General features: G+C 47.0%; 2 protein-coding genes across 2 annotated transcripts in view; one reads left to right on the top strand and one right to left on the bottom strand.

Moving 5' to 3' along the window:
• Nucleotides 1-4967: 4967 nt before the first annotated feature.
• wbp2nl (WBP2 N-terminal like) lies at nt 4968-51408 on the bottom strand. Its single transcript, XM_078430754.1, has 8 exons — nt 51270-51408; nt 32456-32564; nt 27156-27291; nt 23224-23316; nt 18028-18276; nt 15985-16083; nt 11732-11808; nt 4968-9818 (listed from the first exon to the last, which is right to left on the bottom strand). The coding sequence occupies exons 1-8, from the start codon at nt 51326-51328 to the stop codon at nt 9771-9773; spliced, it is 870 nt and encodes a 289-aa protein (XP_078286880.1). The 5' UTR covers nt 51329-51408; the 3' UTR covers nt 4968-9770.
• Nucleotides 51409-64615: 13207 nt separating this feature from the next.
• LOC144611367 (CD276 antigen-like) overlaps nt 64616-72089 on the top strand; it is a 24897-nt gene continuing 17423 nt past the window's right edge. The window contains exon 1 of the mRNA XM_078430438.1: nt 64616-64638. Within this exon, the coding sequence (XP_078286564.1) occupies nt 64616-64638 (23 nt within the window). The remainder of the gene's footprint in view (nt 64639-72089) is intronic.

Genomic DNA, 72089 nt, shown 5'->3' on the forward strand with positions numbered 1-72089 from the left:
TCATTTATGATCTTATGGGTGACGGTTCTGGTCGAGACCCTCCCTGTGGACCCACTTCAAGGCACGGTTTGTTTGATCTCAGCTGCCTCAACCTCCTTGGTCGTGTTAAATATCCCTTGTCAACCAGGGTTCCTTAATCTAGCCACCATGGCCTTCACTATAACAGGAATATGCAGCTCCTGAACATCCCTTTCTCACTTTCAAAGCCTCCCACTTGTCAGAAGTCCCTTCTCCTGCAAACAGTCTTTCCCAATCAAAATGTGTAGGAAAGAACTGCAGACGCTGGTTTAAGTCGAAGGTAAATGCTGGAGCATCTCTGGAGAGGAGTGGGTGGTGTTTTGGGTTGAGACCCTTCTTTAGACTTCCCAATCAACCTTTGCAAGTTCCCGTCCAACACCATCTCAATCTGCCTTGCCCCAATGTAGGACTTGTGGACCGGCGCTATATTATTCCAGAACTATTTAAAAAGAAATAGAATTTTGATCACTGGTTCCAAAATACTCCCCCCACAGATCAGTCTGGCTTCATTACCCAATGGGATATTGAATGTAGATCGTCTCTACATGGTGTTTGAGGAAACACTTCCAGACACATCTAACAGATTTCATCCCCTCCAAGCCTCTTTGCACTGTCAAGTCAAGTTTATTTGTCACATACACATACACGATGTGCAGTGAAATGAAATGTGGCAATCCATGTTCATCTTCAGGAAGTTGGAACACGATACGATACGATGGAACTTTATTTATCCCAGGAGGCAAATTGATCTGCCAACAGTCATAAAAACACAAGAAGATACATGAAACATGAAATTAAAGTGACGAGTGGAAAGGATTGAGGATGTGCACAGATTGGGGGGAGGGAGTCAGTCTCAGTCTACCCCATGACAGAAGGGGGAGGAGTTGTAGAGTTTGATAGCCACAGGGAAGAAGGATCTCCTGTGGCAATCTAATCTAATCACCTCTAATTACAACACTACTATCCTTCCAGCTATCTGATAGTCACCCTGCTTTGTTTGTCTAATTCTGTTGAGTTGAGTTTAGTTTATTGTCACGTGTACCGAGGTACAGTGAAAAGCTTTTGGTGCGTGCTATCCAGTCAGTGGAAAGACAATACATGGTTAAAATTGAGCCATCCACAATATACAGATACATGATAAAGGGAATAATGTGAATAACGTTTAGTGCAAGAGGGCGGCACGGCGGCGCAGCGGTAGAGTTGCTGCTTTACAGCGAATGCAGCGCCGGAGACTCAGGTTCGATCCTGACTACGGGTGCTGCACTGTAAGGAGTTTGTACGTTCTCCCCGTGACCTGCGTGGGTTTTCTCCGAGATCTTCGGTTTCCTCCCACACTCCAAAGACGTACAGGTGTGTAGGTTAATTGGCTGGGTAAATGTAAAAATTGTCCCTAGTGGGTGTAGGATAGTGTTAATGTACGGGGATCGCTGGGCAGCACGGACTTGGAGGGCCGAAAAGGCCTGTTTCCGGCTGTATAGATATGATATGATATGATAAATTTTAGGTTTTTTAAAGTTTTTTTTTTTAGATTTAGAGATACAGCGCGGAAACAGGGAAACAGGCCCTTCGTCCCACCGGGTCCATGCCGCCCAGCGATCCCCGCACATTAACACTATCCTACACACACTAGCGACAATTTTTTACATTTGCCCAGCCAATTAACCTACATATCTGTATGTCTTTGGAGTGTGGGAAGAAACCGAAGATCTCGGAGAAAACCCACGCAGGTCACGGGGAGAACGTACAAACTCCATACAGACGGCGCCCGTAGTCAGGATCGAACCTGAGTCTCCGGCGCTGCATTCGCTGTAAGGCAGCAACTCTACCGCTGCGCCGCCGTGCCGCCCGCTAAAGTCCAGTAAATTCCAATCAGAGATAGACCAAGGGTCACCAATGAGGTAGATGGTAGCTCAGGGCTGCTCTGATTGTGGTAGGATGGTTCAGTTGACTGATACCAGCTGGGAAGAAACTGTCCCTGAATCTGGAGGTGTGCGTTTTCACACTTCTGTACCTTTTGCCCGATGGGAGAGGGGAGAAGTGGGAGTGGCCGGGGTGCGGCTCATCCTTGATTATGCTGCTGGCCTTGCCGAGGCAGCTTGAGGTATAAATGGAGTCAATGGAAGGGAAGTTGGTTTGTGCAATGGTCTGGGCTGCGTTCACAATTCTCTGCAATTCCTGCTGACGATTTGGGATGCCTATAGTACAATCTCTTCAAAGTGATCACCCACTTCTTATTTCTAAGTTCCACCCATATGGCCTCAGGACAATCCCCCAGGAATATTCTCTCTAACTATTGTAGTTGTGTTCTCCCAAATGAAAAACCCAACTTGCCCTCCTCTTTCACCCTCACCTCTATCCCGACTGTAACATAGATACATAGAAAATAGGTGCAGGAGTAGGCCATTCGAGCCAGCACTGCCATTCAATATGATCACGGCTGAATAATCCAAAATCAGTACCCCGTTCCTGCTTTTTCCCCATATCCCTTGGTTCTGTTAGCCCTAAGAGCTATATCTAACTCTCTCTTGAAAACATCCAGTGAATTGGCCTCCACTGCCTTCTGGGGCAGAGAATTCCACAGATTCACAACTCTCTTGGTGAAAAAGTTGTTCCTCATCTCAGTCCTAAATGGCCTACCCTTATTCTTAAACTGTGACCCCTAGTTCAGGACTCCCCCAACATGGGGAATATTTTTTCTGCATCTAGCCTGCCCAATCCCTTTAGAATTTTATATGTTTCTATCCTTCTAAATTCCTCATCCTTCTAAATTCCAGTGAATACAAGCCCAGTCGACCCATCTTTTCATCATATGTCAGTCCCGCCATCCCGGGAATTAGCCAGGTGAAACTACGTTGCACTCCCTCAATAGTAATAATGTCCTTCCTCAAATTAGGAGACCAAAACTACACACAGTACTCCAGGTAGCACAATACTGGTACCCTGGAACATTAAGCTGCCAGTCCTGTCTCTCCCCTAACCATGTTTCTGTTTGGATACCAGTGCATTTTCTTCCTGTGGTGTCTGAGAAGATTGGGCATGTTCACAAGAATTCACTTGAATTTCTACAGACGCACCAGAGAACTTGTTCTGATGGCAGAAACAGGGAACTGCAGATGCTGGTTAATGCACAAAAGGACACAAAGTGCTGGAGTAATTCAGCAGGTCAGCCAGCATCTCTGGAGAACGTGGATAAGTGATGTTTGGGTTGAGAACCTTCTGAGATGCATCACCACCTTACATGGCTCTGCTCCTGACTGCCTGAACCTTCAGAGAGGGTGAACACAGCCCAGTCCATCACAGGCTCGTCACTTCCTTCCATCCAGTCTGTCTTCCCAGTGCATTGCGTCAGGAAGTATTATCATGGAGGCCTGGCCATTTCCTTTTCTCTCATCTACCTTTTGGAAGATGATAGAGGTTGAAACCCCAGATTTCAAGACTTAAGAACAGCATCTTCCCCACCACTATCTGACTTCTCAACTGGTCAGGCTTTTAGTGAGTTGTGAAAGTCTTCAATGTTTCCACTCTCTTGGTGGCCACTTCCTTGAGGACCCTGGTGTGTAGTCCATGGGGTCCTGGTGACATGTCCAAGCCCTCGTGTTTCCTTTCCCAGTCCATCCTGAACACTTGGTAACCAGGAATATTTAAAGCCCGGTCCTGCCCTTTACGATTCAGAGACTGTTCTCACCACCGCATTTAATTCCCACTCTAATGTGTGTACTGCACATTCATCAAATGATCATAGAATGCAGCATTGGAACAGGCTCTTCAGCCCCCAATGTTTGTGCTGAACACAATGCCAAGGCTCCTCTGCCTGCACATGATTCATATCCCTCCATATCCATGTGCTTATCTAAACACCTCCATCGTATCAGCCTTCATCACCACCCCAGCAGTGTATTCCAGGCCCCTCTGCCCTCTGTGTTTGAAAAAAACCACCCCACATATCTCCTCCAGTGAATCTTTGCTCTGCTCCCTCTGTGACAGGTACGTTCTCCTTCCTGTAGGACAAAGGGCACTGAAACTGCACAGGACGTGTGAAACCTCTTCACTCCTGTGCTCGAATCTTCCCTGATAAAACCACAGCCGGAGAATAGTCACCTGCCCAGCCCTTGTATCGACCCACATGCAAGGAGATGGAGGTGACGGGGTGGTGGGGGAAGAGATGGGGGGACGATTCACACCCGGAGCCCGGGTCCCGTGCCTCTGATCAATGCTCAGCTCCACGGTGAAAACATTCCCCACCTTCCAGTGTTACAGCACAGCGGTAGAGTTGCTGCCTCACAGTGCCAGAGAACCGGGTTCCATCCCGACTGCGGGTGCTATCTGTACGGACTTTGTACATTCTCCATGTGACCACTTAGGTTTTCTCCGAGATCTGCGGCTTCCTCCCACACTCCAAAGACGTACAGGTTTGTAGATGAATTGGCTTTGGTAATAACTGTAAATTGTCCCTAGTGTGTGTACGATAGCGTTAGTGTGCAGGGATCGCCGGTCAGCGCGGACTCAGTGGGCAGAAGGGCCTGTTTCCGCACTGTATCTCTGAACTAGGACGGGCCACGTGGTAGTTGGAGGACGCGCCGCTGGGAACAAAAGAGGTCCCGGCGTGGAGGACTGGACGGGAGGGAGAGAGAACAAAGATGGAGCTGACGCGAGGGGACCGCCGTGAGGGGGGGGGGGGGGGGTTTTCTCCGGGAGCTCGGGGTTTTCCCCCACACTCCAGACGTTCAAGTTTGTAGATTAATTGACTACAGCAAGAATGATCAAAGTCTCTAGTGTTGTAGGGTGGGGTCAGTGTACAGGGACCGCTGGCCGGCACGGACTCAGTGGGCAGAAGGGCCTGTTTCTGTGCTATCTCTCTAGACTAAACTAAACTCGTTTCCCCAAAGACAGCGCTGCTCACACCGACCGCACAGAGGGGATTACCTACTTGTGAAAGCATTTATTAACAAGTTGTAAAGCTTTATTGAAGCATACATACAGAATTATTCACAATGAGTAAACATTCATTTATAGAAATCTAGCAGGTCACTCAATTCTCCAGTTAATACAAAAGTACAGATTAAATAGAGCAATGCATTGTTATTCTCTGGGATTTTATTACATTGGCCATCTTTCCCCAATGGAAGTAGGTTGCTTTAAAGCTGCCACACCTATTGTTGCATCTCAACAGGCACTTGTTTCAGATGCGTATATACTCCATGGTCTTGCCATCCTAAATCATCATGACTAATACTCATTCATCCTACTGCATCCATCAGCGGATGGCCAAAAGCAAAAGATCAAGTCAAATAAAAAACTGGCCAACTTCGATAAAAATCAGCGCTGAAAAAATAATCAAGGAACTTCCTATCAAACAGATGACAGAAACTCTGCACTTCAAGATAAGGAAGGCAGCCGGGCGGGCACTAACCCGCATTCCAGAAACGTTTCACTCAGCTAGGAACTAAACTGAATTTTCTAGAATATTTTTCCTCTCCTACAATATCATTCACTATTTTACATTATATTTTACACACCATTTTAACATTTCTAAATAATTACTTTTAGATGAGGGGGCGTGCTAAAACTGTCATGATTTTGTTCTTCTGCAACCTCACTGTGTACCTGCACGCAAACATATTGTGGTTAGGACTGCAATTTGGGAGAAATTAATTATAGGAAGTAAATAATTGTGCAAGACTGTCCAAACAGCTGCTGGAATATCCCTACTTGTCGGCAGGTTGTTTTGTTTAAACGTCTGACAATTTTTAAACAATTCCCCAGAAAGTCCCATTGACACAAGTGTTGGTCTGAGAGTCACTTGGGCAGTTCAGAGGTCGCTGTTGGGGCATGGTCAGTGTCTGGTTTATCCTGAGCCTCGGGCCTGACTTCAATAAGACTTCAATACGGCAATGGCCACAAAATCCACTACGGAACCAGTGTAGGGAGACTGGGTGAGGCAGCTTCAACATACAGCATGCAAATCTCCTGTTATATTGTGTAGGAAGGAACTGAAGATGCTGGATTAAACCGAAGATAGGCACAAAAAGGTGGAGTAACTCAGCGGGACAGGCAGCATCTCTGGAGAGAAGGAACGGGTGGCATTTCAGGTGAAGGGTCTCGACCCAAAAAGTTACCCATTCCTTCTCTCCAGAGATGCTGCCTGTCCTACTGAGTTACTCCAGCTTTTTATGTCCTATTATATTGTTACTTGCAACAAACACATGCAAGGAAAGTCACTGAACACTTCCTTTTCATAAACCATAGCTAAAGGCAGGTCCTTGAAACCAATAATTCCTTTACAAGCGATGAGATCTTTATGAAGAACTATAAATCTATAAATTCATTGCACGCTGCTACATATTAAATGACTGCTCTACCTACTAATGTCTAGCTGCAATGGTTGCAAATCCTTGTGCAGAGCAGAATCCTTCTCTACCATCCTGCAAGAATAGATGCATCATTATTCCTTGTTCGACTTGTTTGAACATGATGCCGAGACCACGGTGTAGGACTTTGCAGAAGGGCACGGAGGTGCTTTAGATGCTTCTCCAGCTACGTGTTTAAATTAGAGGTGTAGTCTGTACCACTATCAATCAAAGAAGCTACTGGTTTTAGGTGGGGGACTAATAACCAAGCCTTGTTAAAATACCAGGACATCATGTCGCAACTAAAAGGAATCTATTCATTTTGTTTTTGTAAAAAGTAATTAAATTAATTCTTCCTAGCTCCTTACCAAAGCAAGCACTTAACTGTCAGTATTACAACACTTGTCTATGATTTAGCTTGACGCTTTGCAATAATAAAGTTTAGCAACAATCAAATTGAAGTTCTCAAACAACTTCATTTGCTTATTAATTTTGTCCCATTTTCTTTATTCACAGAATGATATCAACATTAGTATGGGCCCAGTGAGCCAACAACATTAGTATGGGCCCAGTGAGCCAACAACAAACCTGCCCTTTCCTAGTGACGCCACTCCAACCATGTGCTCTGTCACCTTGTGTATCATTTTATCCCCATCAGGAGAAAGTATAAATATCAATCTTTTAATTGATAAAAAAGTCACGCTAAGTGTTTTCCTTTCGATATATATAAAAATCAAGTTTAAGAACATGCTATACCATGAAAGGACGCTGCTTCTAAGAAGCCAGTCAGTGGAGGAAAGGCAAAGACCACACTGGGAGCCTCTGCTTTACCTTCACAGTTAACACATGCACGGTTAATGCTATAAAGGTTTCCAGGAGTGAAAAATAGCTACATTAATTTTCATGAACCAAAAACGCAGTATTTCTAATGAGCTGAGTCGAGTCCTCATCCTCTGTCTACTCCACAGCTAACTCTCTCCTTGTGTTCCGTTACTCTCCTACACGTACACTGCAAGCTGTGGCAGCATCTGGTCACCACGCTGCCTTTGAAGCGGAGTGGAACTGTAGACAGATGAAGAGGAATTTATTTTGTCCAGAGGGAGGTGAATCTGTGGAATTCATTGCCTCAGATGGTTGTGGAGGCCATCAATTGATATTTTTAAGGCAGAGATGGAATAGTACAGGTGCCAGCGGTTATGGGGAGAAGGCAGGAGAATGGGAATGGGGCTAGGAGGGAGATAGATCAGCCATGATTGAATGGATGGGCCAAATGGCTTAACTCTGCTCCTATCACTTACGAACATGACAGGGAAATGAAGCACTTCTGAGGTAATCATTTGATTTGCTGCCAATTCCAATGAACCATTCTCAGGGTTGGTCTATAGTTGGCCACCAGTACAGTCTGGACAAGCAGGGTTTATGCTTTGGCAGGAGGCCTCAATATCATGCAGCGTATGACCAGGCAAGTGTAGAGACCCCTCTTCCAACAACAGAAGTAAACGTGTTAAAGCACCTCTGAAGTCTGGGCACGGGTGGAGCACATTACTGGGGTCACGTTGTTTTTTGCAGATACTGGTTATGGAAAATTTGTAATGTTTTCACCAAAGTATTCTCTATTGAGAAGATAATCCCAAGCCTAAGCAAATTTAAAAAAACCCCTGGTCTTACATACTGTGTGGTGTAATGATGTAAAAGGAAGCAGCTCCATTAGCCTGCACCAGGCTCTGCTGGTGAGCTTGTTCCAAGCAGCTTTCTGGAACGCTTCACATGCTGTCTGGGCCCTGGTGTAAAGCTCCATTCAAAAGGCCACACAGCTATTCCCCTTCCTAACTCATGATATTGTGGGTCAGTTGGAAGATGCAGGGCTCCTTGAAGAAACGTGGTGAGGGCCCAGTTCACCATCAATGCCAATCCCCCCACTAACAAGTTGTGGGATCCCCCGCCCCCACCCACCCCCCAGAGCAAACCAACACCACTCATCACTCTTAAAAATAATCGGACAAAATAAGTACATGGATAGGACAGGTTGGGAGGGAGAGGGGCCAAGTACAGGCGGGTGGGACTCGTGTAGCTGGGACTCGTGTATCACTCTATGACTGTGTAAGCAAGCAGTATTACTGAAAGGCTTTAGATACACAAACAAGACCCAGCCGTGCAACAATGGATCTTGTGCACCTTGTTTCCAGCAGGAAGGATTATGATCTTATAACCCCACGTGTGTCTCAGTGCTTCCTCTTGACCCATTCAACTCACTGGGTGGAACATGAACGTCAGACTTCAATTATGGTGGGGACAATTCAAGGCTTTGGGTTAAAAGAATGTTCACTGAAAGTATATTCTTTAATTCAGTGTCAGAGGTTGAACTGCTGAAGCTCATATTCCCTGCCAATAGTGATTCACATTGGTGCGCTTTACAGATGCGAGGAGCAAAGTTACAGCAAATTTGAAGTAAGTTAATTTGATCTGATCTTTCTCTGTAAGAAATGCCAATAAACTCTTTGCAGCAAAATTGCACAGACAAATGTTAAGGAGGAATTTCTCTGATCCCTTTCTGCCAAGATGTCAAAATATTTCTTGGTAAATTCCAAGCAATAGTAGTATAATTTAATCTCAGCCATATGAAGTCTTTTATTTCAAATATAGAGAACTTTAAATAAAGAATTTGAATACTTAAAACTTTCTATATCTTAAAACCCTAGTGATAACGCTCTGTTAAAATGGGCAATGATGATCAGTGTGATTTTAATCTTGTTTCAAATGGATCACAATCCAGCATTGCGATCTTGTGGGAATGTGTTTCTGTTTGCATTATGTAAAAAAAATTCAATAATTCGGTATGTTTCCGGTATAATTGTATATTGTCATATTTACAAGCAGCATCTTTGCATTAAAGGATGTTATTCATCGTCTCACTGCCTTCTAGAGTTCTGTAGTACCAGCCAGCACACTGCTTTAACTGGCCATTGGTGACATGAGGCTAATGTTTTCACCCCTGGGCTGCTCTGAATTCCTGGTGGAGTAGATCGTGCAGGACTTAGACAGGCTTGGCTCAACTGGAGCAATTTAGTTAATTTCTTTCCAACATTCACGGTGACAATGAAGGTCAATGAAGTTTGGAGGCAGATTACTTCAGGCAGAGGCAAGGAAAGTAGAAAAGACGATAAGGAGCTGCAAAGAGACGGCGTACAATGGCGTGATGTTCTGGCCACCTCACCCACTTCAGTGCACAGACACAACCAGAAGCCTGCAGTCCAAGACTCAGTTCTGTAGCTGGACGATACAATGTGGAAAGAGATTATGGACTGGCTCAAGTCTAATAAAAATGCAGCTTCTAACAACACACTTTTTTTTTTTAGAAAGTAAACAATTCACAAACGGTTGGAAGAATCGCAACTTCAGAGTGTTTCACTTGTTCTTCTTCTCCTCTGCTGGCATGTACGGCGGGGGCTGATCCTGGAGGAGAACAGACTCGTTTTACTGCTGGATCGCCACACTGAGGCATCGCGCAACAAGCACTTGGTGCAATATGAGGTGCAAGATTTGACACATTAAATAACCAGAAGGGTTTGTATGAACAATCCAATTTCAAACATTACAAACTCTTTACTCTTATGGTGGAGACAGGAAAATAATTTGTTAAAAGACAGAGGTCCTTGCACAAACATCCATTCCACGATCAGATTAGTTTAGAGACGCAGCGCGGAAACAGGCCCTGTGGCCCACCAAGTCCGGGCCGACCAGCGATCCCCACACATTAATGCTATCATACACACACTAGGGACTATTTACAATTATACCAAAGCCAATTAGACTACAAACATGCACGTCTTTGGCGTGTGGGAGGAAACCGGAGCATCCAGGGAAAACCCAAGCTGTCACGGGGAGAACGTACAAACTCTGTACAGACAGCACCTGAGGTCAGGATCAAACTCTGGTCTCCGGCGCTGTAAGGCAGCAACTCTACCGCTGCACCACCGTGCCGCCATACGACGTCGAACTTCAGAGGCAGTTTGGTGTTGCTGCAGTGGAGCAACTTAAGCATGACTTTTCTTTGAGGCAGCGATAACTGCCAGGAGCAGCAGTAATATGACAAATTAATATTTAGTTTTGTTTTAGTTCAGAGATACAGCACGGAAACAGGCCCTTCGGCCCACTGAGTCCACGCCGACCAGCGATCCCCCGCACACTTACATTATCCTACACACACTAGGGACAATTTACATTTATAACCAAGCCAATTAACCTACAAACCTGTACGTCTTTGGAGTGTGAGAGGAAGCTGAAGATCTTGGAGAAAACCCTCGCAGGTCACGGGGAGAACGTACAAACTCCGTACAGACAGCGCCCAAAGTTAGGATCAAACGCGGTCTCTGGCGCTGTAAGGCAGCAACTCTACCACTGCGCCACCGTGCCACCATATTGAAGAGCGGAACTTTCATATATAATAGCTTCATTTGCACTTGTAAAGGATTTTGCTGCCTCAAAGAAAAAGTGTTCATGAATCTGGGCTTTACTCTCATTCTGTAGCTGTGATCTGTAAGCACGTGAAGGCATTGCCAGATTGCCACATTCTCCACATTGAATCTACTCAGGACCAATGGAGTAACTTAAATAAGAATGGTTTTCATATGTTACTGCATATTGGTTGTTACCAGGAACTGCAGATGCTGGTTTATACTGAAAATAGACACAAAAAAATAGACACTGCCACAGAAGGCAGTGGAGGCCAATTCACTGGATATATTCAAGAGAGTTAGATATCGCTCTTCGGGCTAACGGAATCAAGGGATATGGGGAGAAAGCAGGAGATTTTGGATGATCAACCATGATCATATTGAATGGCGGTACTGGCTCGAAGGGCCGAATGGCCAACACCTGAACCTATTTTCTATGTTTCGAAAATGCTGGAGTAACTCAGCCGGTCAGGCAGCATCTCTGGGGAAAAAGGATGGGTGACGTTTCAGGTCGGGACCTTTCTTCAGTCTGAAGAAGCTCTTTTTTCTCCAGATATGCTGCCTGACTGGCTGAGTTACTCCAGCACTTTGTGTCTATCTGCGGATTCCCCTGTGTTCACCTTGTGGAGTTCTTTGGAGACACAAGAGACTACAGATGCTGGAATCCCCAGCAAAAACAAAGTGCTAGATTCCCGCTGTGGTTCAGGCAGCGTTTACGGAGGGAAATGCGCAGATGGCTCCTGAAGAGATGCCCTGACCCGAAACATTGGCCGTCCATTTCCCTCCACAGATGCTGCCTGACCCAGCTGAGATACTCCGACACGCGGTTTTCTTTGGGGGGAAAAAATTGACAGATGAAAAAGACAGACATTATCTTGCACCTAATGCCTAAAGGTGAAGACAAAGACTTACCATGGGCATGTAGACACTGTGAGGATTGCACGGGTTGTAGTAAGCACTGGAAGCTGCTTCTGCTGCTTTAGCTCCACCTAAAAGACAAAAGGTTTTGACTTGATTCAACAGAGCACATTTCTTGAAATTCTTCCCACCGATGAAGACAAACTCTCCTCCTTGCCCAACCTAGGAAATACTAAATATTCTTCACTTGCTTCTCTCAGTACCATTCACAGCTATCCTCAATGACAGAGTTGCTGCTGTGGTCAATGTGTCCATGCTGCTGCAGTCACTCCGATAGAGGTGGGGTTGGTGCTGTGATGTTGCTAATGAAGACCAGAACAATCGTAGTATTCTGGACAGACACAAAACGTTGGGGTAACTCAGCGGGACAGGCAGCATCTTTGGAGAGAAGGAATGGGTGACGTTTCGGGTCGAGACCCTTCTTCAGACTCAATATTCAGCAGTTTGGAAATTGTTGATAGTTTTCACATCAATAGTAAATACAACACTCTTTCAACTTCAACTTTACATAGGAATTGCATAGAGTTTACAGATGGAAAATCATTGGGTCAGACCAGCTCACACTGGGTCAGACCAGCTCACACTGAGTCAGACCAGCTCACTGGGTTAGACCAGCTCACACTGGGTCAGACCAGCTCACAGTGACTGGGTCAGACCTGATGGGTCTGATGGTCTGCATCCCAGGGTCCTCAGGGAGGTGGCTCTAGCAATAGTGGACGCATTGGTGATCATTTTCCAATGTTCAATAGATTCAGGATCAGTTCCTGTGGATTGGAGGATAGCTAATGTTATCCCACTTTTCAAGAAAGGAGCGAGAGATAAAACGAGGAATTACAGACCAGTTAGCCTGACATCGGTGGTGGGGAAGATGCTGGAGTCAATTATTAAAGAGGTAATAATGTTGCATTTGGATAACAGTAAAAGGATAAGCCCAATTCAGCATGGATTTATGAAAGGGAAATCATGCTTGACTAATCTTCTGGAATTTTTTGAGGATGTGACAAGTAAAATGGATGAAGGGGAGCCAGTGGATGTAGTGTATCTAGACTTTCAGAAAACCTTTGATAAGGTCCCACACAGGAGATTGGTGAGCAACGTTAGAGCACATGGTATTGGGGGTAGGATGTTGACATGGATAGGGAATTGGTTCGTAGACAGGAAGCAAAGAGTAGGAGTAAACGGGTCTTTTTCAGAACGGGAGTGGCGAGTGGAGTGCCGCAAGGCTCGGTGTTGGGGCCGCAACTGTTTACCATATATATTAATGATTTGGATGAAGGAATTAGAAGTAACAATAGCAAGTTTGCGGATGACACAAAGCTGGGTGGCAGTGTGAACTGCGAAGAGGATGTTAGGAGGTTGCAGGGTGACCTGCACAGGTTGAGTGAGTGGGCAGATGTGTGGCAGATGCAGTATAATATAGATAAATGTGAAGTTTTCCACTTTGGCGGCAAAAACAAGGAGGCAGATTATTATCTCAATGGTGTCAGGTTAGGTAAGGGGGAAGTGCAGCGAGACCTGGGTGTCCTTGTACACCTGTCACTTAAAGTTGGCATGCAGGTACAGCAGGCAGTGAAGAAAGGTAATGGCAGGTTCTTCTGCAGTTGTACAGGGCCCCAGTAAGACCACATCTGGAGTATTGTGTACAGTTTTGGTCTCCTAATTTGAGGAAGGACATCCTTGTAATTGAGGCAGTGCAGCGTTGGTTCACGAGATTGATCCCTGGGATGGCGGGACTGTCATATGAGGAAAGATTGAAAAGACTAGGCTTGTATTCACTGGAGTTTAGAAGGATGAGAGGGGATCTGATAGAGACATATACATTTATAAAATCAGCCATAATCACAATGAATGGCGGTGCTGGCTCGAAGGGACGAATGGCCTCCTCCTGCACCTATTTTCCATGTTTCTATGTTTCTAAGAACAGCTCACACTGACTGAGTCAGACCAGCTCACACTGGGTCAGACCAGCTCACACTGGGTCAGACCAGCTCACACTGGGTCAGACCAGCTCACACTGGGTCAGACCAGCTCACACTGGGTCAGACCAGCTCACACTGGGTCTTCCTCTTCTCCCCACTCCCATCAGGCAAAAGGTATAGAAGTATGAAAACGCACACCTCCAGATTTAGGGACAATTTCTTCTCAGCTGTTATCAGGCAACTGAACCATCATCCTACCACAACCAGAGAGCAGTGCTGAACTAGTATCTACCTCTTTGGTGACCTTGGACTATCCTTGATTGGACTTTGCTGGTTTTACCTTGCACTAAACGTTACTCCCTTATCATGTATCTATAAACTGTAAATGGCTCGATTGAAATCATGTGTTGTCTTACTGTCTGAATAACACACGACAAAAGCTTTTCACTGTACTTCGGTACACGTGACAATAAACTAAACTGAACTATTTGTCCCAGCTTGCAATTGTTTCTCTCTCTCGTGTATCTCCAGCTTCCCCTGGAACACCACCACAGGCTGAACCAGGTCCCACGATCTCACCACCTCCCTCAATTTACTATTGGGTTACTTCTGACTACCTTGAATTAATGGCACCTATTTTTCCACTACCCTGGAAGTTTCTCAAAGACGTTTAGGTTCCTCCTGGTTCTCCCTATCTTTAATCTCCCCCTACTCCATTCTGAGGTACCCACCTGCTTCAAGAAGGCCACCATCATCCCAGTGCCGAAGAAAAGCCTCATGCCTAAACGACTATCGTCCAGTGGCCTTGACATCCACCATCATGATATGTTTTGAGAGGCTAGATATGGAACGCATTAAATCTAGTCTACCAAGCGGCCTTGACCCACTGCAGTTTGCCTACCGCCACAACAGGTCCACGGATGATGCCATTGCCCTAGCCCTACACTCATCCCTGGGACACCTGAAGAAGAGAAACACCTACGTCAGACTTCTGTTCATAGACGACAGTTCTGCCTTTAGTACCACGATGCCATTCAAGCTTATCACCAAACTCACGGGACTTGGGGTCAGCACTCATATCTGCAACTGGATCCTCGATTTCCTGACCAACAGACCCCAATCAGTGAGTATAGGGGTCAAATCATCCTCAACACAAGGGCTCTGCAAGGATGTGTTCTCAGTTCCCTTCTTTACTCCTTCTTTATTCCTTCTTTACTCCTTCGACACCCACGACTGCACAGCCATGTACAAATCTAATTCAATGATCAAATTTGCAGACAACACTGCCATTGTGGGCCGGATATCAAATAACAATCAGACTGAGTACAGGAAGGAGATTGAGAAACTCGTGACCTGGTGTCGGGACAACAACCTTTCTCCCAACTTCAGGAAGCAAAGTGCACACATACCCCGTTTGCATTGATGGTACCGAAGCACAGATGGTCAAAAACATCAAAATCCTTGGAGTAAATATCACCAACAATTTCTCCTGGACCACCCATATTGAAGCAACGCCCATCGACTTCCTTAGAATGCTTAGGAAGTTTGGAATGTCCCTTACAACTCTCACCAACTCTTACAGATGCACCGTAGAAAGCATTTTATCAGGATGCATCACAGCCTGGTTTGGGAACAGCTAGATCCCAAGATCGCAAGAAATTGCAGCGAATTGTGGACACAGCCCAGACCATCACACAAACCAACCTCCCTTCCATTGACTCCATTTGTACCTCACGCTGCCTCGGCAAGGCCAGCAACATAATCAAGGACGAGTCGCACCCAGGCCACTCCCTCTTCTCCCCTCTCCCTTCAGGCAAAAGGTATAGAATTTTGAAAACACACACCAGATTCAGGGACAGTTTCTTCCCAGCTGTTATCTGGCAACTGAATCATTCTACCACAACCAGAGAACAGTGCTGAACTGCTAGTGACCTCTTTGATGACCCTTGGGACTATCCTTGTTTGGACTTTGCTGGCTTTACCCTGCACTAAACGTTATTCCCTTATCATGTATCTGTACACTGCAAATGCATTGATTGTAATCATGTATTGTCTTTCCGCTGACTGGTTAGCACGCAACAATAGCTTTTCACTGTACCTCGGTACACGTGACAATAAACTCACTAAACTGAACTGGGGTTCAGGAACACACACACAAGGTGACACACACACACACAAGGTGACACACACACACACAAGGTGACACACACACACACAAGGTGACACACACACACACACACGGTGACACACACAAAGACCAATTTCCTTCCGGGAATGAATAAAGTTCTATCGTATGGTATCATTATCCAAACGGATGAGTGTACGTACCGGGCAGTCCATGTTGAGCCATGCTGACTGGAGGAGGTCCCGGGTATGGAGGTGGGGGTGGCATGTACATGTCCATGGCAGGAGCAGATGGGTGGGCACCTGGAACCAGAAGTTAGATAATAATAATATATTCCTTTATTCGTCCCACACCGGGGACATTTACAGTGTTACAGCAGCAAAGTGGACAGCAAGAGATCATTCATTATAAATAAAAGTAAAGACAAGGATAAATTGTCATCAGTTTACTGTGTATTCCTTAACTGTTACTGTTGACTGGTCTGCTGGGAGCAGTGCAGGTTGTGCAGTCTCACAGCAGCGGGAAGGAAGGACCTCCTATATCGGTACGGTAGCGCAGCGGTAGAGTTGCTGCTTTACAGCGAATGCAGCGCCGGAGACTCAGGTTCGATCCTGACTACGGGTGCTGCACTGTAAGGAGTTTGTACGTTCTCCCCGTGACCTGCGTGGGTTTTCTCCGAGATCTTCGGTTTCCTCCCACACTCCAAAGACGTACAGGTATGTAGGTTAATTGGCTGGGTAACTGTAAAAATTGTCCCTAGTGGGTGTAGGATAGTGTTAATGTACGGGGATCGCTGGGCGGCACGGACTTGGAGGGCCGAAAAGGCCTGTTTCCGGCTGTATATATATGATGATGATGATATCTCTCCTTCACGCACTTTGGGTGAAGGAGTCTGTCACTGAAGAAGCTAGTCAGTGCAGTGAATCGTTGTCCAGCAGCGATGTTAACTTTGCCATCATCCTCCTCTCTCCCACCGCTTTGCCATTATCCTCCTCTCTCCCGGGTCTCTGGTGCTGTAAGGTTGCAACTCTACCACTGCGCCACCGTGCCGCCCAAGGTTTCTTTCTCCGAATGTGCTGGTCTTTTGAAATTAACCCAGAGCTCGGGAAATCTGGCAACACTGAGGTTTCACTTTTAAAGCAAAATAATATTTTGGGGTCGAGTGTGAGCAAATTGAGATGTGTGGGAAGTGGAGCTTTCTTGGTTCAGACTGCTCCCTCTGACCTACAGTTCCAAAGCTCTCCAATGCCAGCAGTCTCTCTCATCTCATCCCTGGTCTGTTCAATACAACAATGATTCATTTCCATGCTTAACCAATGACACCATTACACAGAAGATATAAACACAATTGCTGTAGTTATTCAGTAGGACAGGCAGCATCTCTGGAGAGAAGGAATGGGTGACGTTTCAGGTTGAGACCCTTCTTCAGACTCCGACCCAAAACGTAACCCATTCTTTCTCGCCAGAGAAGCTTCCTGTCGCGCTGAGTTACTCCAGCATTTTGTGTCTATTTTCGGTGTAAACAAACATCTGCTGTTCCTTCCTACACAACACAACCAGCAGAATTATACATAACAATCAGATGAAACTTGATCTTTTATCATCGAAGATTCCTGCATTTCTTTAGCATTTATTAAGAGGAAACAATATGGTAATGCTGCTGCATAAGCTGCATGTCTGATAGCAGGGACGTTATTTTATCAGACCCTTTTCTTTAAGGTAGACACAAAATGCTGAAGTAACACAGCAGGTCAGGCAGCATCTCTGCAGAGAAGGAATGGGTGACATTTTGGGTCGAGACCCTTCTTCAGACTGAGAGTCAGGGGAGAGGGAAACTAGAGATATGGAAAGGTAAAAAGGGCATGTCAGGTGTGAAAAGGACAAATCAAAGCAGACAATGGTCAAGGAAATGTACAATGGTTCATTGTTGGCTGAGGGAAAGGAGACAAGGCGATGTATTCAAGAGAGTTAGATCCAGCTCTTAGGGTTATCGGAATCAAGGGATACGGGGAGAAAGCAGGAACGGGGTACTGATTTTGGATGATCAGTCATGATCATATTGAATGGCAGTTCTGGCTTGAAGGGTCGAATGGCCTAATCCTGCACCTATGTTTCTATATTTCCATACAAACAGTAAAATGAATCAGCAAGACAGTGAAACTAGTCGGAGAACTAGGGTGGAGGAGGAACGAAGAGAGAGGGAAAGGAAGGGTTACTTGAGGTTTGAGAGAGGCCCTTTTCTTTACCTGGCGGTAGTGCAGACATTCCATAAGTGTAACCCCCTGCTGTTGGCATAGGTCCATATCCATTCATCGGAGGCGGCTGATAGGCGTATGGACTGTTCCCTGCGTAGGGGCCATTTGCTGCGTAGGGACCATTTGCTGCGTAAGGGCCATTGACTGCATAAGGGCCGTTTGCTGGTGCAAATCCAAAGCTCATCACACCCACTGGTTCGTATCCGTAAGCATTGTTCTGCACAGGAGTGCCCCTGGAAGCTAACATGAACAAGACGGCAGAATTAGATGTTGCAGGCAGCACGGGTTATTGCAATGGACAATCCCACGCCTCAATGCAACTATTGCAGCCAGGAAAAAGCGGGTTCTCAGGTCAGCAGTTTACTACGGCACCATCGCATCCACAGGTGACCACGCTTCTCAAACTGAAAAGAGCCGACACAAGGCAATCTTTTGATAAACTATACAAAGCTGCTTTTGTAACGTTTGTACTGAACAGTGTATACAAATTTAGAGTTGACACGACTGTGTGACGATGTTACTGCCAGAGTTCGCAGCAAATTAAAGATTCCTATGTCGGCAGTGCAGACGTTTGTTCCATTAGCCCAACCAATCCTGTCACCATCACGAGCTGTGATCTGTGTTAATTCATGACCGTACCATGTCCACTCACACCGTGGCAACAGTACAACACCAATAATCCGCTGTCTAACCGGCTGGAAACCAGGTGACGATCCCAATCCCCACTCCCCTGGACCCACTCCCTCTATTCCCCTTGCCCCACTCCCTCTACATTCCCCTTGCCCCACTCCCTCTACACTCCCCTTGCCCCACTCTACACTCCCCTTGCCCCTCCCTCTATTCCCCTTGCCCCACTCCCTCTACACTCCCCTTGCCCCACTCTACACTCCCCTTGCCCCACTCTACACTCCCCTTGCCCCTCCCTCTATTCCCCTTGCCCCACTCCCTCTACATTCCCCTTGCCCCACTCCCTCTACACTCCCCTTGCCCCACTCCCTCTACACTCCCCTTGCCCCACTCCCTCTATTCCCCTTGCCCCACTCTACACTCCCCTTGCCCCACTCCCTCTACACTCCCCTTGCCCCACTCCCTCTACACTCCCCTTGCCCCACTCCCTCTACACTCCCCTTGCCCCACTCCCTCTATTCCCCTTGCCCCACTCTACACTCCCCTTGCCCCACTCCCTCTACACTCCCCTTGCCCCACTCCCTCTACACTCCCCTTGCCCCACTCCCTCTACACTCCCCTTGCCCCACTCTACACTCCCCTTGCCCCACTCCCTCTATTCCCCTTGCCCCACTCTACACTCCCCTTGCCCCACTCCCTCTACACTCCCCTTGCCCCACTCCCTCTACACTCCCCTTGCCCCACTCCCTCTACACTCCCCTTGCCCCACTCTACACTCCCCTTGCCCCACTCTACACTCCCTTTGCCCCACTCTACACTCCCCTTGCCCCACTCTACACTCCCTTTGCCCCACTCTACACTCCCCTTGCCCCACTCTACACTCCCTTTGCCCCACTCTACACTCCCCTTGCCCCACTCCCTCTACACTCCCCTTGCCCCACTCTACACTCCCTTTGCCCCACTCTACACTCCCCTTGCCCCACTCCCTCTACATTCCCCTTGCCCCACTCTACACTCCCCTTGCCCCACTCCCTCTACATTCCCCTTGCCCCACTCCCTCTACATTCCCCTTGCCCCACTCTACACTCCCCTTGCCCCACTCCCTCTACACTCCCCTTGCCCCACTCCCTCTACATTCCCCTTGCCCCACTCCCTCTACACTCCCCTTGCCCCACTCCCTCTACATTCCCCTTGCCCCACTCTACACTCCCCTTGCCCCACTCCCTCTACACTCCCCTTGCCCCACTCTACACTCCCCTTGCCCCTCCCTCTATTCCCCTTGCCCCACTCCCTCTACACTCCCCTTGCCCCACTCTACACTCCCCTTGCCCCACTCTACACTCCCCTTGCCCCACTCTACACTCCCCTTGCCCCACTCCCTCTACACTCCCCTTGCCCCACTCTACACTCCCCTTGCCCCACTCTACACTCCCCTTGCCCCACTCCCTCTACACTCCCCTTGCCCCACTCTACACGCCCCTTGCCCCACTCTACACTCCCCTTGCCCCACTCTACACTCCCCTTGCCCCACTCTACACTCCCCTTGCCCCACTCTACACTCCCCTTGCCCCACTCCCTCTACACTCCCCTTGCCCCACTCTACACTACCCTTGCCCCACTCTACACGCCCCTTGCCCCACTCTACACTCCCCTTGCCCCACTCCCGCTATTCCCCTTGCCCCACTCTACATTCCCCTTGCCCCACTCTACACTCCCCTTGCCCCACTCCCTCTATTCCCCTTGCCCCACTCCCTCTATTCCCCTTGCCCCACTCTACATTCCCTTTGCCCCACTCTACACTCCCCTGGGCCTTCTGCACTCCCCAGGGCTCTCGTACCCTCACTGGGACCTCACGTCCCAGTACGTCCACTCATCTGCTGCTGTTGGCAGTCCTCACTGAAAACGTACCAGGTTCATTGAATTGTTTCTCTTTATAACATCTTTTAAAACAGTGTTTAAGGAAGAACAGATGAAGTCTCTTAAAATCAGTTGAAAAATTCTCTACTTCCTTAGAAGGCTTCGGAAGTTCGGCATGTCCCCAACAACCCTCACTAACGCATACAGATGTGCTGTAGAAGGCATTTTATTGACATGCATCACAACCTGGTTTTGGAACAGCTGCAAGAAATAGCAGATAATTGTGGACATAGCCCAGACCTTCACACAAGCCTGCCTCCCTTCCACTGACTCCGTCCACACTCCACGCTGCCGGGGTAAGGCCGCCAGCATCAGCAGGGACCTGTCTCACCCCGGACACTCCCTCTTCTCCTCTCTCCCATCAGGAAAGAGGTACAGATTTAAAAACACACACCTCCAGATTCAGGGACTGTTTCATCCCAGCTGTTATCAGGCAACTGAACGGTCCTGTCACCAGCTAGAGTGGTGCCCTGACCTCCCATCTACCTCACTGGAGACCTTTGAACTACCTTTAGACAGATGTTATTAGACTTTATCATGCACTAAATGTTGTACCCTTTATCCATGCAATGCGGATGGCTTGATTGTACTGTTTTTTTTGGATAGTACGCAAATAAGCTCCTCCCTGTACCTTGATATACATGACAATAATAAACTAAACTAAGTCCAACAATCATCTATTAACAGAAGTCAAAGGAAATGGGCCAAAATCTGAAGAAAGGTCTCGACCTGAAATGTCACCCATTCCTTCTCTCCAGCGATGCTATCTGTCCCGCTGAGTTACTCCAGCATTTTGTGACTGTCTGCATTCCCGCAATATCTACTCTCATCAGAACAGTAGATATGAGGTGTAAATAGAGTCATAGAGGGGATATTAGGTGTAAATAGAGCCATAGAGGGATACAACGTGGAAACAGGCCCTTCGGCCCAACTTGCCCACACCGGCCAACATGTCACAGCTACACTAGTCACACCTGTCCAGGTTTGGCCCATATGCTTCCAAACCTGTCCGATTCATGTACTCATCTAACTGTTTCTTAAATGTTGGGATAGTCCCTGCCTCAACCACCCCCCTCTGGCAGCTCGTTTCATACACCCAGCAAGCACCCTTTGTGTGAAGAAGTTACCCCTCAGATTCCTATTAAATCTTTTACCATTCATCTTAAACCTATGTCCGCTGGTCAGCATTTTGTGTCTATTTTGGATATGGGCCAAATGCAGACAAATGGAAGGAGCATATACAAGGCAACTTGGTTGGTATGGCCGAGTTGGGCTCACTAACGATTATCACAAACAATTTGTCCTGGCCTGACCACACTGAAGCCATGACCAAGAAAACCACCAATGCCTCTACTTCCTCAGCAGTCTAAGGAGATTCAGCATGTCTTCAATGATTCTGACCAATTTCTACAGATGCACATTGAACACATTCTATCCAGACTGGAAGATAGAGCTCTCTCTATCTTTCAATCTGAAGAAGGATTCCAAACCGGAGTGTCACCTATTCCTTTTCTCTAGAGATGACGCCTGACCCACTGAGTTACTCCAGCATTTCATGTTTATCTTCGGTATAAACCAGCATCTGCGGTTCTTTCCCACACATTCTACCCACCTGCATTACAGCTTGGTACAGCAATGCTCTGCCCAAGGTCACAGGAAATTGCAGGGAGTTGTGAATGCAGCCCAGTCCACCATGCAAACCAGCCAGCCCTCCCCCCCTACATCCACTTCATCTACATTTCACACTGAAGACTGATACAAAAAGGAGTAACTCAGCTGGTAACTCTCTGGAGAAAAAGGAAAAGATGATGTTCCGGGTCGAGAGATGCTGTTCGACCTGGTGAGTTACTCCAGCTCTTTGTGGCTATCTGCGGTTTAAACCAGCATCTGCAGTTCCTTCCTATACATCTCACACTGTCTTGGGGAAACAACCACTTTAATTAAGGACCACTCACATCCCAATCATTCTCTCTTCTCCCCTCTCACTCTGGGCAGAGATCCAAAAGCTTCAAGACATGTACCACCGGATTCAGTAAGATCTTCTTGCCCGCCTATTATATACCCATGAACTGACCTCTGATAAGGTTTTATTCCCTATCTCCCAATCTAACTCATTGCAGCCCTTTCACTCTTTTTAACTATTGCAGTGCATGTCCGGTGCGAATTGAAATAAACTTTATGTACATTCTATGTTCGATTTTTCCCAATTACTTTCATTGGCAGGATATATGGATTTTAGTTTGAAGAAGTACTTTTGGTTGCCTTGTCCACATTGAATATGCGGAACCATTTTAGTTTAGTATAGTTTAGTTTGTTGCAGGCTAACCTGTCAGCGGACAGACGATATGTGATTATAATCGAGCCATCCACAGTGTACAGATACATGATAAAGGGAATAATGTTTAGTGCAAGATGAAAGTTCAGTAAAGTCCAATTAAAGATAGTCCGAGGGGATACAATGAGGCAGATCGTATCTCAGGACCGCTCTCCAGTTGTTGATAGGATGGTTCAGTTGCCTGGACTTCCAATGGAAGTGTTGAAACTGTGTTTGAAAATGCTTCTATCGAAGTTAACATTTTCCCTCACAATTGCAAAGGACTATGGCCTTGTGGGTAGGATCAGGTGTGGCTATTTTGAACTTACCCTGTTGAGCCACTTTGAACATCAGCTGACCAAATTCGATGGCCCCTCCACTGTTAAAAACCAACTTGAATGCTGCCTGACCTTCCCAGCCACCTGCAGGCAAAGAGAGTTCATGTTATAATTCGCACAGACAGACATTGTTAATCAAAAAAATCAGTTATTTTTTAAAATCCTCCTTTCTTCAATTACATTTCCACCACTGTATTTATTTCCTGAAGGGCCAAATAAAAGCCTCTGCACTTTGCTCAATGTTACCCTGGCAGTTCAGTTCACACATCTGGGGGTTTGTACTCATTCATCTGAAACACAACTCCTTATATCCTAAACGGCAACAAAACTCATGTATGCATCACCCCAATGGTTGCTAATCTAAAATAACTACGGGTTTGGCAAAAGCTTTATTTTTTACAGTTCTCATCGATTCAAATCTCTCCCTTTTTTTACCCCCTCATCTTGAATGGCAATTGTCAGACATCCACTTGTCTTTAATTCTGGTCTTGTGAATCCACAATATCCTTTGTTCCACCTTCAGTTGCTCTGGGACTTGGCTCTGAATTGCCTTACTGAATCTCAGGGCCTCTCCTCCTCTACTTTGACCTCATCTTGCACCTGAACTCCTGACAACCTGGTGTCAAATTATGTGTGAGAGTCACTCCTATGAATTGCTTTGAGATATTTTACTATATTCAAGGTTTAAAGGAAGTTTTGTTTTATAGAGTCATACTACGTGGAAACAGGCTCTTCGGCCCAACTTGCCCATGTTGACCCACATGCCCCATCGACACTAGTCTTAAACCTATGTCCTCTGGTTCTCGATTCCCCTACTCTGGGTAAATCTTTAACACCTGGGCAAAGATTTAACATCCTCGTAAATCTTTTCTGTTCCCTTTCCAGCTCAACAACATCTTTCTGATGACAGAGTAACCAAAACTGAACACAATATTCTAAATGTGCCCTCACCAATGTGCATTGTACAATTATAACATGACCTTCCAACTTCTATACTCAATACTCTGACCAATGAAGGCCACTGTGCCAAAAGCCTTCTTGACCACCATATCTACTTGTGATGCCACTTTCAAGGAACTGTGTACCTGCATTCTGAGATCCCTCTGCTCCACAACACTCCCCAGAGCCCTACCATTCACTGTTAAGGTCCTGCCCATGTTAAACTTCCCAAAATGCAACAACACGCACTTCTCTGTATTAAACTCCATTAACCATTCCTCAGCCCACCAGCCCAACCGATCACTATCCTGCTGCAATGTTTAACATCCATCTTCGCCATCTCCAATAGCACCCACTTTAGTGTCATCTGCGAACTTACGAATCATGACAAATAGATGACAAACAGCAATCGACCAACCCTGAGGCACACCACTCGCCACAGGCCTCCAGTCCCAAAAATAACCTTTCACCATTACCCTCTGCTTCCTTCCATGAAGCCAATTTTATATCCAGTCAACTAGCTCTCCTTGGATCCCATGCAATGTAAACTTCCCGAGCAGCCTGCCATGTGCAATCTATATGCACATCTACAGCTCTGCCCTCATCAACCTTTTTTGTCCAAAGAAAAATCAGATTTGTGAGACACGATCTCCTATGTACCAAATTGTGGTGACTATCCCTAATCAGCCATGTCCATCTAAATGCATATACACCGATCAGCCAAAACATTATGACCACCGACAGGTGAAGTGAATAACATTGGTTATCTTGTTACAATGGCACCTGTCAAGGGGAGGGGTATATTAGGCAGCAAGTGAACAGTCAGTTCTTGAAGTTGATGTGTTGGATGCAGGAGAAATGGGCAGGAGTAAAGACCTGAGCGTCTTTGACAAGGGCCAAATTGTTCTGGCCAGACGACTGGGTCAGAGCATCTCTGAAACGGCAAGGCTTGTGGGATGCTCCTGGTCAGCAGTGGTGAGTACCTACCGACAGTGGTCCGAGGAGGGACAAACCACAAACCAGCGACAGGCAGTTGGACGCGAGGGCAACGAAGGCTATCCCGTCTGGTCCGAACCGACAGAAGGTCGACTGTGGCACAAGTCACAGAAAATTTTAATGGTGGTGACGGGAGGAATGTGTCACAATACATGTGTGCATCGCACCCTGCTGTGTATGGGGCTGCGTAGCCACAGACCGGCCAGAGTGCCAATGATGACCCCTGTCCACCGTCAAATGCGTCGGAACTGGACCTTGGCACAGTGGAAGTAGATCGCCTGGTCCCGTTGAGTCCCGATTTGTTTTAGATCACGTGGATGGCCGAGTATGTGTGCACCGTTTACCTGGGGAAGTGATGGCACCAGAATGCACTGTGGGAAGACAAAGGGAGTGTGACGCTCTGGGCAACGTTCTGCTCCGAAACCCTGGGTCCGGCCATTCATGTGGACGTCAATGTGACACGTGTCACCCACCTAAACATCGTTACAGACCAGGTACACCCCTTCATGGCAATGGTATTCCCTGATGGCAGTGGCCTCTTTCAGCAGGATAATGCGCCCTGCCACACTGCACAAATTGTTCGGGAATGGTTTGGGGAACATGATGAAATGTTCACGGTGTTGCCCTGGCCTCCAAATTCTCCACATCTCAATCCGATTGAGCACCTGTGGGATGTGCTGGATCGACAAGTCCGATCCACGGCAGCTCCACCTCGCAACTTACAGGACATGGAAGGATCTGCTGCTAATGTTTTGGTGTCAGATGCCACAGGACACCTTCAGGGGTCTCGTAGAGTCCATGCCTCGGCCGGTCGGCGCTGTTTTGGCGGCACACGGAGGACCAACAGCATATTAGCAGGTCGTCATAATGTTCTGGCTCATCAGTGTATATCTAATCCCCCTTTAGTAACTTTTCAACCAGAAAGTATCCTCAATACCATACAAATGAATTTATGTACAGAATCTCTACAATTTGTAATGAGGAGGGGTTTCTCTATGTCTTTAGTCTTTCGAGATACAGCATGGAAACGAGGCCCTTCAGCGCCGACCAGCGATCACCTCGTACACTAGCATAATCCTACACACTGGGGGCAATTTACAAACGCCAATTAACCTATAAACCCGTAGGTCTTTGGAGTGTGGGAGGTAACTGGAGCACCCGGAGAAAACCCACGCGGTCAAATGGAGAACGTACAAACTCCGTACAAAGACAGCACCCGTAGTCAGGATCCGGGTCTCTGGAACAGTAAGGCAGCAACTCTACCGCTGTGCCACCGTGCCGCCATTGTCCTTGTCACGTTCTCCAAAGCCAGCTTCGTCAGCTGCTGCCAACAGTGAGATCCACACCCTTTGCAACCACCATCAGCTGAATGAGATAGCATGAACCCTCCCTGGTGGCCTTGCTTCAGCCCAGAGTGAGGTTTAAATGCTACATCCCATTCATCAACAAAGCTGCTTAACACCTCTACACCATTGCAGTACACTGTTACAACATGTATGTACTTTGCTCTCCACATTGGTGCTACATAGACATTACATGCTTGTCCACAAATATCAATATCAAATGAACCTTTAACAACTCCATTTGACCAATGTGGGGGAAATGAACTTTCTTCTGATCTCTGCTGGATTTACTAATAATCACAAATTGACATGATTTTTCCTGGCCCATAAAATCTCAGATAACAATTTGCCTTTGAGATTCAAGGGCAATTGGAGATTACTCACACTGTCAGTTAATCTGAAACATAACTGAGTCACTGGTAAGATCCGTGATGTTACACGTTGTTTTTGCCTTTCAGTTTCCATATCCAGCTTACATTGAACATACAATATAAAGAACTGCAGCTCAGGAAAAAGCCAATACCTGTGCCAAACATAATACCAAAATAACCTCTCGCTGCACATGATCCATATCCCTCCATTCCCTGCTTACTTGCTAGAATAATAGTGACAGCTCTGAACTGAACCTTTCATGAATTCACATACCTCCAGGCTCAGCATGAACGGTGCCCTTTATGTAATTAGCTGAGAAGACTGGCTGTTCAATAGAACATCCTTTTACCAGATAGAAGGGCATCATGAATGACTGCATTGGGTCCTTCCCTTTTGATACAAAGATCATCTGAAACAAGAAGAGAATTTGGGAATAGCTTGCAGATTATGTTTCAATTTATTTCCCCCGACAAATGAACAGAGATATAGGAAACAGCAATGGAGTGGAGACTATTTTGTCCCTTGGCTCTCTATACACTAGTTCCAGGTAGAATGACTGCAAAGACAATTGACAAATTATCGGACCAAGTTGTTTGTGCATCACAATGAAAACACAACGCCTCATTACAAGGAAAGGAAATTTCAAAAAGGAAATCTGCCCTTTTGCCATTTCCTGCTTCCTTTTCGCGGGTGTTTTTGCCAGATAGTCTGCTGTACTTGACAAAGGGGCTTCTTCTTCAAGTGCAAATCTCCGCTGTAAATTATGGTGCAGTGCTCAGACTCATTGCAGCCAGATCTGGTGCTCCCTTATACCTACAGACCTGCGCTTTAGTTTATTTAGAGAAACAGCAGGGTAACAGGCCTTTTGGCCCACTGAGTCCACGCCGACCCAGCACACTAACAATCCCACACACACACTAGGGACCATTTACAAGTAGCCTGCAAACCTGTCCGTTTTCAGAGTGAGGGAGAACTCAGAGAAAACCGACGCAAGTCATGGGGAGAACGTGCAAACACCGTACAGACAGCACCTATAGACAGGATTCAACCTGGGACTGGAGCTGAAAGGCAGCAGCTCTACCGCTGCACCACCCAGCGCTTGTAATTAGAGTAATGAGTTGCAATGGGTAGTGGCAGCCTGTCTCCATTTCCCCATAACTCACTTCAGCCTGGAAAATTCAGTCATTCGCACACGCCCAGCTGAAAGCAGTTAGTGCAGCAGTGACTGATCACCATCATGGTTGTTTATATCAAACATTACTTGTAAAAGATAAACACACCATACGTCAGCAGTTTGCAGTGCCCACTGCGTGTGGTGCCTACAGTGGGAACCATTTGGCGAGGGAAGATTTGGTTACAGATTTGGACATGGGGTGAAAGCAGGAATGGGGTACTGATTTAGGATGATCAGCCACGATCATATTGAATGGCGGTGTTGGCTCGAAGGGCCGAATGGCCTCCTCCTGCACCTATTTTCTATGTTTCTATTTATAAAACATTATAGGATTGCAAATACCTTGTTCAGTCTTGGTGATGTAAATCTGAAGGTAAATTTAGGTTAATCTGACTGATGAGCTTGTAGTTCTCTCCATTTTAAAATTGGATTTGCTTTAAGTTGTAACTCATTGCGTATATTGAATTAAAACTGGTACTTGAAGCGAGATTAGTAACGAGACAAAAATTAACAAGTATAAAATCTAGTTTAGTTTAGAGATACAGTGAGGAAACAGGCCCTTTGGGCCACAGAGTCTGCACCGACCAGTGATCCCCGCACATTAACACAACGCCTACACACTCTAGGGACAATGTACACTTATACCAAGTATACAAACCCAAGCCAATTAACCTACACAACTGTATACCAGTACATCTTTGGTGTGTGGCAGGAAACCAAAGATTTCAGAGAAAATCCACAGGTCACGGGGAGAACGTATAAATTCCGTACAGACAGCACCCGTAGTCGGGATCGAACCCGGATCTCTGGCGCGGCAAGATAGCAACTCTACCGCTGCGCCACCGTGCCAGTAGTTGATGCCTCATTGCTTATCAGGTTAACCTCACACAGGCATGATGATAGTTAGCGTGTGACACTGCAGCAGGTGGACAGTTCCAAGACCATGTAATGCGCAGAAAGTGATTGTAACTCCGGGAACCAGAGAAAGTTAATGAGCTACACTTGGACACTTTGTTCCAATGCATTCCTAAAAACTGAAGATTGATACAAAAAGCTGGAGTAACTCAGCGGGTCAGGCAGCATTTCTGGAGAAAAGGAATAGGTGACGTTTCGGGTCGAGACCCTCTACCCGAACATCACCTATTACTTTTCTCCAAAGATGCTGCCTGTCCCACTGAGTTACTCCAGCTTATTGTGTCTATCTTTGGTTTAAACCAGCATCTGCAGTTCCTTCCTGCACATTCCTAAAAGCTGGTCAGTCAAGGGAGAACCTCAGGTTTGATGTATTCCTTGAACTCACCGCTCTCTGGGAGAAGAAAGCCCTCCCCTCACATCCCCTCTTAATCTATCCCCCCCCCTAAGCCTCATGTGCTCGTTCTATCTACTTCTGATGTGGATGCAAGCTTCCTACAGTGTACCTTAATTTATAACCCTCAATTTTATATACCTCCATTTTGTCCCCTCTGAACCTCCTCCACTCCAGGCACAAAAGACCTAGCTTCTCCAATCTCTCCTCACAATTGAACTGCTCCATCCTAGGCATCATGCTGGTGAACAGACATAATATGCTGGAGTAACTCAGCGGTACAGGCAGTATCTTTGGATCGAAAGAATGGGTGACGTTTCGGGTCGAGACCGATCTTCAGACCTTCCGACACATCATGCTGGTGAATCTCGTCTGCACCCTCCCCATCGTAACTACATGCTTTCTAGATCTTGGGTGACCTGTATACTGAAAGGGGATTTGAGTTGAAGAGTAACGACATCTTCTTGCAATACACCGGGTCCTGTCGATAATGAATTAAGAATACTGTGTGGCGGCTCCCAAGGGTCGGGCCATACTACTACCGAACCTTCGGCACGGGAATGGACCAGTCCAGGGAGGCGGTCCGGTACCATGTATATAAGGACAAGGTTTTGGGCGCGAAGCCATTCCGGCAGACTCGACCCGTCTGATAACCGAGGTATAATAAAACATAACGTCCCCGAAATACCTGGCTCCTTGCCTTTATTTCGGGCCTCTATCGACACTCCACATTGGTGACCTCGACGGTCCATTCAGACTAGGATGGACAAACAATGGATAGCCGACCAGGCCGCAGCTGTCGACGCGGTAGCCATCAAGCTCCCGACCTTCTGGACCACCCGGGCTCGCGTTTGGTTTTACCAAGCGGAGGCCCAGTTCCAGCTGCGGTTCATGTGGCATGGTCTGCGCAAGCAGGTTGGCCACTGGGCCCGCACCTGCATTCCGTGCCAGACGGCAAAAATTCAACGCCACGTCCGGGCGCCACTCCAAGGGATCGGTCTACCCTGCCGCCGTTTCGACCAACTGCACATGGACATTGTGGGCCCGCTCCCGCCGTCCCGGGGCATCACCCACCTCCTCACGGTGGTGGACCGCTTCAAGTGGTGGCCGGAGGCCATACCACTGGCCGATACATCTACAGCCACATGCGCTCGTGCGTTGGCCGCGCACTGGATTGCTCGCTTTGGGGTGCCGGTGGTCATCTCATCGGACCGGGGGCCACAATTCACCTCCGAGCTGTGGTCGGCCATGGCCCACCTGTTGGGCGTGCGGCTGCACCACACCACGGCCTATCACCCGCAGGCAAACGGCCTGGTGGAGAGGTTCTACCGGCAGCTGAAGACAGCGCTGAAGGCGCGACTCTCCGGCCCCAACTGGATGGACGAGCTACCATGGGTCTTGCTGGGCATCCGGACTGCGCCCAAGGAAGACCTGGCTTCATCCTCAGCGGAGCTCGTCTACGGGTCCCCGCTCACGGTGCCCGGGGAGTTCGTGCCCTCGTGCCGGGGCGAGAGGAACCGCCCTCATCTACCCTACAGCGCCTCCGAGAGCGAGTTGGCAAGCTCGCACCCGTGCCGACGTCCCGCCATAGGACATTCCGCCCTTACGTGCCATCGGCCCTCCGGGACTGCACCTTTGTGTTCCTGCGCCGTGACGCCCACCGGACGCCACTCCAGAGGCCGTGTGAGGGCCCGTACCGGGTGCTGGAGCACGGACAAACAACCTTTGTCTTGGACATGGGGGGCCGGCCGGAGGCCGTGTCAATTGACCGCCTGAAGCCGGCCCACTTAGACATCGACCAACCGGTGCGGGTTGCTCACCCTTCCGGGACCCACCACCTGTCCCTCCAACTGTGCCTCCGCCGGCCCCTCTGTCGACCGATTACCGTACGCGGTCCGGTCGGGTTGTGCGACCACCAGTGCGTTTCGTGCCTCCGGTTCTGGGGGGGCGGTCCTGTGGCGGCTCCCAAGGGTCGGGCCATACTAACACCGACCCCTCGGCACGGGAATGGACCAGTCCAGGGAGGCGGTCCGGTACCATGTATATAAGGACAAGGTTTTGGGCGCGAAGCCATTCGGCAGACTCGACCCGTCTGATAACCGAGGTATAATAAAACATAACGTCCCCGAAATACCTGGCTCCTTGCCTTTATTTCGGGCCTCTATCGACGCGCCACAACTGTTTTGTTTCCATGAGGAAAATAAATACTTGAGGGATTGAAGAGATTAAGCAAACTGGAGCTCTACACTCTGGAGTTTATGAAGGAGAAGATCTAATTGAAAGCCTTGCTAGCTTACAACCCAAAGGTGTGAACATTGAATTCTCAATATCAGATAACTAACATACAAATACCCCACCCAAGTTTCTCCTCTCTCTTCCCTTTGCCCAGCCTCATGCACATCCATTTTTCCCTTTCACCTTCCCCCATTCCCTTCCACCTATATTCCTTCCCCAGACTTCACATTTTGCACTTCTTCTATCCTCATTTCATACTTTTTGTCTTTTCCTCTCTGGCCTCTGTCCAACCATATGCTAAGCACCCCCCCCCCCACCCACCCGTATCCATCTATCACTTGTCAGACTTTGTCCTGCCCATTACTCTTTTATTTTCCGCACTACTACAATCAGTCTGAAGAAGGGTCCAGACCTGAAATGTCTATCCATGTTCTCCAGAGATACTGCCTGACCTGCTGAGTTTTTCTAGCACTCTGTGTCTTTTTTTCTCATTGAAAAGTACATATTGGTTCCAGGGCATGACATGATACATTCAGGGGTTATGTTTTCCCTGGCTGGGGAGTCTAGAACCAGAGGTCAATGCCTCAACATGGGAATGGCTTGTCAGGGCTGAGATGAGAATGTTTCTTTGTTCAAATCTTTGGAACACACCTTGAAGTTGTGTTTAAGGACATATTAGATAGAATAGAAAATGTTTTAAGTTGTGTTTAAATTTCTTTGAACCTGGCAAACTATAAATATGCGAATTGCATCATTGACATTTGAAAAAATTCCATGAAGTTGCTTTTATGAAGACATCTGTAGTCAGATCAACACTTTGAGTGCGGGGTTGGAATCATTCTGTGATCAGAAACTTACCCTGTATGGGGTCAAGTAAAGAGTTCCCTTCTTGGTCCCTTTAAAGAAATCCGACTTTGCAGTCAGCTCACCGAATGACAGCTCCACATCTTTGCATTCCTTTAAAAAGCTGAAATATAAATCACAAGATTCAGCTAATAATTCTATACTTTCTCTCAAACTTAATGAATTCATCTATTTATTCCTAACCGGACATGAACTCAGCCAATATTGCTCCTATTGAGTGTCTGACCATGAGAGCTAGGTCTTGCTGAACTGTGACACGCACAGACAGTCCTCAAGTTACGACAGCGTTCTGTTCCTCAGAACTGCTCATAACCTGAATGATTTGCAAATTAAAAATGAACAGAAACTGTGTGGGAGAGGATCACAGAAACAGCCGCGGTGGGAAAACGAGCGGATGCGAGAAGCCCCGACCCCTGTGGCCTCGCCGACCCAGCAGCGAGTCTGCTCAGTGCTCCACTCTCTCCTTTACATCGGGGACCTGGGGTGGGCGGTGTAACACAAAGGAGTCCCATGTAACCTGTTTCTATGCCAGTTCAGACTCGTCAGCCGCCTGCCACTTTTGCGGGCTGGAAGAGCCTGTGTACCACGTGTACATGGAGTGTGTGAGTCTGTGTACCACGTGTACATGGAGTGTGTGAGTCTGTGTACCACGTGTACATGGAGTGTGTGAGTCTGTGTACCACGTGTACATGGAGTGTGTGAGTCTGTGTACCACGTGTACATGGAGTGTGTGTCTGTGTACCACGTGTACATGGAGTGTGTGTCTGTGTTCCACATGTACATGGAGTGTGTGAGGTTGTAGCCCTGTTCCAATATCTAAAGGGGCTGCTCCTTGCCTTCTGGCTGCACTTCACACCCACCATCCTCTTCTTTGGCCACCTTGTGCATAGGGGAGAGGGTAGGGCCGGAGATGTCCTGGTTGGGTTGCTCCTGGGCCTGGCCAAGCTGGCCATCCGCGAGTCATGGCACCAGGCGGAAGAGTGCTCTGCCCGAGCCGGCTGCCTGCCCTTTTCCCGGGGTTCATCCGCGCCTGGGTGGTGTTGGAGAGGGACCACGCGCCGTCCATGGGCACCCTGGACGATATCCAGGACCACTGGGCACCGCAGGGGGTGGAATGTATCTTTAACAAGGATTGTGATATCTAATATTCAGTTGTTTTAAGAATATTTGTTTGACTTTGAATTATGGCGGTGGATTCGTTTGTATTGCACATAGTATTGTAAATATTTGATTAAATTTATTTTTGGAAACAATCCATGCTCGGTGCTCCCAGCCGCGCTCGGCCTGACCCTGCCCAATTGTTGCAGGAACAGCAGCACCAATCCCATCCCACTGGTCTTCCCAACGCTCATACATAAGTCGGGCATTCATAACTTCAGGAGGATCTGTACTCCAATGTGTGACTGCACAGCACGGGATACATCTACTCCAAGAGAGAGCAAGCGCTTCAGTATATAAATGTTTCCCAGTTCCAGGCGTACACTGGCCCATCCCCAAACTCTACCTCCGCTACATTAACGACTGCATCGGTGCTGCCTCCTGCACCCGTGCAGAACTCACCCACTTCATCAACTTCACCACTAATTTCCATCCTGCACTCAAATTCACTTGGACCATCTCCGACATCTCCCTACCGTTTCTGGATCTCACCATCTCCATCACAGGAGACAGACTATTGACCGACTTCCACTACAAACCTACTGACTACCATAGCTATCTAGACCACACTTCTTCCCACCCTGCTTCCTGTAAAGACTATCCCCTACTCCCAATTCCTCCATCTAGGTTGCATCTGGGCCCCGGATGAGGTTTTCCATGCTAGATCATTGGAGATGTCCTTGTTCTTTAGGAAACAGGGGTTTCCCTCTTCCATTATGGATGAGGCTCTCACTAGGGTCTCCACGATATCCCACAGCTCCGCTCTTGCTCCCCCTCCCAATTCGCAACAAGGACAGAGTCCCCCTTGTCCTCACCTTCCACCCCATCAGCCGTCGCGTACAGCATATAATCCACAACACTTTTGCCACCTCCAAAGGGATCCTACTACTGGCCACATCTTCCCATCTCCACCCCTTTCAGCTTTCCGCAGAGATCATTCCCTCTGCAACTCCCTGGTCCACTCGTCCCTTCCCACCCAAACCACCCCCTCCCCAGGTACTTTCCCCTGCAACCGCAGGAGATGCAACACCTGTCCCTTTACCGCCCCCCTCAACTCCAACCAAGGACCTAGACTGTCTTTTAGGGCGAGGCAGAGGTTCACTTGCACCTCCTCCAATCTCATCTACTGTCTCTATTGTTCCAGATGTCAACTCCTGTACATCGGCGAGACCAAGCGCCGGCTCGGCTCAGTCCGCCTCAACCTACCTGATCTCCCAGTTGCTCAGAACTATAATTCCCCCATTCCCAATCTGACCTTTCTGTCCTGGGCCTCCTCCATTGTCAGAGTGAGGGCCAGTGCAAATTGGAGGAACAACACCTCATATTTTGCTTGGGTAGCTTACACCCCAACGGTATGAACATTGACTTCTCTAACTTCAAATATCCCTTGCTTTCCCTCTCTCTCCATCCCCTCCCCTTCCCAGTTCTCCCACCAGTCTTAGTCTCTGACTACATTCTATCTCTGTCCCGCCCACTCCCCCAACATCAGTCTGAAGAAGGGTCTCGACCCAAAATGTCACCCATTCCTTCTCTCTAGAGATGCTGCAAGTCCCGCTGAATTACTCCAGCGTTTTGTGTCTACCTTCAATTTAAACCAGCGTCTGCAGTTCCTTCCTACACACTCAGTATATAAATGATCAGCTTTCATTTCCCAATAGCTAAACTCACACAGTGCCGCTTCAAGCAGTGATTGATGATTAAACTGTGCTAAGCTCATTGCTCGCAGAGGAATTGTAGTCTGAGATAAACACCGGCTGATGAGTGACAGAATCAGGGATGAAAGGTCATTATTGAAAACTCTGACCTAAAGGACTCGATATTAAACTCAACAACTTTACACAACTCACCTTTTCTGTTTCCTGTAGGTCATCAGTGAAGTGCCCTCAGTTATTCTCTCTCCATTAATATTGCCCGACTTGCCAAACCTTTTCTACCGGTTTGGTTTTGCAGTTTTTAATTCTGTTGTCTGCACTCCCTCTCTCTCATATCCTCTCTCTCATATTCTCTCTCTCATATTCTCTCTCTCATATTCTCTCTCTCATATTCTCTCTCTCATATTCTCTCTCTCATATTCTCTCTCTCATATTCTCTCTCTCATATTCTCTCTCTCTCTCTCTCTCATATTCTCTCTCTCTCTCTCTCTCTCTCTCTCTCTCTCTCTCTCTCTCTCTCTCTCTCTCTCTCTCTCTCTCTCTCTCTCTCTCTCTCTCTCTCTCTCTCTCTCTCTCTCTCTCTCTCTCTCTCTCTCTCTCTCTCTCTCTCTCTCTCTCTCTCTCTCTCTCTCTCTCTCTCTCTCTCTCTCTCTCTCTCTCTCTCTCTCTCTCTCTCTCTCTCTCTCTCTCTCTCTCTCTCTCTCTCTCTCTCTCTCTCTCTCTCTCTCTCTCTCTCTCTCTCTCTCTCTCTCTCTCTCTCTCTCTCTCTCTCTCTCTCTCTCTCTCTCTCTCTCTCTCTCTCTCTCTCTCTCTCTCTCTTTCCCTTCTCTCCCCCCCCCCCCCCCCCCTCTCGTCATTTTGCTATCAAGCGGATGACTTCATTAAAACACTTCACAGTAATCCTGGCCCTATCAGAAATATTCACTTTGTCCCATCTCTTAGATTATTAAACATAGAATGATCAGGCATTAACACAAACGAGAACCAGTCTTTAAAAAACGTGTTATAATGTGGACTACAAGCTGTGATCAGTTTTTAAATGAAGAGCTTTGTATACAAATAGTATTATCTTCACAGCACAGGCTAATGGCCCACAACAGGAAGCCACTAGAGAAACAGAGAAAATAGGTGCAGGAGCAGGCCATTCGGCCCTTCAAGCCAGCACCACCATTTAATACGATCACTATAATCGTTGCACTCCTTTTCTTATGTATGATTGTGCTTGTGTAAAGTAAGATTTTAATGAATTGTATGGTAAACAAAGAATTTCACTGGATCAAAGTACATGTGACAATAAAAATACTATTGGTGCAAGGCAAAAGATTGCAATGAAGAAAAACTTGAAAGTTCAGTATTATTTTCTTTGGAGCAGAAAAATCCGATGGGTGATATCATTCAAATATACAGTGGTGATGTATAAGTGGCAAGATAGGATAGATATTGAGAATTTTTTTTCTCCACAGCAGAGTATAAAGGTTTAAAATAAGGAGATAGAAAATTTAGAGGGGAATATTGTGGAGTAACCTTTTTACCGAAAGTTGATGGAAATCTGGAATACACTGCCTGAGAGGATGTGATGGAAGGTATTCTCAACATTTAATAGGTATTTGGATGGGAACTTGAAAAGTTATGGCACAGAAGCTCGAGGCTGAGATCTAGAAATAATAATTGGTACTTGATGGCCAGCATGAACATGATCCGTTTCCATACTTTGGGACATCGACTCTATTTTGCTTACTTGGCTCTCCTACATAACAATTTCTTACACAACCTTATCCTTTCTGTCCAATTCTTTAATCGCTTCCCCATCAGTATTGATGCAGTGGGAGCAGCAAAAGTATGAATTCACGTCCTGTTTCAAAGGAGCTGAACATAAGTTCTAAAATGGCATGCATGCAGAACTGAGAGAGAGAGAGCTACACTCTTGGAGGCAATGCCTATCCGAGGAATCATTAAACCGATGATTGCTGGGACTATTCAAAGAAAGGGAAGTGTAGCTAATATCCTGGCTAAAAAAAAAAGATGGCAATGATATTTCACTGCTTTAAATTGGCTGCCGCTCATCCTACTTAGTTGCACAGTACGTGGAATTGAAAGTACTTTGTGGGTGGCTTGTGATACATTGTGCATGCACAGCTCGATTGTAATAATACTCTTTCCGCTGTGTGATTTGCACACAACAAAAAACGTTTCACTGTACCTTGTTACACATGACAATAATAAATATTGTGGATTGTTTTTTAAAATCCAAACTATCTTTTCAGACTCTTTCCTTTGCCTTTTAACTTGAAAGAATAGATTTCAAAATACCTGCCCAAAAGTTAACTGAATTGATGGATACTTTCTTTATACTTGAATTCATGCGTCAATGTAATTATAATGCGCTAACCATTTTGTCTGAGCCACACATTGTCAGCTCTCTGATGAAACAGCATTGCACTAATCTACATAAATCTAGTAAGCAGATTACTGCATGTAGGATCATGAATCATTACAGTATGTATTTCAGCAAGGTCAGAGGGAATAAAGTTCACTGACTGAAAGCATGAAACTAACAGACTAATAGGCTAGTAAACTGTACAGAATAATTATGGAACTGTCTTATGGCTTAATTCATTACAAGTGTGACCTAGGCTAAATAGCTGCATATCAGGCATTAAGCATGACTGGGCTCATTGGCAAAGAGGTATACAGCAAAAGGTGTTGATCTCTGACTTTTTGAATAAACCCACAAGCTCCAATACAAGTAAGCTTTGTATTAGTAAACACCATTCACTGGGTGAATTGCCCAGGCCCTGAAAAGCGACCAAAGGATTCATTGGTCAGAATGGTGCTAAATCCAGTTAATTGCAACACTGCAGACCCTATCATATATTCGAGAAGCAAAATAATATTGCTGACTTTATGTTACTGAAAGACACAAGGAGCTGCAGATGCTGGAATCTTGCATAGAACGGACGTTGCCAGAGTAATTTAGTGGGTCAAGCAAGATCACTGGATGACATGGATAAACAGCATTCCTGGTCAGGACCTTCTTCAGACCATCTGAAAAACGTCACTGATACATGTCCTCCAGAGATGTTGCCTGTCCCCGCTGAGTTACTCCAGCACTGTATTCTATATTACTGATGAATGATGGTAGGATTTTTGGCAATCCAGATTTGAAAATTATCAAAAGCTATCCCAGAGATGCAAAAGCAATGAAAAATGGATGACATAATGCAGGAGATAAAATTTTGAGTATAACATATGGAAACCTGTGGATTTATACCAAATCTTATTAAAACATGAGAGTTATGGTTAGTGCTCAATGGCCTACTTTAGGAATGATATTCAGGTCTTGCAGCAGGTCCAGTGACAACTCACTACTTACACCGAGGATGTGATTGATTGTTTTGTAACTCCTGGTAGTTCAAAATGACCCAAATGTAGAAAGTGGAAAGTGCTCAGGGAATCAGTTAATGATTCAGACCAATGATTTTTTATCAAAACTAAAAGATATTTGAGACATTTTTATGAACTGTTTTAGTGAATAGAATTGATTTATAGGAAATAATCTCTTACCTCTAGAATTTATTGCTATGATATCTGCAAGCCACAAATAACTAAATTAACTGGGAATGCAAATGACAAAGTTGTTTTGGATTGTGGTCATTGTTGTAAGGTAAGAGAAATAGCACCTGACTTGCACAAAACAATCCACGATGTGACATTGAACAAGTGTTTCAGTCCCATAGACTCTGTACTGGAGTCATTCAGTACAGAAACTAATGCAACTGCCCCACATTAGGTTTGCATCCTTCTATCCCTCACCTCATCCTGCGGCCTCTTGTTTTTGGAAAACAAACATGGCCTTAATTTAGTGTATCATCTGAACACACCTTCAGTCATTTATACAAAGTGACACCTAGATTTCTCTATCCAATGCTCTGGACCAACCTTTGATCCCACACATTTCTACTAAGAAGGATGGGTGACATCAACTAAGCCACAGCAAAAACTCTGAAAATTCACCAAATTTTAAGATATCTGTTCAGTTCAGTTTAGTTTATTGTCACATGTACCGAGGTACAGTGAAAAGCTTTTGCTCATGAACTCCACGTACAAGACAGGATGAGATGCTTCTTTTAACGCGAGAAACTAGTAAATCCAGACAGATTTGGTATGAGAACTCAAAAGGTGCAGAAGCCAAACATCCAGGTACAGTAGGTCATGAGGAAAATAAAAAGTATGCTGTCCAGTACGAAAAGGAAGTCAGGCCAGATTGTACATGTTTTTAGCAAGACGGGCTACTACAAGGAATTTTGGACTGTGTACTTAGAAGTAGACATAGGTTTGTGCTGTGCAAATCCATTCAATTCATTCCTGGGATAGATAGAGATTAAGATTGCTTTATCTGATTGGAACAGAAAAGAATAGATGGTGATCTCAATGAGACACGTGATTTTACAAAGTAAATGCTCAGAGGCTGTTTCCTCCAGCTGGAGTGTAAAACATTCAGGGTATCGGGATAAGGGGCAAGGCATTCAGGGCTAAAACCTATCTTTAGAATTCTATCTACCTCAAACAGTATATTCACTGTTGAGATCAATAGTCTTCTGGATAAAGAGGAGATAGGAAGAAATGAGAAAGGAGAAATTTAAAATAGATCTCAGGGCGAAGATTTTCCAGGCGGAGTGTAGTGAATATCTGGAATGAGCTACCAAAGGATGTGGTGGTGGTGGTAGATGCAATTACATTGTATAAAAGGAATTTGGATAGGAAAGGGAAATGATCTTAATATGGATAAATGGGATCAGTGTGGACAGGCGTCATGGTCAGCATGGACAAGGTGTGCTAAATGGGCTCATATCTGTGCTGTATGCTTCCATGATTCTATATAAATAGATTTGAGGAATAGGATGAGTCATAACCAATGGCAATTAGATCACATCCACGTGTGAATGTGTGTACAATTAATGTTTCCATCTTTACTTGTCTACAATTAATGTTTGCATGCATTTAAATATAATGCTGTTTCAATGCACTTAGGTTAAATTTTCTTGGCCAGTTTAGAGATACGGCGTGGAAAAAGGCCTTTCGGCCCACCGAGTCTGCACTGACCAGCGATCCATGCACATTAACACTATCCCACACACACGAGGGACTATTTTTACAAGTATACCAAGCCAATTAACCTGCAAACTTGTACGTCTTTGGAGTGTGGGAGGAAACTGAAGTTCTCAGAGAAAGCCCACGTGGTCACGGGGAGAACGTACAAACTCCGTACAGACATATCACCAAAGGTTTCATAATTTTTCTTTTCTAGTATTTACCATAAGGCTTAAAAAAAATAGACACAGATGTATTTGGAGATGGAATGGTCACACTGTGTTAAGGAAATAGATGCAGTGCAGAATTGTAGAGAAGATTTACAAAATTTATGCCAGAAATATAGGAGTACACGTATCAAGAAAGGACAAACAAACTGGATCCATTTTCTCCTCAGAAAAACCTTCAGGGTATTTAATATTTTGAAAAGTTTGGCAAAACGTAAAGATATTATATAGAAAAGCATACTACTCTTATAGAGGGTCAATAAATTAATTGTACAAATAACCATAAACAGAAATGATCTAATTGCTGTTTTTCATTACAGAAAAAATGCAGGGTGAAAAAATGTGGGATCTAAATATTCCTGAGTATTTAATATTTAGAAAGGACAAGCAAAAATGAAATAGTGGTGAGGGTAGGGCAGCCAATATTGGATGACACCAGTACATTAGTGGGAAGTTTCTTGGCTTGGGAGGTCAATGGTATAGAATTACAATTAATGTTTGGATGATGAGGAAGGTATAAGGTGGTATCAGAAAGCAAGAGAGTCTCCATATATTATTCAATGTGAGAATGAGTTTAGCCAGGCAAATGAAGGTGCTGGTGAACTGTCTGGACCTCTGTTTAAGGAAGCAGAGTGCCCTCAGGCCATGCTGGTGTGAGATGGAGTTATAAAGATGAGCCAGTTGGGACCAACAAATTGGAAAGTGTGAAAGTTGTGGAAAGCATCGGAGGTATCACAGATGTGAGTGGAAATAGCCTGGGGAAGGATGGAGCTAAGTTAGGAAGATACTTGTTCAGGGGGCAGGGAGCAGACTGAAAGAATGGATCTGTGTGGATAACCCTGCTTGTGGATCTTGGGCAGAAGATCACAGGGTCGGGGGGCTATATAACTGGAGCTGTGGAGGGAAGACCTCCCAAGGAAATTAGATGTTTGACTTTCTGGGAGAAAAGTGCTTGAAGGTCAGTGATGGGAACATAGCTCAGAGGAAGGTATAAGGTGGTATCCAAAAGCTTACATTTGCCCTCCGAGATATATGACTGGTTGTAGAATCTTTTTTGTTTGTTTTTGTCATACACTTGCTTCATTCCAGTTCGTCTACATGTGAAGCCATGAGATTGGCAATGTATTAAATGAATATTTCTCATCTGTATTTACCTTGGAGAAAGACATGGATTTTTGAAAACTCAGGGAAGTATTGAAGAAAGTCCACTTTGCAGAAGAGGACGTGCTGGAGTGCTTCAAATGCTTTAAGGCCAAACTTGGATCTGATCCAGTGTATCCCAAGGATTAGGTGGAAGCTGGGGAAAATTGCAGTGCTACTTTCAGAGAATATTATACAATCAATAGTCACAGGTGAGATGTTGGGAGACCAGACTATTAGTTTAGTTTAGAGATACAGCACCGAGGCCCACCGAGTCTGCGTCGATCACGGTCCCCACACACTAACACTATCCTACATACACTAGGGACAATTTAAATTTATATCAAGTCAAGTAGTCTACAAACCTGCACACCTTTGGAGTGTGGGAGGGAATCGGAGCACCCGGGGAAAACCCACGCAGGTCACGGGGAGAACGTACAAATTCCATACAGACAAACACCCATAGTCAGGTTCAAACCTGGGAATCTGGCCCTGTGAGGCAGCAACTCTATCGCTGTGCCACCCAATGACTTTGAACCGCAGGCAGTTGGGTGTTGTGAGAGGTCCATGTACAGTTAAATAGCTTTACCACTGCACCACCGCCATAAAAAGGGGGCCGGATGTTGTACCTCTATTTAAGAACAGCAGCAAGGAAAAGCCTGGGAATTACAGGTTGGTGAGCCAAACATCAGTGATGGAAACTTTATTGGAGAGGATTCTGAGAGACAGGATTCAAACCCATTTGGAAAGGCAAGGACTGATTTGGGCGTATGGCTCTGTGCATGGTAAGTCTCAAAAATTTGATTGAGGTATTGGAAGTAGTGACCAAGAAGATTGATAAAGGCAGTGCAGTAGATATTGTCCAGATGGACTTTAGCAAGGCATTTGACTGCGTAACACGTTAGGTTGCTTCGGAAGATTTGATCACATGGGGTTCCAAGCATGGAGACAACATTTATTGATGGTTGGAGACAAAATGGTGGTGTAGGATTTTTTTTTTTCAAGTGGTGGATTTCAACAAGTGGCGTACAACAAGGATTGTGAAGGAAAGAATTACACATGCTGCTTTAAATCAAAGGTAGACACAAAATGCTGGAGTAACTCAGCGGGTCAGGCAGCATCTCTGGAGAGAAGGAATGGGTGACGTTTCGGGTGGAGACCCTTCTTCAGATTCATGGGTGACGTTTCGGGTGGAGACCCTTTGGACCCCGACCCGAAACATCACCCATAACCTCTCTCCAGAGATGCTGTCTGACCCGCTGAGTTATTCCAGCATTTTGTGTGTACCACAAGGATTCAAGTCAAGTCAAGTCAATTTTATTTGTATAGCACATTTAAAAACAACCCACGTTGACCAAAGTGCTGTACATCTGATTAGGTACTAAGGAAAAAAATGAAACATACAGTAGCACGCAAACAGTTCACAGCGCCTCCTCAATGAGCCTCAAACGCTAGGGAGTAGAAATAGGTTTTGAGCCTGGACTTAAAGGAGTCGATGGAGGGGGCAGTTCTGATGGGGAGAGGGATGCTGTTCCACAGTCTAGGAGCTGCAACCGCAAAAGCACGGTCACCCCTGAGCTTAAGCCTAGACCGCGGGATAGTGAGTAGCCCCAAGTCGGCCGACCTGAGGGACCTGGAGTTAGAGAGGGGGGTTAGAAGATTTTTGATGTAGGGGGGGGAATGTCCATTTAGGGCTTTATACGTGAATAGGAGGAGCTTGAAGTTGATTCTGTACCGTACAGGGAGCCAGTGGAGAGAGGCCAGAATCGGGGTGATGTGGTCCCTTTTACGGGTACCCGTCAGGAGTCTCGCTGCGGCGTTTTGGGACAATTTACACTTCAAATAAGCCAATTAACCTACATACCTGTACGTCTTTGGAGTGTGGGAGGAAACCAAAGATCTTGGAGAAAACCCACGCAGGTCACGGGGAGAATGTACAAACTCTGTACAGACGGCACCCGTAGTCGGGATTGAACCCGGGTCTCCGACGCTGCAAGTGCTGTAAGGCAGCAACTCTACCCACTGCACCACTGTGCCGCCTACATTCACTCTATTCCCCTCTTGATTTTATACACCTCTATAAGATCAGCCCTCAGCTTCTTATGCGCCAAGGAATAAAATCCTGACCTCCCCAATCTCTCCCTATGGCTCAGTCCTTCAAGTCCTGGCAACATCCTCGTAAATTCTCTCTGCACTCTTTCCAGCTTTAAGACTTCCTTCCTATATCAGGGTGATCAAAACTGAACGCAGTGCTCCAAATGTGGTCTCACTAATGTCTTGTACAACTGTAACATAACATAACATCCCAACTTTTATACTCAGTATCCTGACCAATTAAGGTCAAAGAACTGAAAGCCTCTTGACCACCCTATCTACCTGCGACACCAATAACAGGGAACTATGTACCCGTACTTCTAGATCCCTCTGTTCTACAAGACTCCTCAGGGTCCTGTCATTCACTGTGAAAGTTGTGTCCTGCTTTGACTTCCCAAAATGTAACACCCCACACTTTGCTCCATTAGCCATTCATCAGCCCACTTGCCCAGCTGATCGAGAGCCTTTTTATAATTTTTGATACCTATCTTCACTATCTACAATATCACCTACATTAGTATTATCTGAAAACTTACTTATCATGCTTCTACATTCTCATCCAAAATCGTTGATATAAACCACAAACTGCAATGCCCCAGAGCTACACCACTTGTCACAGGCCCCCAGTCTGAAAAAAACCCTTCCACCATCACCCTCTGCTTCCTGCATGAAGCCAACTCTATCCATTCCCCTTACCTACTCTAACCTCACCTCCTCTGAACGTACAGCCCTCCGCACACACTGCAGCAACCCCAACATCAAATCTGCCGACAAGGGAGGTGCCGTGGTAGTTTGGTGTACTCACCTTTATTGGGCTAAGGCCAGGCGATAACTCTCAGACACCTCCTCTCACTTATTCATGGACCATGATCCCACAGACAAGCACCAGGCCTTAATCTCACACACCATTTCTTCTTTCATCACTTCTGGCTGTCTGCCTTCCACAGCCTTCAACCTTATCGTTTCCCAACCCTGCACAGCCCGGTTTTACCTTCTCCCCAAAATCCATAAACACAACTGACCCTAGCAGACCCATCGTTTCTGCCTGCTCCTGTTCCACTGAAATGATTTCCACGTACCTCGACTCCATACTATGCCCCCAGGTCCAATCTCTCCAGACCTATGTCCAAGATACCTCACATGGCCTTTGTCTCTTTAATAACTTCTACTTTCCGAGCCCCCACTCCATCATCTTTACTATGGATGTTCAGACACTCTACACCAACCCTCACCAGGAAGATCTTAAAGCCCTCCGTTCCTCGACCGTAGAACCATCCAATTTCCCTCTACTGACACTCTACTCCACCTGGCAGGGTTGGTCCTCACCCTTAACAACTTATCCTTCGATTCCTCCCACTTCCTCCTAGTCCATGGCGTAGCTATGGGCCCCCACATGGACCCCAGTTATGCCTGCCTCTTTGTAGGGTACGTTGAACAATCCTTGTTCCAGGCGTATGCTGGCCCTATCCCTGAACTCTATCTCCATTACAATGATGACTGCATATCAGTGCTACCCCCTGCACCTATGCAGAATTCATCGACTTCATCAACTTCACAACAATTTCCATCCTGCATTCAAATTTACTTGGACCATCTCCCCTCACCTTTCTTGATCTCACAGCCTCCATCACAGGAAATAGAGTATCGACTGACATCTATTATAAACCCACTGACTCCCACAATTATCTCGACTACACTTCTTCTCACCCTGCATCCCAATTCCTCTGTCTACACTGCATCTGCGCTCAAGATGGTGTTCCATACCAGGACATCCTTTAGGGAACAGGGGTTCCCTTCTCCCATCATAGATGAGGCTCTCACTCGTGTTTCTTCGGTACCCCGCAGCTCCGCCCTTGCTCCCCCTCCCAGAGTCCCCCTTGTCCTTCCCTTCCACCCCATCAGCCATCGCATACAACACATAATCCACCGACAGTCCTTTCAGGTTAGGCAGAGGTTCACTTGCACCTCCTCCAACCTCATCTACTGTATCCGTTGTTCAAGATGTGGACTCTTTTTAATCGGCGAGACCTAACGCAGACTGGGTGATCGTTTCCTGAACACCTTCGCTGAGTTCTCCTGAACCTACCTGATATGTCGGTTGCTACACATTTTCATTCACCTTCCCATTCCCACACAGACCTTTCTGTCCTAGGTCCCCTCCATTGTCAGTGAGGCTAAACTCAAATTGGACGAACAGCATCTCATATTTCACCTGGGTAGCTTACAGCCCAGTGGTATGAATATTGATTTCTCTAATTTCAGGTTGCCCCGGCATTCCCTCTCCCTCTATCTCTCCCCCATCCATGTTTCACTAGTTTCTCCTTTTTACTCATCAAACAATTAACAATGGCCTGTTTCCTTTATCATCGTTACTTTTTTAGATATCTTTCATTCATTGTTCTTCATCTCTCTACATCATCGTCTATATCTCTCGTTTCCCTTATCCCTAACCAGTCTGAAGAAGGGTCTTCACCCGAAATGTTATCCATTCCTTCTCTCCAGAAATCCAGCTTTTTGTTTCTATCTTTGTGTATCCAACTTGCTAGCTCTTCCTGGATCCTACATCTAATCATCCAGAGCAGCCTACCATGCGCAAATAACTTATTCTGAGTTCAAACAGATGCAATTATTAGAATGAAGCATGACCTTTGACTAGTCCCAAAAGGCTCGCCCACCGACACTTCAGTTACTTGCCCTACCCAATTTCCTAAAAGTAGGTCAATTTTTTCTCACTCCCTTGTAGTGCCCCCCACGTATTGCCAAAGGAATCTTTCCTGAAGACATTTGACCCCATATACACCGATCAGCCAAAACATTATGACCACTGACAGGCAAAGTGAATAACATTGATTATCTTGTTACAATGGCACCTGTCAAAGGGAGGGGTATATTAGGCAGCAAGTGAACAGTCAGTTCTTGAAGTTGATGTGTTGGATACAGGAGAAATGGGCAGGAGTAAAGACCTGAGCGACTTTGACAAGGGCCAAATTGTTATGGCCAGACGACTGGGTCAGAGCATCTCTGAAACGGCAAGGCTTGTGGGATGCTCCCGGTCAGCAGTGGTGAGTACCTACCGACAGTGGTCCGAGGAGGGACAAACCACAAACCGGCGACAGGGTGTTGGGCGCCGAAGGCTCTTCGATGTGCAAGGGCAACGAAGGCTATCCCGTGTGGTCCGCACTGACAGAAGGCACAGAAAATTGTGGCACAAGGCACAGAAAATTTTAATGGTGATCACGGGAGAAATGTGTCACAATATACAGTGCATCGCACCCTGCTGCGTATGGGGCTGCACACGGAGGACCAACAGCATATTAGGCAGGTTGTCATAATGTTTTGGCTGATCGGAGTATGCCCTTAGTACTATAGAGGTCCCAGTCTACATTGGGAAAGTTAAAATCCCTTATTATAACAATCCTATTAGTCTTGCAGCTGCCTGAAATCTCCTGGCATATTTGCTCTTCTAAATCACAACTCTATATTGCTCGGAAACCTGAAAGATGGAACATTAAACTACCAGTCCTGTCCCTCCCTTAGCTAGGTTTCATTAAAGGTGGTAACATCCCAGTCGCATGTATCTGTCCATGCCCTAAGTTCATTCACTTTACCTGTTGAGCCTCTGGCATTGAAATAAATGCAATTTAATTTAATCCTAAAGTCCACATTCCCATCCACACTCTGTCTATCCTGTCTACTGAACTTGCTTTCATCGCTTTCCATATTGACTTCTAGCCTCTCGCAAGTCTAGTTTAAACCCTCCGGAGAAGCACTGGGAAACCTAGCGGCCAGGATATTGGTTCCCCTCCAGTTTAGATCCAATCCATCCCTCTTGTGCAGGTCACCTCTGCCACAGAAGAGATACTAATGGTCCAAAAATCTGAACCCCTACCCCATCTCCTCAGCCATGCGTGCACTTGCCCTATCTTCCTAGATGGGTTCAGAGGGCTATGGGCCAAAAGCAGGCAAATGTGACTCGCCCAATATGCCAACTTGGTCGCATGGACAAGGTGGACCGAAGGGCCTGGTTCCATGCAGTAGCTCCATGACTATATTGACATAACTAATAGGTACAGAAGGGAAAGTCAACTTGTATTGCAGCACAAGGAATGTAAATACGAATGCGATTTGACTAGGCAGGATAGACTTCCAAGACTGCCTGTTATCGATTTGATGGAGTCGGGGGGGGGGGGGGGGGCCGAATAGGATGACCTCAGACTTGCTCTCATTTAATTGGAGGAAGTTCTGTGCCATCCAACATTTTATGTCCTCAAGGCAGTGTAAGAGGCTGTTTAAATTTGACTGGTTGTTGGGTTTCAGGGGGAGGTAAAGCTGAGTGTCATCAGCATAGCAGTGGAAAGAAATGCCGTGCCTTTGAATGATTTGGCCAAGGGGGAGCATGTATAGAGAGAAGAGAATGGGGCCTTGTGGAACTCCGCAGGAGAGGCTAGCTGGAGCAGAGGGATAACTGCCTATGTTGATGGCGAAACTCCTATCTTTGAGGTACGAAGCGAACCAGCTCAGGGCAGTGCCATCAATGCCAACCGCGTACCGGAGACGGTCAATAAGGATGGTGTGGTCCACTGTATCGAATGCTGCGCTGAGGTCGAGAAGGAGCAGGATTGCACAGTCGCCGGAGTCGATGGCGAGAAGCAGGTCGTTGTGTACCTTCAACAAGGCACTCTGTGCTGTGGTGGGCTCTGAAACCTGACTGGAAACTTTCCAGGATGGTGTATTGGTGCAGGTAGGGCACTAATTGGTTTAGAATTGCCTTTTCAAGGACTTTTGACAGGAATGGCAGTTTGGAAATGCGTCTGTAGTTGCTAGGCAAGGTGGGATTGATGCTGTGTTCACTGTTGATCATAATTTATACTAAAATTAGTGGCGTCATGAGGTTTTTAAAGATTACAATGGGATCTTAATCAACTGGGCCAATGGGGTGAGGAATGGTAGATGGTGTTTATTTCAGATACATGCAAAATGCTGCATTCTGGCAGAGCAAATGGCCAGTATTAATAGTAAATGGCAGGGCCCTGAGGAGTGATATAGGTCAGAGAGACACGGGTACATAGTTCCATGAAAGTGGCAACGTGGGTAAAGTGGTGAGGGTGTTTGGCACAATTGCTGTCTCAGTCACGTATTGAGTCTGATCATCCTATAGAGAAAAGGTGTCATTAAAATGGAAAGGGTGCAAAGATTATTTGAGCTGTCACCAGGATTGGAGCATTTGAGTTTCAACGATAGGCTAGTACATTTTTTCCTCGGAGCTAAGTGGGCTGATGGGTGACCTTAGAGGTTTATGAAATCATGAGAGGCATAGATAAGGTGAATGGTCACAGTCTGTTCCCCGAGATAGGGGAGTTTGAAACAAGAGGCCATAAGTTAAAGGTGAAAGACAAAAGAGTGACTTTTGCATTTAGAGGGAGGAGCTTATATGGAATGAGCTGCCAATGGAAGGGGTAGAGGAAGGTACAATTACACTATTTAAAACTCACTTGGACAGGTGCATGGACAGGAATGATTTGGAGGGCCTGGTGCAGGCAAGTGGGAATAGCTTGGTTAAACAACATAGTCGGCATGGACAAGTTGGGTTGAAGGGCCACTTTCCATGGTGTGCAATTGACTATTTCACTGAGTGCAATCTGCTCGCAAAGCCCAGTATATATTATTGATATAAGAGACTGTAGACGATGGAATCTCGAATAACATACAAACTGCTGCAGTATGTCAGTGGCTCGGTGGAGGTAAATGGAGACGCATTGATAAAAGGCTCCCGACCCAAACGTCACACAATTTCTCTCCACAGATGCTGCCTGACCTGCTAAATTTCTCCAGCACTTTGTATTCCAGCATCTGCAGTTCCTTGTGTCTCCAGACGATATTTCAGGTTAGGACTCTGAAGAAGGGACTCTACCCGAAACAACGCCTTGTCCATAAGTTCGAGAGGCAGAATTAGGCCTTTGGCCCCTCAAGTTTACTCCGCCATTCAACCATGGTCGATCTATCTTTCCCTCTCAACTCCATTCACCTGACTTCTCCACATAACCCTGACACCTTTAGAGGAACCACAGTGGCACAGCAGTAGAGTTACTGCCCGACAATGCCAGAGACCTGGGTTCGATCCCGACTACGGATGTTTGTCTGTGCGGTGTTTGTACGTTCTCCGTGACATGAGCGTGTTTATTTCGGGATCTCCGGTTTCCTTGCACACTCAAAAGACAGTTTCAGGGCTTAATAACTAGTATAATTGTAAATTGTCCCTCGTGTGTGCAGGATAGTGTAAGTGTGCTGAGTTGGCTGGTTGGCGTGGACTTGGGAGGGGGGGTCGAAGGGCCTGTTTCCACGGTGTATCTATAAATTAAAACTGAACTATTCTGTCAACCTCCGCCTTAAAAACATCTATTGAATTGGCATCCACAGCTGTCTGTGGCAAAGAATTCCACAGATTCACCACCCTCTGATTAAAGAAATTCCTCATCTCCTTTCGAAAGGTAGGTACATCCTTTTATTCTGAGGCTGTGGCCTCTGGTCCCTGACTCTTCCATTGGTGGAAACATGCTCTCCACATCCACTCATTTACCGCCACAGACGCTGCCTGACTCGCTGAGTTCCTCCAGCACTCTATATATGAATGAGCGGGCGACAAAGAGCAGCAGTGAGGAGATTGGGGCCGGGTGAGGAGCGGCCAGCGGCGGCACCGCGGGCTGGTGACACCGCTCTGTGTTTACATCCCTGTGAAGGGCGAGGCGCTCGGCCCCGACTGACAGCCCGCTCCGCCAATGGGACCGCGAGGTCAGCAAGGAGCAGCAAATCAGCAGGAGGGGGAGGCGGGGCCTGCGACAGCGGCCTCTCCGCTCCCCCTCCCTCTCCTCTATCTCCCTCCTCCTCCTCTCTTTCTCCCCCTCCTCCTCTTTCTTTCTGCCCCTCCCCCTCTCTCCCCCTCCCTCTCCCCCTCTCTCCTCCTCCCCCTCTCTCTCCCCCCTCCCCCTCTCTCTCTCCCCCCTCCCCCTCTCTCCCCCCCCCTCTCCCCTTCCCCTCCCCTTCCCCTCTCCCTTTCTCTCCCCTCTCTCTACAACCTACCCCCACTGTCCAACCTCCCCCCTCTCTCCCCTCCCCCTCTCTCTCCCCCCCCTCTCTCCCGCTCCCCTTCCCCTCTCCCTTTCTCTCCCCTCTCTCTACAACCTACCCCCACTGTCCAACCTCCCCCCTCTCTCCCCTCCCCCTCTCTCTCTCTCTAAATCTCTCCCTCCCCCGGGCAGGAGCGGATCAATGCGGGCGCCGCCGTGCACCGTGACCCGGGCCCACAACACAACAAGGCCCTGCCGGCGGCGGCGCGAACATTCCAGAACGATGTGCGCATGTAGCCTCGGAACCACCGGAGGGGTCGCGAAAGCCGGCGCTGCCACCGAGCCGAGACAGCGCGGCGGTGGCGGGGGGGAAGCGGCTCACCTCTCGCTGTTGCTGATAATGACGCCGCCGCTCTGCGAGTGGTTCGTGTTCAGCGCCATGTTGTTGTGGCCGCCGTTGCCCCGCCCCGTCCTTTGCGCGTGATGTCACCGAGGGGGCGCGGCCGCCAGGCAACCGATGACGCACAATACTTCACGTGCGTGACGTGAGGTTTGGGGGTCACGTGGGGAGGGGTGACGGTGGGGACACGTGGGCAGTGGGCGGGTCACGTGATGAGTCAGCGGGGCAGGTGGGTGGAGGTCACGTGGTGAGTCAGCGGGGCAGGTGGGTGGGGGTCACGTGCAGAGTGGGTGGCGTCACGTGTGGCCTCACCTGGGCACCGACGTTACCCACATCTGGTCTGAAGAAGGTTCTCGACCCCCTTCCTTCTCTCCAGAGATGCCGCCTGTCCCGCTGAGTTACTCCAGCTGTTTGTGCCTATCTACAGTTTAGTTTATTGTCACGTGCACTTCTGCACATTGTACAGGGCCCTGGTGAGACCACATCTGGGGTATTGTGTGCAGTTTTGGTCTCCTAATTTGAGGAAGGACGTCCTTACTATTGAGGCAGCGCAGCGTAGGTTCACCAGGTTAATCCTGACCCTGGGATCGAGGGACTGTCATATGAGGAAAGATTGGAAAGACTGGGCTAGTATTCACTGGAGTTTAGAAGGATGAGAGGGGATCTTATAGAGACGTGTAAAATTATAAAATGACTGGACACGCTAGACGCAGAAAAAATGCTCCCAATGTAGGGCGAGTCCAGAACCAGGGGCCACAGTCTAAGAATAAAGGGGAGGCCATTTACGTGGCGGCGCCTAACGGCAGCGGCTGACTAGCAGTCTGTCCGTCTTTTTTTTGTTGAGTGTCGGTGTTGGGATGATTTTTATATATATTTTTTGGTTGTGTATGTGTGGGAGGGGGTGGTGGTGTGTGGGGGGTGGGTGTGGGTGGGTGGGTGTGGGGAACTTTTCTCTTCCTCACGGCTCGGCTGCGGGGCCTAACATCCCCCGGTGCGGCTTGGCCGCTGGACTTTACATCCCGGTGCCGCTTGGCCGCTGGACTTACATCGCCCGGTGCAACTCGGCTGCGGGGCTTAACACCGCCCGGTGCAGCTCGGCTGCGGGGCTTAACACCGCCCGTGCGGCTCGGCTGCGGGACTTAACACCGCCCGGTGCGGCTCGGCTGCGGGACTTTTCACCGCTGGTGCGGCTCGGCTGCGGGACTTAACATCGCCCGGTGCGGCTCGACCACGGGACTTTTCACCGCTGGTGCGGCTCGGCTGCGGGACTTAGCTGCGCAAGGCTTGGTCACGGGCCTTTCATCGCCCGGTTCGGCCGCGGGAAGTTTCAGCGCCCGGTGCGGGGACTGTGCGGGTCGGTCGGGGACGAGCTGTCTGTCCGTGGGCGTGGGGAAGAGAGGGGAAGTTTTGTTGCCTCCATCACAGTGAGGGGGTGTTTGGAGTCACTGTGATGGACGTTTGTGTTGGGGTTATGTGTCTTGTGTTCTTTTTTTTTTCTATGACTGCTATGTAGTTTCGTTCGGTACTTCGGTACCGAACGACAAATAAAGCTCTGTTATACCTGTTATAAAACTGAGGTGAGAAGAAACTTTTTCACCCAGAGAGTTGTGAATTTGTGGAATTCTCTGCCACAGAGGGCAGTGGAGGCCAATTCAACGGATGAATTGAAAAGAGAATTAGATAGAGCTCTAGGGGCTAGTGGAATCAAGGGATATGGGGAGAAGGCAAGCACAGGTTACTGATTGTGGATGATCAGCCATGATCACAATGAATGGCGGTGCTGGCTCGAAGGGCCAAATGGCCTCCTGCACCTATTTTCTATTTTTCTATGTACCAAGGTACAGTTGAAAGCTTTTTGTTGTGTGCTAACCAGTCAGCGGAAAGACTATACATGATTACAATCAGGCCATCCACAGTGTATAGGCACATGATAAAGGGAATAACGTTTAGTGCCGTAAGGTATAGTACAGTCCAACTTGAAGTAAGGACAGATCTGAGAGAAATTTAAGAAGAACATAGTTAAAGTAAGAAATGTTTAGAGATTTCAGAGTGTGGAGCGATTGTAATATAAGTTTGTAGATCTGCTTCTGTGGTTAGCACGCCGTCGCGTGGGTTGGGCGCCATCTTGGAAAGAGTCTGTGCAGGTACAATCTCCTGATTTACTGGAACATGTTCTTCCAGCCCTTCTACTTACCCTGACACTGAACTGTTAGACAATAGTGAGTCAGAGTACAGGAGGGAGATTGATAAACTGATTGAATGGTGCCAGAACAATAATCTTGTTGCCACGGTTAGCAAGACTAAGGAGCTGATTTCAGGAAAGGAAAGCCGGGGATCCATGGACCTGTCTATATCAATGGGACAATGGTCAACAGCTTCAAGTCCCTGGATGTACATATTTCTCTACATCTGAGGTGTAACTTTTTCACACAAAGGGTGGCGGGTGTACGGAACGAGCTGCCAGAGGAGGTTGTTGAGGCAGGTACTATCGGAATGTTGAAGAGACATTTGGGCAGGTAGATGGATAGGATAGGTTTAGAGGAAACTGCCCAGTCAATCCATTCTTTCCTCGTATGTCAGTCCCGCCATCCCGGGAATTAACCTGGTGAACCTACGCTGCACTCCCTCAACAGCAAGAATGTCTTTCCTCAAACTAGGAGACTAAAACTGCACACAATACTCCAGGTGTGGTCTCACCAGCGCCCTGTACAACTGCAGTATGACCTCCTTGCTCCTAAACTCAAATCCTCTCGTAATGAAGGCCAACATGCCATTAGCTTTCTTCATTGCCTGCTGTACCTACATGTTTACTTTCAGTGACTAGATGGCAGACACAAAATGCTGGAGTAACTCAGCGGGACTGGAGAGGCAGAATGGGTGACGTTTCGGGTCAAGGTCATGATGACAATCAAGTATAGTTAGTTGTTGGCATCACACAAGTGAAAACTAATGCAGGGTTTTTACCTGATGCATCAAGTGGCAGGTTGTCGAGGGGAAATAGGATGAGGCAAGAATAGACCTGTTTGGAATACTGATTGTAGTGTGCGTATGAAGAAGGGTCTTGACCCGAAACGTCACCTATTCCTTTTCTCCAGAGATACTGTCTGACCCACTGAGTTACTCCAGCTTTATGTGTCTACCAAATGTACTGATGCAGGAACAGATATTGATGATGAATGGGAATGGAGGTGGCATGGCTAGTAAGTTTGCCACCACTTAAATTGGTGGTATAGTAAATGGTGAAGGTGGTCATCTACTATTACAAAGGGATCTTGATCAACTGGGGCTAGTGGGTTGAGCAATGGCAGATGGAGTTTAATTCCGATAAATGCAATGTGTTTCATTTTGGAAAGACAAGCCAAGGAAGAACATAGCAGGTTGAATACAAGCCCCTGGGGAATGTTGTACAAACAGCGAGATCTAAGGGTGCGCATACATAGTTCTTGAAAATGGCGTCACAAGTAGAACTGATAGACCTTTACAAAATCATGAGGGGCATAGATAAGCGGAATAGCCAATCGATTCCCCAGGGTGGGGGTGTCTAAAACTGGAGGCATCAATTTAAGGTGAGAGGGGAAAGATTTAAAAGGAACCTGAGGGCCAACGTTTTCATACAGAGGGTTGCATGTAAATGGAATGAGTCGCCAGAAGATGTGATAGAGGCAGATACAACTATAAAAATTTAAAAGACACGTGGACAGGTACATGGACAGAAGGTTTAGGGGGATATGGGCCAGGTGCAGGCAAATAGAAAGGGCACGGTTAGGCAATTTGGTCAGCATAGACAAGTTGGGATGAAGGTGTAGGAAGGAACTGCTGATGCTGGTTTACACCGAAGATAGACACAAAATGCTGGAGTAACTCAGTGGGCCTGACAGCATCTCTGGATAGAAGGAATGCGTGATATTTCGAGTAGAGACCCTTCTTCAGACTCTGAAGTTCTGGACTCTTTAGTCTGAAGAAGGGGCTTGACCCGAAACGTTTCCATAATGTGTAACTCCATGACTCCAACAGAATGAAACCCCATTGGTGGTGGCCCTTATTGATAATAGAAAAAAATGGAGCCATACAAATAAAATTCTATTCAGCTGTTTTACATGAATCTGTTGTTGCAAGTACCCAATCTGATGGGACTTCCTCTACTGCATGTTTATCCTTGAGTGAGGAGACTGAACACAATATTTCAGATGCTGTGTAACCAAGGCTCCATATATTGGCACAGCTGAAAGGGCATCAAGCTTTTAGAAACTGCTCTTGTTTTACCTTTCTATTCCCCATTTTTCTTTCTTTTTTCTACTGAACTTTAGCCTCCCAAGCTTATGCTAATCACTTTCCAATTCTATTCAGTGCAACTTCTCAGCTACCTATCCTCCATTATCTTTCCCCTGTCTGACTGAAATTGATTTGAGATCAACCATCATGGTTGAATCTTTGGAGAGAAGGAATTTGTGACGTTTCCTGTTGAGTCTGAAGAAGGGTCTCGACCCGAAACGTTACCCATTCCTTCTATCCAGAGACGCTACCTGTCCCGCTGAGTTACTCCAGCTTTTAGTGTCAATCTTCAGCATAAACCAGCATCTGCAGTTCCTTCCTGCACATGATTCTAAATAACACATTGTACTCAAATTGTCAGGTATTTAGTAACAATATTCATATACTGAAACCAGATACGAAGAACATTAATATTATTTTTGAAACGTGTGGGATAGAAGACACTTTAGCTCATTGCCTTCAGAATGACACGTCTGTATATTTCATTACATTATCCTTTCGTCAAAAGGAACAATTACTTTCCTTTGGAAGAGACATGAAGGTTTGCAGTAGTCATGCAGTCATTGAACAATAGTCTGTTCCATTCTGTACTGCCATTAGTCACACTACACATGGTTGAATCTTGCTCCTTTAAACCTGGGGTATTAGAGGTGGACAATAAATGCTGACATATCCAGGGGCAAATGTAGGTATCTACAAAAAAATCATTTACTGTTTCCCTCTCATCCGATAACTCCATATTGCAAAGTCATACCTGCATTTACAAGTCCACAGTTATTTTCTCACTGAAACCACACTTGATCTCCAACCATGGGCCATTAAACTCAATATTCTTCCTCCACAGGCAATATCGTCTTACCCTCAGTCACAGAAGGTCAGCTAATTAAAAGAGAGCTTGTGGATTTTTTTTGCTCTGATGAATAAGCAGAGAGAAAGAAACAGTAGATGTAATGAATCTGCAAATGTAACACTGAGGTATAATCAAATCGTTCAAAGACATGTTAGGCACAAGCAGAAACAGATAGAGGGGGATCTTTAGACTAATGGCTGCTAAGGACACATTGGCCTTCATCAGTCAGAGTATTAAGTATTATTTTTTTTAAATTTAGAGATACAGCGCGGAAACAAGCCCTTTGGCCCACCGAGTCCGCGCCGCCCAGCCATCCCCGCACATTAACACTATCCTACACACACTAGGGACAATTTTTTACATTTACCCAGTCAATTAACCTACATACCTGTACGTCTTTGGAGTGTGGGAAGAAACCGAACATCTCGGAGAAAGCCCACGCAGGTCATGGGGAGAACGTACAAACTCTGTACAGACGGCGCCTGTAGTCAGGATCGAAACTGAGTCTCGATTCGCATTAGTCTGCATTCGCTGTAAGGCAGCAACTCTACCGCTGCGCCACTGTGCCGCCCAAGTTAGAAGTTAGGAAGTCATGTTGCAGTTGTATAGAATGTTGGTGAGAACACATTTAGAGTATTGTGTTCAGTTCTGGGCACCATGTTATAGGAAAGATGTCAAGCTGGAAAGGGTGCAGAGAACATTTACGAGGATGTTGCCAGGACTAGTGCCTGAACTATCGGGAGAGGTTGAGCAGGATGGGACTCTATTCCTTGGAGCGCAGGAGGATGGGGGGTGAACTTATAGAGGTGTATAAAATCATAAAATCATGAGAGGAAGAGATCGGGTACAGAGTAGGAGAATCGAGGACCAGAGGACATAGGTTTAAGGTGAGGGGGAAAAGATTTAATAAGTATCTGAGAGGTAACTTTTTGATGCAGAGGGTGGTGGGTGTATGGAATGAGCTGCCAGAGGAGGTAGTTGAGGCAGGGACTATCGCAACATTTAAGAAAAATTTAGACAGGTACATGGATAGGAAAGGTTGAGAGGGATATTGGCCAAACACAGGTAGGTGGGACTAGTGTAGACGGGGCATGTTTAGGGGTGCCAACTGTCTCACTCCCAAATACGGGACAAGGTGACGTTACCGCCCCGCGCCCCACGTGACCTCACCCAGCCAGCGGCCACGTGCTCCTGCTCCACCAATGGCGGCCGCCCGGGCCGGGAGGTGGGTTGCTATGCAACATCGGCTAGGCGGTGCTCGGGCCTCCAGACTGTCCAGAGCTATAATGTCGGAAATCTAGCGTGTCGGGACCTAAACTGTCGGGCCCTAAACTGTCGGGCCCTAAACTGTCGGGCCCTAAACTGTTGGGACTTAACTGTCGGGCCCTAAACTGTCAGGGCCTACAGCATCGGGCCCTAAACTGCTGGGACCTAAACAGTCGGGACCTACAGCATCGGGACCTAAACTGTCGGGCCCTAAACTGTCGGGACCTAAACAGTCGGGACCTAAACAGTCGGGACCTAAACTGTCGGGGCCTACAGCATCGGGCCCTAAACAGTCGGGGCCTAAACAGTCGGGACCTAAACTGTCGGGGCCTACAGCATCGGGCCCTAAACAGTCGGGACCTAAACAGTCGGGACCTAAACTGTCGGGACCTAAACTGTCACATCAACGACCGCGTCGAGGCCTACACTGTCCGGGCCTCCAGCATCGGGGCCTACAGCGTCGGGGCCTACAGCACCCCCCAGACCTAATACGGGACAAACCAATTTAGGCCAAAATACGGGATGTCCCGGCTAATACAGGACAGTTGGCAACCTGTGGCTGGTATGGGCAAGTTGGGCCAAAGGGCATGCTTCCACGCTCTATGACTCTATGAGGATGCTTGCGGAGGGACTTTCTGACACATTGTTCTGGCTGTTATTGAGATTCATCCATCCGCCTAGGCACAATGATTAGTTGATTCAGTTCAATAGGCAGTTAATGATTAAACCAAGTCAAGTCAAGTCAACTTTATTTGTCACATACATATACAAGATGTGCACCCGCAATGACCACCTCGCCAACAGTCCGTCGCGTTAGTATGTGTTAAATGTATGTTTTATTGTTCTTTAGCTAGTTTTATTCTTGCTATTGAGGGCATGCAGCATAGGTTTACTAGGTTAATTCCCGGAATGGCGGGACTGTCATATGTTGAAAGACTGGAGCGACTAGGCTTGTATACACTGGAATTTAGAAGGATGAGAGGAGATCTTATCGAAACGTATAAGATTATTAAGGGGTTGGACAGGTTAGAGGCAGGAAACATGTTCCCAATGTTGGGGGAGTCCAGAACAAGGGGCCACAGTTTAAGAATAAGGGGTAGGCCATTTAGAACTGAGATGAGGAAAAACTTTTTCAGTCAGAGAGTTGTGAATCTGTGGAATTCTCTGCCTCAGAAGGCAGTGGAGGCCAATTCTCTGAATGCATTCAAGAGAGAGCTAGATAGAGCTCTTAAGGATAGCGGAGTCAGGGGGTATGGGGAGAAGGCAGGAACGGGGTACTGATTGAGAATGATCAGCCATGATCACATTGAATGGCGGTGCTGGCTCGAATGGCCTCCTCCTGTACCTATTGTCTATTTATGTGGGGGGGCGGTCTGCAGGACTTAACATCGTTGAGCTGGCGGTCCCTACCGTGGATCGACCTCGTAGCTCCAACCACGGGAGCCTGCGGACTTTAACATTGGGGAGCTCGCGGTCCCTGGTTAGAGACCGACTTCGGGAGCTCCAAGCCACAGGAGCTTCGACCGTCCCGGTGCGGAGACCTCGATCGCCGGCTGCAGGAGCTTCGATCGCCCTGACTGCGGATGGTTCGACTTTGCGATGGTGCAAACGGCAGCTATCCGTAGCGAGCTTCCGGCCACGTGATCAGGTGTATTAAATGCATTTTGACGTACGATATTTTCGGTTTACGATGGGTTTCTCGGAATGTAATCCCATCATAAGTTGGGGAGCACCTGTATTGCCTTCCATCACAGTGAGGAATGTGGGGAATCCGCTTTGATGTACCTGTTCCCCCTTGGTCAATTAATCCGCCGTCATGGTCTCAAGTTCCACTGCTATGCCGATGATATCCAGCTCCTCATCTCCACCAAGTCAATCTCCACCACTACGCACTCTACCCTGACAAACTGCATCACTGAAATAAAATCTTGGCTTCAATTCAATTTTCTCAAACTCAATTGCAACAAATCTGAAATCATCATCATTGGACCACAAACGCTCACCAAATCCACCCACAACTTCACCCTCAATATTGATGGTTTCCCAGTATCCACCTCCCCTCACATCCGGAATCTTGGAATCATCCTTGATCAAACCCTCTCCTTCGACAAACATATCAAACACATCACCAAGACAGCCTTCTTCCACCTCAAAAACATCGCCCGTCTCCGTCCATCCCTCTCCTCCGCAGCTGCTGAAACCCTCATCCACGCCTTCATCACCTCCCGTCTGCACTACTGTAACAGCCTCCTCTATGGTTCACCCTCAAAAATCATCAACAAACTCCAACACATCCAGAACTCCGCTGCCCGTCTACTCACCCACTCCCCGATCCGTGACCATATCACCCCCGTCCTTTACAAGCTCCACTGGCTCCCCATCCCCCAGAGAATCCAGTACAAAATCCTCCTCATGACCTACAAAGCCCTCCATACCCTGGCCCCATCCTACCTGACTGACCTCCTCCACAGATACACTCCCACTCGTACCCTCCGCTCTGCTGCTGCTAACCTCCTGTCCCCCCCCATCCGGACCAAACTCAGATCCTGGGGGGACAGGGCTTTCTCCATCGCTGCTCCCACCCTCTGGAACTCACGACCCCAAACCGTCAGAGACTCCTCCTCACTCACCACATTCAAAACATCACTGAAGTCTCATCTGTTCAGCACTGCCTTCAATCACTGACCGTTACCTCACCTTCTTTTTCCTTTTCTCTTCGTTTACTCATTTATCTATTTATTTTCTTTTATGTAAAGCGTCTTTGAGTGTTAGAAAAGCGCTATATAAATGTAATGCATTATTATTATTATTATTATGGATGTTTACGTTAACTTTTATGTAGTTGTGTGTTTTGTTGCTTTTTTTTAGTATGGCTGTATGGTAATTCGAGTTTCGCTGCACCTTAATTGGTACACATGACAATAAACAGTCCTTTCAACCTTTGGTTAATCAAGATCGCCATGCTACTAAATTCGCTGTACTAGATAATGACGACAGACTTCCTTTAAAAATTCTGAGGCTACCTATCTGGATTTTTTTGTACAATCCTACAGCTGCACAATCACTTTTACTGGTATCAGCTTTCCATTTCTACAGGTAATGCAGAAAACATAATTGAATGGCTTTGTTAGCATCGTAACTAATTAACTTGATCGTCAGTCCAGAAAGGTTAAACTCTGGAGCTGCTCCCAGACCAACCCGACCAAGCCAACTCTCTGCAGATCCTGATCATGCATAGCTCAAACAAGAAAACACAGAAGATATTCAGCGTGTCAGGCAGCATCCGTGAAAAGAGAGAGTTCATGTTTTTTGTTCCTAGTTGAAAACTTAAGCTCTTTGAAGCTGAAAAATTACGTCTGTTTCTCTCTCCACAGATGCTGCCTGGCTTGCTTTTTAAATCTTATTCTGATCAGTCTTTGACCTGCGACATTAATTCCTGCTGACTGCTCTAAGCATTTTCTGGTTTTGTTTTGGATCTTTGTATCAACGATTTTTGCTGAGATTTACTTATTTCTCTTGATATTCATGTATTTATAATATGGCTTTTCCCCTAAATCAGCTGCTGGAATTAGCAACCAGTGTTTGCCATTTTTGTTTTGTTTTTGCATTTCCATTAGCAGTTTAAATTTTTAAAATTTCAGTTTTGTTTAGTTTCTTGTCATGTGTATCGAGGTACAGTGAAAAGCTTTTGTTGAATGCGAACCAGTCAACGAAAGGACTCTACATGATTACAATTGAACCCCCATTCTCAGTGTACAGATACATGATAAGGGAATAACATTTAGTGTAAGGTAAAGCCAGCAAAGTTCGATCAAGGATAGTCCAAGGGTCGCTACTGAGGTAGATAGTAGTTCAGGATTGCTCTCTACTTGTGGTAGGATGGTTCAGTTGCCTGATAACAGCTGAGAAGAAACTGCCCAAGCACCTGGAGGTGTGCGATTTCACACTTCTGTATCTTTTGCCTGATGGGAGAGGGGAGAAGAGGGAGTGGCCAGGATGCGGCTCATCCTCGGTTATGCTGCTGGCCTTGCCGAGGCAGCGTGAGGTGTTCTTGGAGTCAATGGAAGGGAGGTTGGTTTGAATGTTGGTCTGGGCTATGTCCACAACCCTGCACGTTCTCGTGGTCTTGGATACAGTGATACATCCCGATAAAATGCTTTCAGTGGCGTATCTGTAGGAGTTGGTGGGGACAAGCCGAACGTCCTAGGCCTTCTGAGGATATTTATTCACAAAAGGTTGGAGTAACTCAGCAGGTCAGGCAGCATCTCAGGAGAGAAGGAATGGGTGACGTTTCGGGTCGAGACCCTTCTCAGGAAGTTGGTGTGCTTTCTTGGCCATTGGTTCAGTAGACTATCGAGTCACAGCTGAAATATACCTTCCCAGGCAACATCCCGGTGAAACAGCCAATCTGCCGGCGGGACTCAATGTTTCGAGCAGCATCTGTGGAGGGAAAAGAATTGTCAATGTTTTGGGTTTGAACCGTGCAGTTTCTAGTGTGAGTCTCCTAGTGAATCTCCTCCGCTCCCTATTATTGTTCCCCAGTACTGTGGCAACCACAACCCCACTCAATATTTCAGCTGTCGCCTAACCAATGTTTTACAAAGTTGTTGCAAGACCTCCCTGCTATGGAAAGGTACAAAATGCCGGAGTAACTCAGTGGCTCAGCATCCCTGGAGAACATTAGTGTGGGTGTCAGGGGTTAGGAGGAGAAGGCAGGAGAATGGGGTTGAGAGGGAAAGATAGGTCAGCCGTGATTGAATGGTGGAATAGACTTGATGGGGCCTAATTCTGCTCCTAGAACTAATGAAAATGACAAATAGGGATGGGTGACATTTTGGGTTGGGACCCATCTTCAGACTGATTGCAGGAGTGGGGGGAAAGAAAGCTGAAGAGTGGAGGGGCAGGGGCCTGTTCTATGTCTTCTTGTCTAAATTAAACTAGCATTCCATCTGCTTTCTTCACCTGTTCTGCCACCTTGAGGATTCTTTTGACCTGTACACCAAGGTAATTTTTTTTTGTGTTAACATTTTTTTCTCTATTCTGTTTTGTAGTTTAGCACATTCTGCAGGCGTTGCTACTTTCATTTCACTGCACATCTTGTATATGTATGTGACAAATAAACTTGACTTGACTTGGTACCTGAGTCCCTCAGTGCTCCCCAGGACCTTTCCATTTGAGGTATGTGTCCTACCCTGATTAGACCACACAATATCCATTGTAGTATAAGAAAATAACTGCAGATGCTGGTACAAATCAAAGGTATTTATTCACAAAATGCTGGAGTAACTCAGCAGTTCAGGCAGCATCTCGGGAGAGAAGGAATGGGTGACGTTTCGGGTCGAGACCCTTCTTCGGACTGATGTCAGGGGGGGGCGGGACAAAGGAAGGATATAGGTGGAGACAGGAAGATAGAGGGAGATCTGGGAAGTGGGAGGGGATGAGAGGGACACAGGAACTATCTAAAGTTGGAGAAGTCGATGTTCATACCACTGGGCTGCAAGCTGCCCAGGCGAAATATGAGGTGTTGTTCCTCCAATTTACGGTGGGCCTCACTATGGCACTGGAGGAGGTCAGACTGGGAATGGGAGGGGGAGTTGAAGTGCTCGGCCACTGGGAGATCAGATTGGTTAACGCGGACTGAGTGCAGGTGTTGAGCGAAGCGATTGCCGAGCCTGCGCTTGGTTTCGCCGATGTAAATAAGTTGACATCTGGAGCAGCGGATGCAATAGATGAGGTTGGAGGAGGTGCAGGTGAACCTCTGCCTCACCTGGAAAGACTGTTTGGGTCCTTGGATGGACTTGAGGGGGGAGGTAAAGGGACAGGTGTTGCATCTCGTGCGGTTGCAGGGGAAAGTGCCCGGGAATGGGGTGGTTTGGGTAGGAAGGGACGAGTGGACCAGGGAGTTACGGAGGGAGCGGTCTCTGCGGAACGCAGAAAGGGAAGGGGATGGGAAGATATGGTAGCGCAGCGGTAGAGTTGCTGCTTTACAGCGAATGCAGCGCCGGAGACTCAGGTTCAATCCTGACTACGGTTGCTGCACTGTAAGGAGTTTGTACGTTCTCCCCGTGACCTGCGTGGGTTTTCTCCGAGATCTTCGGTTTCCTCCCACACTCCAAAGACGTACAGGTATGTAGGTTAATTGGCTGGGTAAATGTAAAAATTGTCCCTAGTGGGTGTAGGATAGTGTTAATGTACGGGGATCACTGGGCGGCACGGACTTGGAGGGCCGAAAAGGCCTGTTTCCGGCTGTATATATATGATATGATATGATGATATGGCCTGTGGTGGGGTCCCGTTGTAGGTGACGGAAATGTTGGCGGATGATATGTTGGATACGCTGGCTGGTGGGGTGGAAGGTGAGAACGAGGGGGATTCTGTCCTTGTTATGAATGGGGGGAGGGGGAGCAAGAGTGGAGCTGCGGGATGTAGAAGAGACCCTAGTGAGAGACCCTCATCTATAATGGACACAATATCTCTCCATGCTCCATACCTCTTAAGTTTCGAGATACAGGCCCTTCGGCCCACCGAGTCCTCACCGACCAGCGATTCCCCGTGCATTAACACGACCCTACAGACGCGAGGGAACATTATCACCGGGGACTTTACCACCCGTAATCAAAATCAGATTACCAAAGAAAAAAAAGTCCGGAAAGCTCAGCTCAGCAGTCAGTTTGCGGCGCCGCCCCCGCGTTTTATCCATTGAAAGTTTCGAAAAAATTCTAAATACTTTCGATTGACAATTTCACTGCAGGAAGACAGTTTCGGTCTCCAGAGCTGAGAGTGAAACTGACACATTGGCTCCAAGTAACAGAAAAAACATCAACATCAAAGATTCAGTATTTTGCTTTGGAAGCCTGCTTTTTGTTTTTGTTGTTGTTTTTGTGACCAGCGTCTTACAGCAGCGGGGTCGTGCACCCACCCACCCACCCGTCTCGTAGGGATGGATCCAGGGCGAGCAACAAGGTAGGACAAGCGGGGAAGAAGCAAGCGCAGGTGGAGTTGCTTTACCTTACAGCAGCGCCAGCGACGCGGGTTCGACCCCGACTACAGGCGCTGTCTTGTACGGGGAGTTTGCACATTCTCCCTGTGACCTGCGTGATCTGAAGAAGGCTATCCCCGGGATAGTGTTGATGTGTATAAGAAAATAACTGCAGATGCCGGTACAAATCGAAGGTATTTATTCACAAAATGCTGGAGTAACTCAGCGGGTCAAGCAGCATCTCAGGAGAGAGGGAATGGGTGACGTTTCGGGTCGAGACCCTTCCTCAGACTGAAGAAGGGTCTCGACCCGAAACGTCACCCATTCCTTCTCTCCCGAGATGCTGCCTGACCTGCTGAGTTACTCCAGCATTTTGTGAATAAATCCCTTCGATAGTGTTGATGTTTCCGCGCTGTATCTCTGGAGGTGTGCGTTTTCACACTTCTACACCTACTACCTGATGGGAGTGGCTGGGGGTGAAGTGATGGGGGTGGGCACACTTTGTTTACTTGCATCAGTATCAGTCTTTACTGAGTTGGTCTTTCACTGAAAAGGTCTATCAGGTTTGAAATATATTCTTGCTTGTTTTCGAGAGGCATCGTCAGGGGTGAAGCAGAGGACACAGCTTTTAGTTGAGAGGGGCAAAGTTTAAAGGATGGGGCGGGCAAGTGTATTTACACATTGAGTGATTGGGGGCCTGTGGGCCAGACAAACATCTGTGGGGGCAAGCAGGCAATCGACGTTTGGGGTCAGGATCTTGAACCAGGAGTGTTGAGGGAGGGTACAGTTAAGAGTCAAAAGAGTTTTATTGTAATATGTCCCAAAACGGAACAATGACATTTTTACTTTAGTCAGTGTAAACCCAGTGTAAAGACACGAGGGCGAGACAGGGGCTGGTGTGTGATAGATGGCACCAAGTCACACATTTAAGGTGGCTCAGCGGTAGACCTGTTGCCTCACAGCGCCAGAGACCCGTGTTTGATCCTGACTACAAGTGCTGTCTGCACAGAGTTTGTACGTTCTCCCAGTGACCGCGTGGGTTTTCTCCGGGTGCTCTGGTTTCCTCCCGCACTCCAAAGCCATACAGGTTTGTAGGTTAATTTGCTTGGGTAAAATTGTCCCTGGTGTGTGTAGGATAGTGCTAGTGTGCGGCATGATCACTGGTTGGCAGGGACTCAGTGGGCCGAAGGGCCTGTCTCTGCGCTGGATCTCTAAAGTCGAAAGTGAGGAAGGAGGCAGGTGATGGGCAAATGGAGCAATGTGTGGGAGGGGGGAGAAGGGTCGTGTTGGGAGAACGTGCCAGACCAGGTGAGTGACGGGCCAGGCAAAAATAACGATGCAGGTGGTCCAGTTGGGGTGAGGGGAGGGTGGAGGTGAAAACAGGGGCTGGAAAATGAAGTGGAAACACCAAACTGTGGGGAAATAAAAAGGGCTGTTGAAGGACTGATAGAAAATAGTGTCAGGAACAGGACGTAAAGATTGGAAGTGCAAAATCACTTGTTGAGTTGGAGGGAAGTGTAGATGGGACTTCCCCAGGGAGGGGCACCAGAGTGGTTGCCATTCTGATTATATCTGTGCAACTGGTCATAGAGTCGTAGATTGGTACAGTGTGGAAACAGGCCCTTCAGCCCATCTCGTTCACACCAGCCAACATTGTCCCAGCTACACTTGTCCCACTTGCCTGCGCATGATCCATATCCCTCCAAACCTGTCCTATCCTTGTACCTGTCCAACTGTTTCTTAAACGATGGGATAGTCCCGGTCTCAACTACCTCCTCTGGCAACTGGTAGTGTAAGAAAATAACTGCAGATGCTGGTACAAATCGAAGGTATTTATTCACAAAATGCTGGAGTAACTCAGCAGGTCAGGCAGCATCTCAGGAGAGAAGGAATGGGTGATGTTCTTCTGGCAACTTGTTCCATACACCCACCACCCTCTGTGTGAAAAAGTTACCCCTCGGATTCCTATTAACTTTTTTCCCCGTCACCTTGAACCTATGTCCTCTGGTTCTAGATTCCCCTACTCTGGGTAAAAGACTCTATGCATCTACCCGATCTATTCCTCTCATGATTTTGTATACCTCAAGAAGATCTCCCCTCATCCTCCTACACTCCATGGAATAGAGATCCAGCCTACTTAACCTCTCTATAGATAGCTCACACCCTCTAGTCCTGGCAACACCCCCTAGTCCTGATCTTTGGATTTTTAGTTTAGTTTAGAGATACAGCTTCGGCCAACCGAGTCCGCGCCTTACAGCGATCACCCGTACACTAGTTCTATCCAACACACAAGGGACAATTTATAGAAGCCAATTAACCTACAGAACTGCACGTCTTCGGAATGTGGGAAGAAACCGGAGCACCTGGGGAAAACCCACGTGGTCACTAGGGAGAACATACAAACTCAACACAGCCAGCACCCGTGGTCAGGATCGAACCGGAGTCTCTGGTGCGGCATGGCAGCAGCTCTACCGCTGTGCCACTCTGGCGCCCTCTGGCAAAATTTATGTGGCACAAAAATTGGATGCAGAGTGGGAAGAAGTTAGTAACAGAAATATAGATAATATTGAAAAATGGGAGGAGTTCCATGTTGGCGGGAAGAATGAGAAAATGGCGCCTAGAGTAGAGGGCGTTAATCTAAAAGTGCTGCAAGATCAGAGATCAGAGGGTATATGTACGTAGTCATTGAAAGTCGTAGAACAGTTTGAGAAGTGAATATGAACAGCATCTGGGATCCTGGGCTTTATAAAGAGGATACAGTTTGGCGCAGTGATAATGAAGCTTTACAAAGCACTGGTTCATCCATAGTTGGGGTATTGTTCCTCGATCTGGGTGCAACACGCTGGGAAAAGTGTGAAAGCTTTCGAGAGGGGGCAAAACGTGTTTCCAAGGAGTCATGCGTAATTAAGTAACCAGACTATAATAGTGCTGCAACTAACTAAATCCATAGTTCAATAAAACAAAGTTGGTAATTTTGTGTTCTTGCTCTATGCCTGTATGAAACTTTGCGAGTCTTCAAGGTACAACAGACGTCTTTATTACAGTAACTCAATGCTGGCAGCAAGACAACTAAAATGGCTGCAATCCCACAACCGTACAGACAGCAGCCGTGGTTGGGATCGAACCCGGGTCTCCGGCGCTGCAAGCGCTGTAAGGCAGCAACTCTACCGCTGCGCTACCGTGCCGCTCCAAAGGGTGGAATCTCTTTGCACGTGGTCCCAGGGGAGGGTCTACCATCATCTCCCCACTCTTTTAAATCTACCTGTATACATCGCACCATTTCTAGTTGTTCTAATAATACTCTATTCTGCACTCTACCATGGTAGAGTGATAGTAACAGTACCCAGGTATCACTAAATGCTGGAGTAACTCAGCGGGTCAGGCAGCATCTCGGGAGAGAAGGAATGGGTGACGTTTCGGGTCGAGACCCTTCTTCAGACTGATGTCAGGGGAGGGGGCGGAACAAAGAAAGGATGTAGTTGGAGACAGGAAGACTAGTGGGAGAACTGGGAAGGGGGAGGGGAAAGAGAGGGACAGAGGAGCTACCTAAAGTTAATCTTTCCCTTCACTCTGCCGATTGTACTTAAGTTGAAGACAGACACGAAATGCTGGAGAAATTCAGCAGGTCAGGCAGCATCTCTGGACAAAGGAATAGGTGACTTTTCGGGTCGACACCTTTCTTCAGACTTGGATTGTTTGCATTTATTTATAGTATTATCCGTCTGATTTGATAGCACGCAAAAAAAAGTTTTTCACTGTGTCTCACAACATGTGATGATAATAAACCTAAACCTTATAATTCAGAATTACAACGTTTGAAGATTCCTCACTAGCTATTGTAGTTCAAATTTCTAATTTAAGTATCTTTTTTCTACTTCTGATACATAATATTCTGATACATACTTCTGATATTGATAATATATTGAGACACATGGAACTGCAGATATTGGGAATTTTTTGTGCTGGAGGAACTCAGTGGGTCAGGCGGCATCTGTGGAGGGAATGGCCAGATGATGTTTTGTGCCGGGCCTGTTCTTCAGGTTAATGATGTACCCCTGCCTTTCATACAGTCATAGAGTCACATAGCGTGGAAACAGGTCCTTTGTGGCCCAACTCATCCTTGCTGACCAAGGTGCCAAAAAAAAGGATTGTAAATACAAGATAGTTATTCATAAATCCCAAACACAAAATTCCAAAGGAACATCTGTCCTGATGGTGCCCAGGCCAGGTGACTCTTTGTATGCTGGTCACAGAAGTGGATCTGCAATCACGCATTACATTCTCTACTCCAACAGCAGCACCTTATTCCCTTTATCATGCGCCTGTACACTGCGGACGGCTCGATTATAATCGTGTATTGTCTTTTCAATGACCATCTCTGTACACGTGACAATAAACTAAACAAACTCATAGCGGTTTGAATGTGGATCCCACTCACAGTGGCTGAGGTAAATACGAATGAATGAATAAATACTTTATTGTCACATGTGACGAGTCACAGTGAAATTCTTTGTATTGCAAACCCAAGGTATGCAAAGAGTCACCACATAAAGGGCGCCAACAAAGTTACAAAATATCTCGCACCAAGTCCTCCTTAGTTCTGCCCCCCCTGCCCATCCCCTCCCCCACGCTGGGTCCTCCTTTGTTCTTCACCGCCCCCCCCCCCCACGCCGGGCCCCCCTTTGTTCCCGGCGGCTCATCCTCCGGCTCCCTAGTGGCCTGACCTCGATCGCCATTGCCCTGAACAAGCTCCGCACCGACCTCCTCGACAAACACCATGGGGTCAGACGATAGAGAAATGAATAAAAAGAAACATCAATTGATTTTCTGCAGATGAATGGATAAAAGAGAGAGGTTGAACAGGTTGGGTCTTTATTCTTTGGAGCGTAGAAGGTTGAGGGGGGACTTGATAGAGGTTTTTAAAATTTTGAGAGGGACGGACAGAGTTGACGTGGGTAGGCTTTTCCCTTTGAGAGTGGGGAAGATTCCAACAAGGGGACATAGCTTCAGAATTGAGGGACAAAAGTTTAGGGGTAACATGAGGGGTAACTTCTTTACTCAGAGGGTTGTGGCTGTATGGAATGGGCTTCCGGTGGAAGTGGTGGAGGCTGGCTCGATTTTATTATTTAAGAGTAAATTGGATAGGTATATGGATAGGAGGGGATTAGAGGGTTATGGTCTGAGTGCAGGTAGATGAGACTAGGTCAGGGAGAGTGGTCGGCGTGGACTGGAAGGGCCGAACAGGCCTGTTTCCGTGCTGTAGTTGTTATATGGTTATTATATGGTTATAAAAGGTTGTCTGTTGTAACTTGATTATTGTTCCATGATTGACTGTGACTCGTGTTTATGGAGGCCACTCCACACCTCCTACCTTTCCTGTACAGAACAACATCCACCAGTTCCTCTACAAGCCATGTTTCAATACTTGCCTTCATTACTGGGGGCATTGAGTACAAGAGTCAGGAAGTCATGATACAGCTCTATAAGACTTTGGTCAGGCCGCATTTGGAGTATTGCGTGCAGTTCTGGTCGCTCCCATTACAGGAAGGATGTGGACTCTTTGGGGTGAGTCCAGATGAGGTTTGCCAGAAGGCTGCCTGGATTAGAGGGTTTCAGAAGGAGAGCTTGGATAAACTTGCATTGTTTTCTCTGGAACGTTGAAGGTGGCGCGGAGACGAAAGAAGTCTGTAAAATTCTGAAAGGAAATGTCCAACATTAGAGGGCATAGCTATGTGGTAAGAGGGGGGAAGTTTAATGGAGATGTACGGGGACATCCAGGGACTGTGTTGGGGGCTTGAACGCATTGCCAGGGGTGGTGGTGAAGGTAGATATAATAGTGGAGTATAAGAGGCATTTAGATAGGCACATGCAAATGGCGGGAATAAAGGGATATGGATCATGTACAGGCAGATGAGATCAGTTTAACTTACCTCGGGAAGGCAGCCAACATAATCAAAAACTTGTCCCACCCAGGTTAATCCGACCTCTCTCGTCCGGCAGAAGCTTGCAAGCTCGCACCACCAGACTCAGGAACAGCTCCCCCCCTCTGTTATCAGGCTTTGATATAATCTATGGTACTGTTCGATTCACCTCTACTCCATTGCAGACTCTAGACTTTGTCTGTGGAACTGATGCGTTACGATGTTGAGAACTATATCCTGCACTCTGTATCTTCCACCTGTTGTACTTGAGTTTGGCGTGATTGTATTTATGTGTTGTATTATTTGATTTAATTTTAGTTTAGTTAAAGAGATGCAGCGTTGAAATATGCCCTTCGGCCCGCCGAGTCTGAGCCAACCATCGATCCCTGCACACTAACACATCCCTCACACACACGAGGGACAATTTACAATTTTACTGAAGCCAATTAACCTACAAACCTGTACGTCTTTAGAGTGTGGGGGAAACCAGAGATCCCAGAGAAAACCCACTCGATCACGGGGAGAACGTACAAACTCCGTACAGACAGCATCCGTAGTCAGGATTGAACCCGGGTATCTGGCGCTGTGAGGCAGCAGCTCTACCCGCTGCGCCACCGTGTCGCCCTATGACTGGATAGCCTGCAAAACAAATGTTTTTACTCTAACTCGGTACGTGACAATAATAAACCTAGACCTAATTTCCATTAAAAAATGCATATTGGTCAAGTGCCCAGTAATAACTTTGGAAGGAACTGGAGGTGCTGGTTTACTCCGAAGATAGACACAAAATACTGGAGTAACTCAGCGGGGTCAGGCAGCATCTCTGGAGAGAAGGAATGGGTGGGTTTCAGGTCCAGTCTGAGGAAGGGCTTCGTTGGTGTGCTTTCTTGGTCGTTGGTGATATTTACTCTACTTTGGTGCTGTCAAAGCAAACTAGGGTATGTGTACCGCATCACTTCCGGCAGTCGATCTCTATCTCCCTTGTCTTGCTGACATTGCGTCTCAAGAGAGAGCTAGATAGAGCTCTTAAGGATAGCGGAGTCAGGGGGTATGGGGAGAAGGCAGGAACGGGGTACTGATTGAGAATGATCAGCCATGATCACATTGAATGGTGGTGCTGGCTCGAAGGGCCGAATGGCCTCCTCCTGCACCTATTGTCTATTATCTATTGTCTATTGATAAGCTAGCCTTCATCATCCAAGTATTGAGTACAGGATGTGTAGGAAGAAACTGCAGATGCTGGTTTGAACTGAAGATGGACACAAAACGCTGGAATAACTCAGCGGGACAGGCAGCATCTCTGGAGAGAAGGGTCTCGACCCGAGACGTCACCTCTCCAGGGATGCTGCCTGTCCTGCTGTGTGAGTAACTTTGAGGGTCTGGAGCATTCAGCAAGCCAATTGTAGTACTGTACTGTAGAGAGTAGGGAATGCTGGTACTCAGCTGCTCAGACAGTTGCCTGAACTCAGGCAGTTCCTGGACGTTACAATGCAGCATCGTCCGGGTAGCACATT

This window comes from Rhinoraja longicauda, chromosome 40, assembly GCF_053455715.1.
Source record: "Rhinoraja longicauda isolate Sanriku21f chromosome 40, sRhiLon1.1, whole genome shotgun sequence".
In the NCBI taxonomy this organism is placed as follows: Eukaryota; Metazoa; Chordata; class Chondrichthyes; order Rajiformes; family Arhynchobatidae; genus Rhinoraja; species Rhinoraja longicauda.

Coding starts and splice junctions, on each gene's coding strand:
- wbp2nl (XM_078430754.1), bottom strand. CDS start 51,328: ATGGCGCTGAACACGAACCACTCGCAGAGCGGCGGCGTCATTATCAGC. Junction 16,084..18,027: donor AATGTCTGCACTACCGCCAG/GTAAAGAAAAGG, acceptor TTCTGGTTCCAG/GTGCCCACCCATCTGCTCCT. Junction 9,819..11,731: donor ACAGTGTCTACATGCCCATG/GTAAGTCTTTGT, acceptor GTTCTCCTCCAG/GATCAGCCCCCGCCGTACAT.